Below are 72,089 nucleotides of genomic sequence, written 5' to 3' on the forward strand. Positions count from 1 at the left end.
AAAGAGTTTCACACAGGTTGAGGACTTCCATAATCATCAGCGGTTTCACACAGGAGAGAGACACTATAAAGGTCCCAAATGTGGGAAGAGTTTCACAGATTCAGGGAAGTGTTTCAGTGTCAGAGCAACTCCATAAACACCAGTGGATCCAAACAGGAAAGAAACCTTTTCAATGTGCTGAACGTGGAAAGTGTTTCACGCAGGCTGAGGACCTCCATAAACATCAGCGGATTCACACAGGAGGGGACACCCTAAGAACGTGCTTAGAGATAATTTCAGAATTTGCGCACCTCCACAGATACACACAGAGGAAAGAGGTGCAGAAATGTACAAAATATATAGGGGATGCTTTGTTTATATTTATCAGCTGAAAATTTAAACTTATCATGGTGAGAAAGTCTTTGAAAATTATCATTTTCAATGTTGAACTGAGAAATTGATAATGAAGAAAACAGTACCCAAATCATAATTTTGCTAGATCTGAAAGATCTTGAATTACTACCACTCATCTCAAATATTAGTAATATTGACATTTGTCTTTCAATCTGAATATATGAGCAGACAATACTGGAACACCGAAGTGTAAATTTCATGTTTTTTCAGTGAAGGTGGAGCACCTGGGGTTCTGTTGTTCCAGATGTTCTCTGAAATGATATGATCAGTCTGGGGTTTCAAAAACGTTACCATGTTGTAAACTGTAGCATTTGCAGAATGTGTTTAATTTCCGAGAACCTTTTTCCCACCAACCTGTCACAACTTCTTCATTCTGATGATGAAAGGTCCCCAAGATCAATGCTGGTCTTGATGCAGTCTGGGCTGTGTTGGTAAAGGTGATGATCACCAAAATACAATGGTATGACTGAAAACGTAACTACTTGTATTGTTGCTGCGATTGTTGGAAATTGTTCTGTGCTGTGGCCTCAGTACTCCAGTCACTTTTCTCGAACACTTACTCCCCACATTGAATCATCAACCTTTAATCGATAGAGTGAAATGCTGTTGCAGTTTTCAAAGCTCAGGAACACAACTGCAATCAGAGTATGTAGCTGAAAATTGATTAGTTACGTGGTCATTTCAATCTTTTCAGTCCATTTTACACGTGCAAACCATTTAATCTGTCTCAACACTGCTCAATTATAATCTTTAGTGGTTCAGTGTTATTGAAATGTTAAGAAAGAAGAAAATTGTGATCAGGCTGTCAATAAGTTATTAATTTAACATTCACGTACTTTTGCCTTAAGCAGGTTTCAGATCAGAACTTATCACTTTGATAAGTTTGAGCCTGTGATGAAGAGTCAAGACAGTTGTGTAATTACCCCTTTAAAGGACGACACAGCTGAGTGTCACCTGGCCTGGGTGACCAGTCAGGGCTCAGAGTGGGGAATCCTCCCCCCCCACCCCAGGGAGGAGATCTCATAGGCAGAGGCATTCCAGAATTAGCTGCAGACGTGCGACCTCTCTTGTGGATCCAGGTTAATAAATCCTTTGTTGTTTATGAATTAGGTCTCAAAGTGCATCATTACAGGTTCAGGACAGCAGAAAAGCATTAAAGACTCCAAAAGATCAATGCAACCCAAGGCCTGGGATGTAATTTTGAGACAAAAACGAACAAAATCCAAGTGTTTTCCATCCAGTGTTTGTTTAGCAGAATACAACCAAACAAGGACTTGGTGTCAGTGGTTAATCCTGAGATCCCAGAAGACCCCTCTCCGACAATGCTGAGTAAAATGGATGCTGCAAACATGACAGACCAAACTGTATAACAAGGGAGCACAGTCAACACTCTAATCCACCATGGAAATGTCTGAATATGGATTTTGGCGGAGGGTTTCCCTGGCAAAATCACTCGAAGTTCAAAGAATGCTTGACTTCACCAGTTCCTTTTTGCGCTACCAAAACTACTGTCCATATCTCATGTTTCTTTTATTAGTTTGCTGTAGAAGTTGCGATAAAACAATTAAGTGCTACAATAATTCCCATATCAAAAACTTGCTTGTTCTGTGGAGCAAACCAATCTTGAAGAAAACTTCAGTCAGAAGAGAGTACTACGCAAACAGTTTTGACACCAATGACTTGCCTTTTTGTAGCAGGTTTTAGCCATATAAGAGCATGGATATTAGGACGGAGCTGTATAAAACTCATTGGTCCGCAGCTACAGCATGGTGTATAGTTCCAGGCACCACACGATAGGACGGCAGTGGTTCCACTGGAAAGGGTGTAGAGGAGATTCATCAGGATGCTGCTTAGGCTGGAGCATTTCAACTATGAAGAGAAGTTGGTTAAATTGTGTTTGTTTTCCTCAAGGAAGTGAAGGCTGAGGGTGAACCTCTGCTGTAAAACTTTTTGGGTAGATTCTCTGACCTCCCCACTGCATTTCTTGGCAATGGGAGGTGACCTGCCATTAGCTGGTGGCAGGATCTTCTGGTCCTGCCACTGCCGCTGGGATTTCCCATTGAATCCATCCCACACAGCTGGGAAACCCGCTATGAACGTGCATCAGCATGACAGGAAGATCTTGCAGGTGTGAACAGCTAGAAGATCTCACTTTGACTCAAGTGCCCCCATTGTGGAAAAGACAATAAGAAACTCCTTCGATTCAGCACGATTGTGCTCTATTGGATGGTGAAGTTCAAAATCAAACAAACATTCTCATCATCTAACTAGTTCAAAATAACATTGAAATTCAAGTGGTTGCATGATTGTGCTTTTCCTCATCTACTGCTGTTATATGGAACAAAATAAACTGTTTTGCTTTTTGAAGCAAAGTATTTTTTTGAAAACTCACTATTTTTGAGAAACTGTTTTGTTACAAGTTCCCACAAACTACAACGAATTTCGTTAAGGTGGATTGATTGTTGGAGCTGGGTTGGGGGGGGGGGGGGTGGATGGATGTGGTGGTGGCAATGCAGCTGGAGGGGTTTACAAAGTAGAGGAGGTATGGTAAGATGGTGTGCAGTTGGGGGGGGGGGCATGAGCATATTGTCTAGGTGTTTTGTAGGGGGAAATAGGGTAACAGGAAGGCATGGTAGTATGGTAACAGGGGTATGGTGTTGCCAGTGGGAGGGTGGTGTGTGTGTGTGTGTGTGTGGGGGGGGGGGTGGGGTTGTGGTAACAGGTGAGATAGTGTGGTAATGGTAATATACTGTCACCAGCGAACGGGGGTATAGTGTTGCTGGGGGGAGGTGTGTATGTGTGTGTTGATGGGAGGGAGTATAAATGTAATCTAGGTGGTGTGTCATAGGAAGTGTGGCAATGGGGCAATCAGGGGGTGGTGGTGGTGGGTGTGGGTGGGTGTGTGTGTTTGTGTGTAGTCTATAGGGTATATGGTGAGAGTGTGTCATGATAAAGTGTGACTGTGATAGTGGACTCCTGTATAGATACAACGCACTCCAATTCACAGGATCACTTGACCTAGGGAGGGTTGATGTTCAGTTGGCATACGTAAAAGATTGTAACAAGGCTGCAGGTGCTTCGTGTGTTTAAGTTAGTAATAAAGTTAGTTTACAGCAATGGCGTTGGTCATTCAGCAACATAAAAATAAGACACGATGTCAGGAGTGAACGAATTGCAACAGTGGAGAATCTGAAAGCACTGACAGAGTTTGTCAGTGAGACAGTCTGGAGGACAATCTCGCAGAAAACTGCAGGAGATTCCAGCAGTGCTCTGGCCTGTAGTTCTGTAATGGGCAGTGATCAAAACAACCCACAGGTACAGCCTTCCATCTTTATATAGCAGCTGAAGAAGTCCTAGAATTTATAGCACATTTGAAAGTGATGAGATATTAAGTGACTTGAAATTAATAATGGGAAAACCTGAAGCTCACTGCAGCCTGAAGAAAATCATCACGAATGAGAAATACAACCTTTCTTACGTGCAGGCAAGGGAGTGACATTAGTCAATACGTCACTGAGCTGAAAAAAATGAGCTACTTATGCTAATTTGGAGAGCTCGAAGAATCACCAATCTGAGTTGGGGATAATGTACAGGATCACAAATTATTCTGACAGAACAGCTATTGACAGAAGTGGAACTCATGCTGGAGAAAGCAATAAATATCTGCAGAGGAACAGGATACAACATGCCACATTAAACAGATGTTGGAAGATAGTAAGCCACACATGATCAAGTAATTAGATGCAGTTAAACCAAAAAAAAAATGCACTGAAGAAAAATAAATGGACAGCCTGAAGATAAAACAGAAATCCAAAATTGCGATTAAAATGTTTAAATGCAGTAAGTGCAGAACAGGGCACATACCATTGTTGCCCAGCCTATAGAAAGCAGTGGTAAACTAAACCACTTTGCTAAAATATGTAAATCGAAAAAAAGTGCAAACGATTGCAATGACAGATACTTAACTTTACATTGGCACACGAACAAATTCGAAAGAAGCTGAATGAATGGTTGGTTTAAGAATTGCCAATATGATGGTGAATTCCAAGATGGACACAGGTGCACAAGAAAATGTCACTACTTACCTTACAGTGCAGGGATACAGAAAGGAAAACAGCTAACTAAAAGAAAAAAGTGAAGCTGTCTACTTTATGATATTAGTGTACCTTTAAGAAAGGTTCTTTTTTAAAAAAAACATGATTTCTGCAGCTCACAGCTTCAGTGGTATCATTGTTACTGCCAACTTAACTGGGATTGTCCTTTTATTGCTACTTCAATAGCATAAGTGGGGGTTTTTAAGGTTTACTCGGGGATTAATCTTACGGATCCTGCATTGTTAAGAGAAAAGACCGTATTCGTGGACAGTCTTTTTTCTTTCCAGTGAGTTTAAGGTTTCAGTTTTGAGATTTGAGGCTAAAGCTTAATTTTTAGTTTTAGTCGGGGCATCAAGCAAGAAAGAAGCTGAAGTCTCTCTCTCTGCTTTACTTGGAAATTCTGCTGGTCATCTCAGGGCAATGTTTTTGCCTTCAGAAAGGAAGGTTCAGGTTTGGAAACGACTCAATTCCAGTCAAGTGAGAATTTAATTTATGCTGTGTTAAGCCTGTGAAAAGGGTTTTGTCTATGAAAGGTTTTGGTTTGTTGGAACATGTTCAATTAAGAGTTAATATTGTTGTGAAGTTAGTGTTTGTAAAATTATAAAAAGAAATACAAAAATGTTAAGAGTTGTATAAAATTGCATTCTTTAAAAAAAGATAATTCTCTCAGCATAGCAAAAAAACTAAGAGGGAAGCAGGTGCATCCCGTACACAATGCATCAGAGGCAAAAACAGGATTGCCTGGCAACAAATCTCAGGCATTTGAATCAGAACACATTTTTGAATTTTAACCAATCAATTTGAAATAGACAGTTGAATAGCAGCAGCCTATTAGATTTGAATTTGATGTTTTGATAACCTGTAAACCAATCCTATTGTAGGGGTTTTAGTATGTCATTAAGCATATAAAGGCCACAGCTCCCAGCTACCAGAAGACTGCTTGCCAGCAACTGTCACAACTCTCAGGCAGAGACACACACACAGACAGCAACTGTCTCTAACAGTGTAACAGCTACATTTATGTCTTAAAAGAAAGGCTCATCTCAACTGTAAAGGTACCAACAGAAAACAGAAGAAATCAGCAAAGATAGAAGGTCCCAGAGGATGACAAACCTGATTAAAATTTGAAAGTTACTAAAAATTGTAATTTTTTTTGTTAATAAGTGGGAATTGTATCTATCTTATCAGCATTCCATTAGAGTTTTGTTTAATTCTGTTTGTCAATAGTTTAGTTAACCTATTTACTGTCAGTTAGATAAAGTGCTACTTGTTGCTTTACAGAGGGAGTCTGAGTTATTTTGATTTGACCACTAAAAACTGTTGAAAGTGCAGATAATTCTCCCTTCTCTCACACTTTTAAACAGATTATGAAGGGAGATACTTCTGAGTGGTTGCGTGTTAGTTCTGAGAGAGATCAGCCTCCCCTTTGTAACAATATATTGCTGTGGTTGTTTTCTTTCTATTTGTAATTATAAAAGGTTTTGCTAATTTTCTTTCTATACATGTTAACTATATTCTTAAATAAACTTTGTTTGAAAGAAGCTCCCTAAATGGATTGTTGAATCATACCTGAAGCAAAATATCATGCTCATCCTAGCCAAGTCCAAGATACCAAAACTTACAGTTCAGGTGGGTCTCCACAAAATACTTCGGAGCTTCTGCCCTGACCCATAACAACTTATGGGCAGCTGAAAGAAATAGCTGTAGATGGCCAATGCACACAAAGTGATCCATGAAAAACAGTCTCAAGCACTTCCATTTATCGTAGTGAAATATGATGTAACACCCACCTTCGAATCAAAGTCTGAAAATCTGAAGCTAATAAAGAGAATAATGACCGTCACCTCTGGTGGCACCCTGAGTGAGTTTATGAAGATGAGTTCAAGTACACGTGTTATCCCTTCAGATAACCAAACATTAAGACTGATGAAAAGGCCTGGCACCCAAATCACACCCAGCCAGGAACGTATCAGAAATGCTGAGGTACTGATTGCAGCAGAGTTGAATCAGAATGGAGAAAAATATCAAGATAACTGAAGGACTGACAAAGTGGGTTAATCCAACTGTAAATGCAGAAAAGTCAGATGGGAATCTGAGTGTCTGTCTGGATCCCAGAGACCTAAACCAGACAGCACAGCGAGAGCACTGTCAGTTGTCCACAGTATAAGAGATCACATGTATGCTCGTTGATGTTACGTACCAAACCCAGTCTTGGATGCAGGTTCAGGCTTCTGGCCGGGGTGCTAGGTGGATGCAGCTTCTACCTCGACCTACAATATGTTGTCCATACAGGCATTACAGGTTTTTATATTTATCTTATCTTTCGGTATTAATTCAGTTCCTGAGCTTTTCCACAGAACACAAACAGCTATTTTGAAAGATTCAAGGGTGTGGAAATCTAAACTGATGATGCACTGGTCTGGGCAGCCATTGGCGAAGAACACAACCACAGACTGGGACAGATTCTGGCAAGAGTGAGAGAAAGAAACCTCAAGTTGAAGAAGAGAGCATGCAAAATCGGTCCTCATGAAATCAAGTATTTGAGACATGTACTAAGAAGTAAGGGACTGAAGCTGGAGTAAAATTGAAAGTCATGAACGTGCCACTCCAAGAATATAAAAGACTAGGAAACGTTTCTGGACATAGTGGCCTATCTTGGAAAATTCATTCTGCACGTGTCAGACCCGACAACACCTCTTTGGGAACTTTACAAAATGATGTGGAATGGCACTGGGAACAAGTCACCAAGAAGCTCTGACCATTCTAAAGGGAGCACTGATCCAGACAGTGTTAAAGTATTATGATGTCAGTCAGCCAGTCAAGGTATCTGTGGACATTTCAAAAACTGGCCTGGGAGCTGTCCTCTTGCAAAATAAGGCACCAATGGCACACGCATCAAAGACGATAACTGAAACACTGGAGTGGTAAGGGCAAAAAGGGCCCACAAGACAGCTTTGGCAGATAAGGCAAAGGAGAATCCAAAGAGATACGACAAATATGTTAAGAGCAAAACAGTAATGAGGAAAAGAATACAGTTCAATAAAGATCAACGAGGTAGGCCGTGTGTGGCAGGGTCAAGGGTGTCTCTGATCGACTGCAGGGCATCCTTAAAGGGGGAGGGTGAGCAGCCAGAGGTCGCTGTACATGTTGGCACCAATGACATTGGTAGGAAAAGGGATGAGGTCCTGAAATGTGAATATCAAGAACTAGGCAGAAGGCTAAACGGCAGGACTTCAAAGATAGTAATTCCAGGACTACTACTGCTGCCACATGCTACTGAGAATGGGAGTAGGAGGATTAGGCAGATGAATGCCTGGCTTGAGAACTGGTGCAGAGATTTAGGTTCTTGGATCATTGGGATCTTTTCTGGGGAAGGGTTGACCTGTTCAAGAGGGATGGATTACATCTTAACTGGAGGGGGGGAACTAACATCCTGGCAGGGAGATTTGCTAGAGCCACTTGGGAGGATTTAAACTAGTTTGGCAGGGAGGTGGGGTCCAAAGCAGTAGGAAGACAGAAGAAAAGTTTGGAGGACTGCAGAGAAGTTAAACAGCACATTAAACAGTAAAGGGAGTGTCAGTAATCCTAATACCAGACAGGTCAGGCGAAGGCTAGACCGAGATTGTTTCAAGAGGCGCAGTTGGAGTGGTGATTCAGTAAAGAGAGCTTGTAGAAAGAAACCCTTTTCAGAGTTTCTTTTTCTAAACTGGGTGTGTAAAACTGGAAGTAAGCCCCAGTGAGACCCGGGAAGGTTTTTTACCCCCAATAAATTTGAACGGGGAGGAAACCCGAGATCTACACTTCCAGAGTTTCCCCCCTCCTCTAACCTAAAAAAAAACTTGAACTGAGAGCAGGTAAGCTTACTTCTTTTGTTTTTCTTTTTGCTTATTCCCCAAACCTAAGGGGCATCCGGAGCAAGGCAGAGAGGGAGTGATTCGTGGCAGGAGTGCTGAGGGTAAGAGATTTATTGTAGTTTTTTACCTTTCTTTTTTGTGGAGTTTTTTTTTAAGACTGCGCAGGTGCCTGAAGTCAGCCAGTAGTGCATGTGAGGTTTAAATTGCAGGCCTCACTATCCAACAGGCAGCATCATTAGTGGCCAGCAGAGTGAGAAGGTAGCAGTGTGAAAGCTGAAGGGCTCTGGGTCAACAGGTTTAGACGGAAACGAGTGAGGCAGGGTATGTTTACCTGTTATTTTGTATACTGTATATTTTACCTGTTAAAAACCTGTTTAAAATAAGTTTAAAGCACTTTGTTCTTTGTAGAACTGTTTAAAGCATTTATTTATCGTATTTACTGCTTTAAGAATTCTGAGGGCGTGGTTAGCAGGCAGTTGTGGGCCATCAGCTTTAAATATCAACTGACCACATGGTGAAGCCTTCCATTGTTTGCTGGAGCAGATGAGTGAAGGAGCAGAGAGAGAGAGCTAAGATTTTACCTGTTAAAAACCTGTTTAAAATAAGCTTAAAGCACTTTGTTCTTTGTAGAACTGTTTAAAGCATTTATTTATCGTATTTACTGCTTTAAGAATTCTGAGGGAGTGGTTAGCAGGCAGTTGTGGGCCATCAGCTTTAAATCAGCGCCAGGTTTAAAAGGAGGCCTGGTGTAGACAGCGGGCAGTGGAGTGAGTGGGAAGCAGAGTGAGCTACTAGGGCTTAGTATCAAAAAGGGCTGGAAGGAAAAAAGGCCAGGTGAGTTTGTTTGAAAAACAAAAAAAAAAAAATTTTTTCAAAACTACTACAGTGAATAATGGAGGGGCATGTGATGTGTGGTTTCTGTATGATGTGGGAACTGGTGGACCCCAGGGTCCATCCCAGTGACCATGTCTGCAGTAAGTGCAGGTTGCTGGAGGAGCTCCAGCTCAGGGTAAATGAGCTGGCCTCTGAGCTACAGACACTGAGGCTCATCAGGGGGAGAGAGGGTGCCATTGTCAATGGGGTGCAAGTGACATCCACCCCTCCTAGACTGGCTAACTCTAAGGGTCAGGGACAAGGGGGGGCTGCTGGGAGGAGGAAGAGGGGTGAGGAGCGGAGGCCTCAGCCTCTTAATCTGCATAACAGGTTTGAGGTTCTTGCTTCCAGGCTGGATGAGAACGAGGCAGGTGAGGTTAGTGAGCAAACTGCACACGGTACAGTGCTGCAGCAGGACATAGGCAAAGAGAAGGGGAAAAGGAACGTAGTAGTGATTGGGGATAGTGGGGTGAAGGGTATTGACACTGTCCTTTGTCACAATGACAAAGTGCACAGAAGGGTGTGTTTGCCTGGTGCTCGGGTACGGGATGTCGCAGCTGGGCTGCAGAGGAACCTGGAGTGGGAGGGTGAGAATCCGGTCGTTGTGGTACATGTGGGTGCCAGCGACGTAAGTAAAATGCAGACTGAGGATCTGGGGAGGGAGTATGAAAAGCTGGGAATGGAATTAAAAAGTAGAACCGACAAGGTGGTCATCTCTGGGCTACTGCCTGAACCGTGTGCAGACGGGCGTAGGGTTGACAGGATTAAGGAAGTGAATGGGTGGCTCAGGGATTGGTGTGGAAGGAATGGGTTTGAATTTATGGGGCATTGGCACCAGTATTGGGGTAGGTGGGACCTGTTCGGGCAGGATGGGGTTGGTCTGAACCGTGCTGGGACCAGAGTGCTGGCGAATCGAGTAAAGAGGACTGTAGACAGGGCTTTAAACTAATCAGGGGCGGGGAGGGTGCGAGGGTAGGTGATGTTACGAGGTCTAAAGTTAAGGAGAGGGTACAGGTAAGGGAAGAGGCCGAGGATGTCCCAATAATAGAGGGAGTAGGGGGCATGAGTATAGTTGGTGGCGTTGCGGCAAATAGGGTCCAGGTGAAGGCTGGGATGAAAGCACTTTATCTGAATGCACGAAGCATTCGGAATAAAGTGGATGAGCTGGTGGCGCAGATCGACACAAATGGATATGATCTGGTGGCCATTACAGAGACGTGGCTGCAGGGTGACAGGGACTGGGAGCTGAATGTACAGGGCTATCAAGTGTTTAGGAAGGATAGGCAGGAGGGAAAAGGGGGGGGCGTAGCTCTGCTGATTAAGGATAGCATCACAGTGGTAGCAAGGGATGATATTGGAGCCAAGGAGCAGAGGGTGGAATCGTTGTGGGTGGAGATTAGGAACAGCAAAGGGAGGAAGACGCTGGTGGGTGTCGTCTATAGGCCCCCGAGTAATGATCTGGAGGTGGGGCGGGCTGTTAACGCGCAAATAAGTGCAGCGTGCAGGAATGGGACGGCCGTAGTTATGGGGGATTTCAATCTGCATATTGATTGGTTGACCCATGTTGGACGCGGGGGGCTCGAGGAAGAGTTCTTGGAATGCTGCCGGGATAGTTTCCTCAAACAGTGTGTGTTGGAGCCGACAAGGGAGCGAGCTATCTTGGATCTGGTGCTATATAATGAGGCGGGTAGAATTAGGGACCTTGTGGTGAAGGATCCTCTTGGGGAGAGTGATCATTGTATGGTGGAGTTTCTGGTGCAGATGGAGGAGGAGAAAGTGGGTTCCCGGACACGCGTCCTTTGTTTGAATAGAGGGGAGTACGGTAGGATGAGAGAAGTATTGGCGAATGTGGACTGGGGGAGCGCATTGGAGGGAGGGTCTGTTGAGGAGCAGTGGAGGATCTTTAAGGAGATCTTTCTTGGTGCTCAGCGGAAATTTATTCCGATGGTCAAAAAGGATAGTAGGAGGAGAGGTAATAAGCCGTGGATAACGAAGGAGGTGAAGGAAAGTGTTAAATTAAAGGCGGAGGAATTTAGAGTAGCTAAGAGTAGTGGGCGAGAAGAGGATTGGGAGAGGTTTAAATATCAACAAAGATTGACAAAGAAGTTGATAAAGAAGGGTAGGAGAAACTATGAAGCTGGGCTAGCGCTTAATATAAAAAAGGATAGCAAGAGTTTTTATAAATATATAAAAAGGAAGAGGCTGGCTAGGGTGAATGTTGGTCCTTTAGAGGATGAGAAAGGGGACCTAGTGGTAGGGGATGGAGATATGGCTAAGGTATTGAATAACTTTTTTGTTTCTGTCTTCACGGAGGAGGACGTGAATAATTTGCCGGGTGTTAGCGATGGAAAGGTAGTAGGACTGGAGGGTCTTAATGACATTACTGTTACTAGAGAGGCGGTGCTTGACAGACTGGAGGGGCTGATTGTGGACAAGTCCCCAGGACCGGATGGAATGCATCCGAGGGTTCTGAAAGAAATGGCGGAGGTGATAGTGGATGCCTTGGTGGTTATTTTCCAAACGTCGCTGGATTCCGGGGAAGTGCCGGATGATTGGAAAACAGCTAATGTTACACCGTTGTTTAAGAAGGGTGCCAGGCAAAAGGCGGGGAATTATAGGCCGGTTAGTTTAACGTCTGTGGTAGGTAAAATGTTAGAATCTGTCATTAAGGAGGAAATTGCGAGGCATCTTGAAGGGAATTGCTTGATAGAGCAGACGCAGCACGGTTTCATTAAAGGGAAGTCGTGTCTGACAAATTTACTGGAGTTCTATGAGGATGTGTCTAGGGCGGTGGATAGAGGAGAGCCGGTGGATGTGGTCTTTCTAGATTTTCAGAAGGCGTTTGACAAAGTGCCTCACAAGAGGTTATTGCAGAAGGTCGAGGGACATGGAGTTGGGGGTAGGGTGTTAGCGGGGACAGAGGATTGGTTGTCAAATAGGAAGCAGGTAGTGGGGGTCAACGGGTGCTATTCGGATTGGCGGATGGTGACTAGTGGAGTGCCCCAGGGGTCGGTGCTGGGGCCTCAGCTTTTTACCATTTATATAGATGATCTGGAGGAGGGAACCGAGTGTAGAGTGTCGAAGTTTGCTGATGACACCAAGATTGGGGGAACGGCAAATTGTGCGGAGGGTGTGGAGAGTCTACAGAAGGATCTAGATAGGCTGGGCGAATGGGCCAGGAAATGGCAAATGGAATTTAATGTTGGCAAGTGTGAGGTGGTCCACTTTGGTAGGAAGAATGGTAGGAAGGACTATTACTTACGGGGCGAAAAACTGCAGCAGGCGACGGTGCAGAGGGACCTCGGGGTCCTTGTGCATGAGTCGCAAAAACCCAGCTTGCAGGTGCAGCAGGTGGTCAGGAAGGCGAATGGGATGCTGGCCTTCATAGCGAGGGGGATTGAATATAAAAGTAGGGAGGTCTTGCTGCAGCTGTATAGGGCATTGGTGAGGCCGCAGCTGGAGTACTGTGTGCAGTTTTGGGCGCCGCACCTGCGCAAAGATATTTTGGCCTTGGAGGGAGTGCAGAGGAAGTTTACTAGGCTGATACCGGAGTTGAGGGGGTTGAGCTATGAGGAGAGGCTGAATAAACTGGGCTTGTACTCGTTAGAGTTTAGAAGAATGAGGGGAGATCTCTTTGAGACGTATAAGATGATGAATGGGATGGATAGGATAGAGGTGGAAAGACTCTTCCCGCTCAAAAAAGACAGTAGGACTAGGGGGCACAGCCTCAAGATAAAAGGGGGGCGGTTTAGAACGGAGTTGAGGAGGAACTTCTTCACTCAAAGGGTGGTGAATCTCTGGAATTCTCTACCTGTTGAAGTGGTGGAGGCTGCCTCGCTAAATATTTTTAAGACGCGGGTTGATGGGTTTTTGATAGGAGAGGGGATTAAGGGTTATGGGGAGAGGGCGGGAAAGTGGAACTGAGCAGCGACACATCAGCCATGATCTTATTGAATGGCGGGGCAGGCTCGAAGGGCTGGATGGCCTACTCCTGCTCCTATTTCTTATGTTTAGTTCTTAGTTTTTCCTGTGTTATTTGAAGGGTGAATGTGTGTCAGGCCAGTTTGTTGTTCTCGGTGTCGGATGTGGGAGGTCCTGGAGTCTCCTAGCCTCCCAGACGTCCATATCTGCACTAGGTGCGTCCAGTTGCGGCTCATAAGGGACTGCATTAAGGAAGTGGAGCTGCAGCTTGATGACCTTCGTCCGGTCAGGGAGAGAGTGAGGAGGTGATAGAGAGGAGTTACAGGCAGGTGGTCACACCAGCACCTTGGGAGGCAGACAAGTAGATTACGGTTAGGATAGGAAGGGGAAGGGGAAAGGTCGGGTACTAGAGAGTGCCCCAGTGGCTGTACCCCTTAACAATAAGTACTTCTGTTTGAGTCCTGTTTGGGGTGGGGTGGGGGGGGTGCGCACAAGAGTGGCCATGCCTCTGGCACAGAATCTGGCCCTGTGGCTCAGAAGGGTAGGGAAAGGAGGAGGAAGGTAGTCATGATAGGGGATTCCATAATGAGGGAGTCAGACAGGCGATTCTGCAGACGCAGTCAGGAAACTCGGATGGTAGTTTGCCTCCCTGGTGCCAGGATCCGGGATGTTTCTGATCGCGTCCAAGATATCCTGAAGTGGGAGGGAGAAGAGCCAGAGGTCATGGTACATATTGGTACCAATGACATAGGTGGGAAAAGGGAAGAGGTCCTGAAAGGAGAATATAGGGAGTTAGGAAGGGAGTTGAGAAGAAGGACCGCAAAAAGTAGTGATCTCGGGATTGCTGCCTGTGCCACGAGACAGAGTAGGAATGGAATGAGGTGGAGGATAAATGTGTGGCTGAGGGATTGGAGCAAGGGCAGGGATTCAGGCTTCTCTTTTGGTGCAAGTGTGAGCTGCACAAAAAGGACGTGTTGCACTTGAATCCCAGGGGGAACAAATATCCTGGCAGGGAGGTTTGCTAAGGCTACGGGGGAGAGTTTAAACCAGAAAGCTGTGGGGTCGGGGGGGAGAGGTGTGGTAGGAATCAAATTGAAGTGACTGGGAGAGAGAGATTAGCTCACAAATAGAGAAAGCTTGTCCACAGTGAGAGAGGGAGGACAGGAAGGTGATGGAGAAGGGGGTGCGCTCAGACCAAAGGTTTGAGATGTGTCTATTTTAACACAAGGAGCATTGTGAACGAAGTGGATGAGCTTAGAGCATGGATCACTACTTGGAAATGTGATGTGGTGGCCATTACAAAGATTTGGGTGACCCAGGGACAGGACTTCAAGTTACTTCAAGTGCTGGGTTTTAGATATTTCAGAAGGGACAGGGAGGCAAAAGAGGTGGGGGAGTGGCGCTGTTGATCAGACATAGTGTCAAGGCTGCAGAAAAGATGGACACCATGGAGGAATTGTCTACAGACTCTCTGTGGGTGGAGGTTAGGAACAGGAAGGAGTCAGTAACTTTACTGGGTGTTTTCTATAGGCCGCCCAATAGTAACAGGGATGTTGAGAAGCAGATTGGGAATCAGATCCTGGAAAGGTGTAATAATAAGAGTTGTCATGATGGGAGATTTTAATTTCTCAAATATTGATTGGAATCTCCCATGGGTAAGAGGTTTAGATGGGGAGGAGTTTTAGGTGTGTTCAGGAGGGTTTCTTGACACAGTATGTGGATGTGTTTACAAGAGGAGAGGCTGTACTTGATTTGGTATTGGGAAATGAACTTGGTCAGGTGTCAGATCTCACAGTGGGAGAGCATTTTGGAGATAATGATCACAATTCTACTTTATAATAGCATTGGAGAGAGATAGGATCAGACAAGTTAGAAAAGTGTTTAATTGGAGTAAGGGGAATTATGAGGCTGAGGCAGGAAATTGGAGGCTTAAATTGGGAAAAGGTTCTCTCAGGGAAATGTACATTAGAAATGTGGCAAATTTTCAGGGAATATTTGTCTGGAGTTCTGCATAGCAACATTCAAATGAGATAGGGAAGTTATGGTAGATTATAGGAACTGTGGTGTACAAAGTCTGTAATAAATCTAGTCAAGAAGAAAAGCTTACAAAAGGTTCAGAGAGCTAGGTAATGTTAGAGATCTAGAAGAGTATATGGCTAATAGGAAGGATCTTAAGAAGGAAATTAGGAGAGCCAGAAGAGGTCATGAGAAGGCCTTGGAAGGCAGGATTAAAGGAAAACCCCAAGGCATTCTACAAGTATGTGAAGTGCCAGAGAATAAGACATGAAAGAATAGGACCTATGAAGTGTGACAGTGGGAAAGTTTATATGGAACCGGAAGAAATAGCAGAGTTACTTAATGAATACTTTACTTCAGTATTCACTATGGAAAAGGATCTTGGTGGTTGTAGTGTAGACTTGCAGTGGAGTGAAAAGCTTGAGCATGTAGACATTAAGAAAGAGGATGTGCTGGAGCTTTTGAAAAGCATCAAGTTAGATAAGTCGCTGGGACCGGATGGGATGTACTCCAGGCTACTGTGGGAGGCAAGGGAGGAGATTGCTGAACCTCTGGCGATGATCTTTGCATCATCAATGGAGACGGGAGGGGTTCCGGAGGATTGCAGATGTTGTTCCTTTATTCAAGAAAGGGAGTAGAATCCATCGGTGTCCAATCACAATTGGTCCAATGCTGCTGCGCCTTTTTGCTAAAATCATGGTGAAGAGACTGAATGAGACGGTCCATATAAACCCGCGCCACAAAGGGTTTTTAGCAGCTACTCCCAGATGCAACGAAAACATCACCGTGTTGCAAAATATCATAAAGGGAGCAAAGAAAAATCATAAGGACCTTGCTATTGTCTTTGTTGATTTGGCAAAAGCGTTCAACTCCGTTGGCCACAAATTGTTAATTAAATCACTACAGCGAGTAAAACTCCCAAAAGCCTTTGTAGAGCTTATTCAGGACCTCTACACTGGTAACACCATGGTGATCGAAGGCAATAAGTCTAAGACTGCCCTAATAAGCACTGAGAGGTGTGTCAAACAAGGAGACCCACTCTCACCAATACTATTCATCACAGCTATGGATCTACTGATCTGCAGTCTCGAAGAGGCTAAATCTGGTGTCAGCATGATGCTAGACAGGGCAAGAATAAACCGCTCAGCTCTTGCATTTGCGGATGACATCGCGATCCTTAGTGATTCTTACGTCGGGATGGCCCGAAACCTGAAGATTCTGCAGTCTTTTTGCGATTCGCCAGGCTTGTCTATTAACACCAACAAGACTAAAGGCTTCCACTTTACGTGTAAGAGGAAGACCTTCCTGTTCAATGTAAGAACTGGCAGATTCGGGGGGAGGAGATTGCATACACCCCCCCAGGGGAGACTGAGAAATACCTGGGAGCCCAGATAGATCCTTGGGCAGATGCAGAAGGGGCGTGGGAGAAGAGACTGAAAACCTGGCTTTCCAGCTTACAGGCAGCGGTTCTCCAGCCAAGACAACACGTGGAGATACTGACAGTCTATGTCATCCTGAGACTCTATTTCCACCTGATTCTACCTGAAACGTCTCAGAGTACGGTTGTCAAACGAGACCAGCTCATCCGCAATGCCATTAAACGATTCCTGCATCTTCCACCCCACACAACCAATGGCACCCTCTATTCACGTGTTCATAATGGAGGATTGGGTATTCCCAAGCTCGAAATCCAAATCCCATCTGCTGTAATTCAAAAATGGGCATCATTGTCTGCTTCCAAGGACTGAGTCATTTGTGCTTCCAGTTCTTTGAGCAGAACATTGGCGAAAACATCAAAGAACTGAGATCTCTCAATGCATTGAGGGAAACTGAGGACTTCATGCCAACTCCCGAAGAGAGCAACAATGAGAAGGTGGAGTCAATGAATATGATCAGGGCCGCAATACCATTGCTTGGTGTGGAGGCAGATCCCAAGAAGCCACTAAACAAATATGCGAGGTGGAGTGAATGGGAATTCTGCAAATGGAGGAGGCTAACTTGTCATGGTGTTGGAGTACATTATTACAAAGATGACAAAATATCAAACAGTTGGATGAAGGCTGCATACCAGCTTAAATCTCATCGTTTCATTAGATGCAATCTATATCCCACGAGGGTAACCCTGTCAAGAGGGAAGCCCTTTGCCACAAAAACATGCCAAAGATGCGAAGCAAGTACAGAGACTCTTGGTCATATTTCTGCTTCTGCCCATTTGTCAAGAACTGCAGGATTGAGCGCCACAGTATGATCTTTGAACAGCTGCGCAATTATGTTGGAAAATACGGCTGGACATCTTACCTCGAATTACGACTTATTGCTAACGATGGTACCCACTGGAAGCTAGACATCGTCTTCAAGAGGGAGAAAGATCAACGTGTTGCAGTGGTGGATATGACAATACGTTTTGAAGACAATTGTGGCAGTCTGGAAAAGGCGTGGGAGGAAAAGTGCAAGTAATACCAACATTTCGGACCTGAAATTGACTGGTTGCCTGGAACCCTGTTTCTTTGGATTTGTCATCAGCGCCAGGGGCAAAAGGCTGGAGAAGAACAACAGCCTCATGATGTTCCTGGGAATTAACAGATTCCAATCATTCACCCAACAAATTTCAAGGCTCACCTTGTCACTTATGTTGGAGCTATTGGGGATTGTCAACGACACTTGAGAGACTACTAATACTGCAAGGCAAGCTTGTCACTTGTCAGACCGTAGGGCTCACAGCTTGCCAGGAAGCCATATGAACTTACATGGCGAACTCCATTATGGTCTGTATAGCTTGTTGTATGTTTATTGATGTCACCTATTTCATCCACAGGTGCTTCGGTCTTCCTTGGCCAACAAGGTGCGCGCAGGCGGTGGGTCGTGCTTGGGCCACTCTTGGACGTTGCTTCGAGAGTTGCCCAGTGCTTCACATCCATTAGTGTTCGCTAACTCTGGACCGATTGACGGGCAACACATCAGCTCAGTGACTATCACCGTTTGCTGTATAGTTACGGGGACCCAGGTCAGATCCCCGGCTTGGGTCAATGCCTGTGGGAGTTTGCACATTCTCCCGTTAGTGTGGGTTTTCTCTGGGTACTCTGGTTTCCTCCCATAGCCCAAAAACGTGCTTTTTAGGCTGATTGGCAACAATAAATTGTCCCTTAATTGGATCCCCCTTAATCTGGTGTATATATAATTCCCTAAATTTCCACCCCCTTTATTGTGGAGTGTGTCATGCAATGGGTACCGACAACCTGGCCCATTAAGATCTGGGATGACTTATAGATAACTAGCTTTACCATCTTTAGCTGAGACCTCAACTTATGTTCCTCAAATTTAGATCAGCGGGGCCTTGACTGTGGTTCCACTAGAGGTAGACAAAAACATCAACAAGCGATGTAAAGACTCGAATAAGGCACTCACTGAGTGTGTTAAAATAGACCAGTGAGTCTAACCTCAGTGGTTGGTAAGTTGATGGGGAAGATCCTGAGAGACAGGCTTTATGAACATTTGGAGAGGTATAATATGATTAAGAATAGTCAGCGTGGCTTTGTCAAAGACAGATCATGCCTTACGAGCCTGATTTGAGTTTTTTGAAGATGTGACTTGAAGACATTGATGAAAAAAGAGCAGTAGATGTATATATGGACTTCAGCAAGGCATTCGATAAGGTGCCCCATGCAAGGCTTATTGAGAAAGTGAGGGGGCATGGGATCCAAGTGGACACTGCTTTGTGGATCCAGAACTGGCTTGCCCACAAAAGGCAAAGAGTGGTTATATATGGGTCATACTCTGCATGGAGGTTGGTCACCAGTGAAGTGCCTCAGGGATCTGTTCTGGCATCCTTACTCTGTGAATTTTATAAATGACCTGGATGAGGAAGCGGAGGGATGGGTTGGCAAGTTTGCTGATGACAAAGGTTGGAGATGTTGTGGATAGTGTGGAGGGGTGTTAGAAGTTGCAACAAGACACTGATAGGATGCAAGACTGGGCAGAAGTGGCAGATGGAGTTCAACCCAGATAAATGTGAAGTCAAATAGGATGGCAGAATATAATAATGGTAGGACTCTTGGCAGTTTGGAAGATCAGAAGGGTCTTGGGGTCTGGGTTCATAGGATGCTCAAAGCAGCTGCGCAGGTTGGAAGCTGTGGTTAAGAAGGTGTATGGTGTACTCAATCGAAGAATTGAGTTTAGGAGTCGAGGGATAACGTTCAGCTGTATAGGACCCTGGTCAGACCCCACAAAGTACTGTGCTCAGTTCTGGTCGCCTCATTACAGGAAGGATGTGGAAGCCATAGAAAGAGTGCAGAGAAGATTTACAAGGGTGTTGCCTGGATTGGGGAGCATGCCTTATCAGGATAGGCTGAGGGAGCTCGGCCTTTTCTCCTTGGAGAGACGAAGGATGAGGTGTGACCTGATAGAGGTGTATAAGACATTGGGAGGTACTGATTGAGTGGAGAGTTGGAGGCTTTTTCCCAGGGCTGAAATGGTTGCCACAAGAGGACACAGGTTTAAGGTGCTGGGGAGTAGGTACAGAGGAGATGTCAGGGGTAAGTCTTTTAACTAAGAGCGGTGGGTGCGTGGAGTGGGCTGCTGGCAACGGTGGTGGAGGTGGATTCGATAGGGTCTTTTATCAGACTTTTAGATAAGTACATGGAATTTAGTAAGATAGTCAGCATGACTGTGAGTGGAAATTCATGTCTCACAAATTTGATTGAGTTTTTTTTGAAGGGGTAACCAAGAAGGTAGATGAGGGTAGTGCATTTGATGTTGTGTACATGGACTTCAGCAAGGCCTTTGACAAGGTACCGTATGGTAGGTTGTTGCGCAAGGTTAAATCTCACGGGATTCAGGGTGAGGTATCTAAATGGATACAAAAGTGGCTTCTGGTTGTAGAGAGTTGTTTTTCAAACTGGAGGCCTGTGACCAGCAGTGTGTCTCAGGGATCAGCGCTGGGTCCATTGTTACTGGTCATTTATATTAATGATTTGGATGAGAATATAGGAGGCACGGTTAATAAGTTTGCCGATGACACTAAGATTAGTGGCATAGTGGACAGTGAAAAAAGTTATTTCCAATTGCAATAGGATCTTGATCAACTGGGCCAGTGAGCTGACGAATGACTGATGGAGTTTAAGTTAGACAAATGCAAGGTGATGCATTTTGGTAGATTGAACCAGGGCAGGACTTACTCAGTTAATGGTAAGGCGTTGGAGAGAGTTACAGAACAAAGATCTAGGGATACGTGTTCATAGCTTCTTGAAAGTGGAGTCACAGGTGGATAGAGTGGTGAAAAAGGCATTTGGCACACTTGATTTCATCTGTCAGAACACTGAATACAGGAGTTGGAATGTCTTGTACAACTTCAACAAAGACATTGGTATGGCCACACTTGGAATACTGTGTGCAATTCTGGTCACCCTATTACAGAAAAGGATATTATTAAACTAGAAAGAGTACAGAAAAAATTTACTAGGACACTACTGGGACTTGATGGATTGAGTATAAGGAGAAGCGGGATAGACCGGGACTTTTTCCTCTGGAGCACAGGAGGCTGAGGGGTGATCTTATAGAGATCTATAAAATAACGATGGGCACAGATCAGCTAGATAGTCAGTATCTTTTCCCAAAGGTAGGGGAGTCTAAAACTAGAGGGCATAGATTTAAGGTGAGAGGGAAAAGATACAGAAGTGTCCAGAAGGGCAATTTTTTCACAGAGGACAGTGAGTGTCTGGAACAAGCTGCCAGAAGTAGTAGTAGAGGCGGGTACAATTTTGCTTTTTAAAAAGCATTTAGATAGTTACATGGATACAATGGTATGGGCCAAATGCAGGCAATTGGGTTTTTAAAAATAAAAAGAGCGGAATGGACAAGTTGGGCTGAAGGGCCTGTTTCCATGCTGTAAACCTCTGACTATGGAGCCACAGGAGATGGGTGAGATTGTAAACGAATATTTCTCATTAGTATTTACTACAGAGAAAGGCATGGAAGCTTAGGAAGTAAATAGTGTTGACTTGAAAATTGTCCACATTACAGAACAGGATATGCTGAAGTCGTAAAAGACAAAGATAGATAAATACCCGGGATCAGATCAAGTGTGTTCCAGGACATCTGTGGGAAGCTAGAGTAGAAATTGTGGGGCACAAGTAGAGATACTTGTATCATTGATAGCCACAAGGTGCCAGAAGACTGGAGGGAGGGTTGTGTTAAGAAAGGCAGCAGGGAAAAGCCAGGGAACTAAAGACTAATGAGCCTAACATCATTGGTGGATAAGGTGGTGGAGGGAATTCTGAGAGACAGGATCTACATTCAATTGGAAAGGCCAGGACTGATTAGGATAGTCAGCATGGCTTTGTGCATGGGAAATCATGTCTTTCAAATTTGAAGAAGAGTTTTTTGAAAGGATGACCAAATAAATAGGTGAGGGCAGTGCGGTGGACATGGATACATAGACTTCAGAAAGGCTTTCGACAAGGTAGCCTGATCAGTAAGGTTAGCTCACACAGGATCCAGGAAGAACCAGCCAACTGGATAAAAAATTGGCTTGCCAGTAGGAGATGGAGGGTGGTGGTAGAGGACTGCTTTTTATACTAGAAGCCTGGTGTCCAGTGGTGTGCTGCAGGGATCAGTGCTGAGTCCACTGTTGCTGGTCATTTATATAAACGACTTGGATGAAAACAAAGGAGGCATGGTTAGCAAGTCTGCAGATGACACCAAAAGTGGTGGTGTAGGGTACACAGAAGATCATTTAAACTACAACGGAATCTTGATCAACTGGGATAGTGGTCTGAGGAACAGCAGATGGAGTTTAATTAGGATAAACGCAAAGTGTTGCGTTTTGGTAAGACGATCAACAAAGGGTTCGCACAGTAAATGGTAGGACCCTGGGTAGGTGTTGTAAAACAGAGATCAAGGGTGCAGGTACATAGTTCCTTGAAAGTAGCATCACAGATAGACAGGGTGGTGAACAAGGCGTTTGGCACACTGCCTTCATTGGTCAGAGTACTGAGTACAGGAGTTGGAATGTTATATTACAACTGTACAAGACATTGTTAAGACCACATTTGGAGTACTACATACACTTCTGGTCTGCTAATAGGAAGGATGTTGTTAAATTAGGAAGGGCATAAAAAAGATCTACAAATATGTTTGAGGTTGGAATGTTTGAATTATTAGGAGAGGCTGGATAGACTTTTTCCCTGGAGCATCGGAAGATGAGGGGTGACCTTAGTAGTTCATAAAATCATGAGGGCATAGATAAGATGAATAATCTAAGTCTTTTCCCCAGGGTAAGGGTGTCTAAACACAAAAGGTATACGCTTAAGGCGCGAGGGGAAGATTTAAAAGAGACTTAAGAGGCAACTTTTTCACAGAGGGTGATGTATATATGGAATGAGCTAGCAGAGGAGATGGTAGAAGCAAGTACAACATTTAAAAGACATTGGGTCAGGCACATGGATGGGAAAGGTTTAGAGAGATATGGGTCAAATGGGACTAGTTCAGTTTAGGAAACTTGGTCGGCATGCACCTTTCCTTGCCGCATATCTCAATGACAGTATGGGAAAGGCTGGAGGTACAGTCTGATCAAAAGCCTTTGGGATTCCCCTGAACTGTGCACCAGCAAGAATTCAAAGATTACTACTCTGTCTACAGAAATACTAGGTCAGAGTTAGTGAATACAAGCTGGGCAAAGAAATGTACATCACAGACACTGTCACATGCATCCTTACCCATCACGGAAGAGGAGAAAGAAACAGAAGCGCAGTTTCACACACTGACAAAGAACTTACCCGTGGCTGTAACCAAACTGGGTGAGATCAGGGAGGTAACCAAGAATGATGCCACCCTGAACGAACTGCAGCAAATTGTGAAAAAATGGCTGGCTCACATCAGAGCAGGAACCCTTCTGCTGTACAGGGTACTGGAACTTTTGTGAGGAACTTCACGGAGCAGAGGGACTGCTTTTCAAGAGAGAAAAGATAATAATTCATGCTTGGCTGAGGAAAGAAATTTTGCAACACATTCATGAAAAGTCAGTTCAGCACAGAAACATGCAAGAAAAGCGCTCGAGATGTAATGTACTGGCCTGGAATGGGAGCACAAATTGTGGAAATGGTGAATGTGTGCAGTGTGTTAAAAGTACAGCAAAATTGCAACAAAAATAACTACTTCACTCCACACAGTATTCCAGCTTGGCCCTGGCAGAAAATTGGTGTGGACCTGAACACATTTGATGACTGAACATCTACTAGCAGTAGGTTACATTACTCAAAAGTATTTTTTTTTAGAACGTGCTGCTGAAAAAGGGTAGTAAGAGCATGGCTGTAATGAATCATTTGAAATCAACTTTTTTGCTTGCCCTGGCATACTTGAAGTGCTCATCTCAGACAAATGAGCCCATGAATCTCAGGCAGTGTTTTGCAATTTCAAACAGGACAGAAAGTTTAGCAACACGACAACTAGTGCAAATATCCATAATCCAACAGAATGATGGAATGCACCCAGTGCCAGATTTAAGCATCAACTAAACAAGCTACAGCTTAGGGCCTCACTATCTGCAGGGGCCTCACAAAATTTCAGAATGTTTACAATGAAGAGAACACTTAACAGCGGATACCAGAAAAGAAAAAGCACCAGCTTGAACAGCAACTCAAAAAATTACCAAAAGTTGACAGTTACTTTACTCCAGAAACAGATAAGGATCCACAAGCCCAAGATGATCAGCAAAGTCCAAAACAGCCACAGCTTAGTGCCTCTGCTACTGAGACAACAGAGTCTGGAATCTCAGCTGAGGAAAACATGAAGTGATGCAAATGTGAACGTTGCAGAGCTGACATCCACAGGTGAAACAACAAAATTCACGAAACTCAATGATGTAGGTCAATGGGGTGTCTTAACGGAGGACGAACCTCTCACACTGGATCCTTCAGAGTGTCAAAACTGGAACAGCCCATTTGAAAACTCAAAGCGGTCATTCAAAAATCAAGATAGGTACGTAGTTCTGTTTATAAAACTGTTTATAGTATGTGCATGCCCACCCCAATTGCCCCCTCAGAGCCATCTCTCCCCTACCCATCCTCACATTAGTCCCTCCCATGGTCCTGCCTCACGTCAGCCTTTCCTATTATTTTTAAACAGCATAATTTTCTTACTAAGGATGTTTGTTGCCCTCCACTGTTCTTGCCCCTTTTCCAGCACTGCTCTTCTCCTCTCTCCCACTCATTCCTCCCTCCTGTCATACATGCTGTCTCTCTGCTCATTCAGCCATCTGACCTTTACCTCCCATTTTTGTGCTTGGCACCCAAAAACAGAAGAAAAACCCCAAAAAATAAAAGCAGCCAGAGCCAGGATTCCACATGAGCTGGCTGCTCATAGGTTGACTAGTGACGCCAATGCTCAAAGACCGGCCACCGGTTGGACAATTTGGCTTTCAGTCCCCCCCCCGCCACTCCACCCCCTCCTTTTTGAATCTTTGCTGCAATGTTCTACTTCAACAGACTCTCACATTCTGTCTCCCATTTGTTTTTTCAGCTTTGTCAGTCGCCCGCAGATCCTCTGAAACCTGCGGAATCCAGACTGGGAATCCCTGCTATGTAATCCAAACAAACCACTCAATTAGATTCCAGCTTGTAGCATAGCTGCTTTTCAATATATAAAGATCCCTGAAACACTTGATTGGTGTGGGTCTTATATACAAACAAGTTAGAACACTTAATCACTCCAATTTAATTATGAGAGAATATATAATTTATAGAAGATTATTTTTCTGATTTAGTGATCTTCGGGAGAAGAATGTTTGCACAGAATATGGGACCTTTTCCAATTTAGGCTCAATTTCAGCACCAAACACTCCATGAGTTAGATACAGAGTAAAAGTCCCACTACACTGACCCATCAACACTCCCACAACAGGGACAGCAAGGGGTTAGATACAGATTAAAACTCCCTCTACACTGTTCCCATCAAACACTTCCAGGACTGCTACAGACAGGATTAAATACAGAGTAAAAAGCTCCCTCTACACTGTCCCCATCAAACACTCCCAGAACAGGGACAGCACAGGGTTAGAAAGAGTACAGTGTTAGGAAAGCAAAGGTATTTTCAAGGGTTTTATATTTGTATCAGGAAAAATTAGAAATAAGGCATAGTTTTAATTTAGTGTTTCTGTGCCTGAAAAGGACCTGCAGTTTCAGACTGGACAAAAGGTGTTTGTGTGTTAAGTTCCAACCATGATACGGAAACGTACGGTGTGAAGAATTCAGTTGTTTAGCAACAGGAAGATACCAAGAAGGGAGAGGTTTCCTTTGCTCTTTAGTTTTAACGGAAAAGCTAGGACAGTTGCAGACAGACAGCTGGAGAAGGGATATCGCTCTCAACTTTGCTAGAAGAAAAAAAAAGAGTAATCATTTCGAAAGTCAGTGCCAGAAATCTAAAGAACAGCTACTGAAGGAAACTAGGGGAACGTAGGGGTGTTTCCAGGAAGCCTAAGTAAAAGTGAAAAAGAACTGGGAGCAGAACAGAGTACTGTTCATTTCAAATCACAGAACTAAGAAGGACCTGGCTGACGTGAAGCCAGAAAGATACCTCAAGTGGTTCTATCACAATTATTTGTGATAATTTAGTACAGTTTGAGAGACATTAATTGAAATAATTATGGAGCAATTGGTGGCTGGATATTGGGATGTGTGTGTGTAAAAGCAGTCAAGACAAAGAAATCCTAGCAGAGGTTGGCATAAAATCTGGAGTGGATTCACTAGTAGGGGTGGATCGGAAGGTCTATTCGAAAGAGTCCTTTGGAAAACCTGGACTGGATTTCAGATTGCAAACTACTACTGGGAAGTGAGGGAAGAATTTAAAATGTGTTTTTGGGAGTAGAGATTAAAAAGCCTTATGTCACAATTATCTGGTCAGATTCTGAGGAGAAATCCAAAGATACTAACTTGGGTTCAAGGAATAGTGTTCATACTGTATGCATCAAAGATACCATTCTAACTTCAAATTTACTTTGTCATCCACATTAATCTTAAAACCTTGGGTCTTTGTTAAGCCAAGAGAGTGTAAAGGAGCATTGTGTTATAATCCAATCTTTTCCATTGTTAAAAGTAATTAATCACCCAGCGACTCTGATTTTCCACATTTGATAAAAAAAGTTACGGTCTTTTGAGCCAGTGTTCTATTCTGGGATGTTCCCCTCTGGCTATGTCAACTAGGTGCATAACAAAAGCTCTCTCTACACTGTCTCCTTTGAACACTCCCAGGACAGGGGTTAGATACAGAGTAAAGTTCCCTCTACACTGTCTGAACTCCATCCTTTGTGGAACCTCGATATTCCTTCTAGAATATCTGGTGTCTTAGGGGTGCATCACATTTCATTAAACGATTTGCAATCTGAGCTGTTATGACCATAAGTTAATTGGTCTGGTCATAGATGGAAAATTGACGTTATAAACTAATTGGAACTCACCAGTAAGAAAAGTTTATCAGAATAATACTTTTGTTCTGCCTTGCTGAGCCCTCCCAGCGAACAAAATATGGATTTCTATATACACACACACAAGTCTCTCTCTCTCTATATTTATTCTTAGGACTTGAGCATTTATAGCCCATTCCTAGTTGTTGCTGAGGTGGTGATGAGTGAGCTGCCTTCTTGAACCACTGCAGTCGTTGATGTATAAATCCACAGCGCTGTTAGGGAGGGAGTTCTGTGACTTAGATCCAACAACACTGAAGGAATGGTGATAAATTTCCAAGCCAAGATGGTGAGTGAGGAAAACTTCCAGGTGCTAGTGTTCCCAGGTATCTGCTGCCCTTGTCCTTCTAGGCAGAAGCGGTCATGGGTTTGGAAGGTGCTGCTTAAGGAGCTTTGGTAAATTGCTGCTGTACATTTTGTAGATGCCACACACTTCTGCTGCTGTACATTGGTGATTGAGGGAGAGAATGTTTGTTGTCATTCAAGTGAGGTTTTATGCTGCATAACGTCAAACCTGGATTGTTGTTGGAGCTGCACCCATCCAGGCAAGCGGAGAGTATTCCATCACACTCCTGACTTGTGTCCTTGTAGATGGTGGACAGGCTTTGGGGAGTCAGGAATTGAGTTACTCACCGCAGGATTCCCAGCCTCTTGTAGCCACAATATTGATATGGCTTGTCCATTCAATGATAACTCCTAGATGTTGATAGTGGACAGATTCAGTGATGGTAAAGCTGATGAATATCAGAGAGTTGGTTAGATTCTTTGATGTTGGAGAAGACCAATGCCTGGCACTTGCGTGGCATATATTACTTGCCAGTTATCAACCCAAGCTTGAATGCTGTCCAGGTCTTTCTGCATTTGGACGAACTACTTTTGTCTTTGAGGAGTAACAATGGAGTTTAACATTCATCAGCGAACATCCCCAGTGAGGTCTGGTAGTTTACTGACTGCACAAAATTAAGTAGAATTTAAGTTCAGAAAGTTATTGAGCCAAGGTGGCCTGCATGATATTACGATGATATTTTTACAGTCAATTTTAATGTAAAATGCATTCTGCAGTTAATAGGAATCTTCGTCTTCTTCATCATCAGAGTCTTCCCCTGCTTCTTCATTTTTCCACGTTTCGAGTACTGATGGTAAAGGGATTCCATCAAAGTTCAGAGGGGGGGGAACAATCTCATCATCTGGGGAAATTACTAATGTTTCCATCCTGTTGAATCAAAAGTAAAGAATGGGGTGAGATGGCGGAAATGCCTGTGAATATGAGACAATCACAGAATCCTGACAGTGCAGAAAGAGGCCATTTGGCTCATCAAGCCTGCACTAGACCCCATCCCTATAACCCCATGTATTTACTCTGTTAATCTCCCTGACATTAAAGGGGCATCTGAGCATGGCCAATCAACCCAACTTGCACATCTTTGGATAGTGGGAGGAATCTGGAGCACCCGGAGAAAACCCACACAATGGATGGGATTGTCTGGTTTCCCTGCCACATGTTTCTCGGCAGCATGCTAGTGCACCTTACTAGCTGTGCGATCGTCTGATCTGCCTCCAAGAACGGGATTTCTCAAGGATTCCATCCCACTCCGCCGAGAAAGCTGGTGCAGGGGAAGTGCTTTTGGTGGGACTGGAGGATCCCACTGGCAAAGAAATCCAGCCAATGATGCACAGTAGTGGAATTATCAGTATTACGTTAAATCCTGCGACCCATCCCTTAACCTTTTTTGCACTGAGTGGCTAAAAAATATGGCAAAGTAGGCTGACCTTGTTTCACCCGCTCCCCCAGACATGAGCCATTCAGGCCATCTGCTCTGTGCTAGCACTGACGCTTCCCTGAGCCACGTCCCTCAAAATCTAGGCTCATAACCCTTTTGACATCTAGGCCCATCATTTGGCTGTTCTGAGGCAGTGCAAACCCCAGCCAATAATGTTGACACATCCCTGTGACTCCTTTCTAATGTCTCCCAATCTCTTGGGAGAGTTTTCTGATTTTGTTTGCAGATTGGAACAGTGGACGGGAAAAACAAGGTAGGGGTGGGGTGAGGTGAGGGATGGCAAGAAGCAGCCAGCTCCAAGGGCAGCTTCCTTCCATATTTTTAGCCACACAGTGCAAAAGTTAAAAGGGATGGATCCCTGAATTTAATGTCGCTGACTGAGCCCACTCCACCTACCCGGCTTTTAAAAAGGGGCATTCCGATTTAAAAAGAATAGAATCAACCCACCTCCCACTGAACTCCAGACCTACCCCCTTCTCCCCCACAATGCAACAGAGGACCCAGGGAAGAACCCCCACCAGCCAGGATACTGACTGAATTTGACACTTGCCCCCTTTGGGGGCAGTAGGCTGCACTCAGTTCTGCCCCTCCTGTGCTCACTAGGTGTACAACATGGGGGCCCAGTTGTGATTCACATTGGCGTGAGGGAATGGGGGCTGATGATATTTAAATCCGTATGTATAGGGATCTCAGATTATCATTACATTATTGGCAGGGCCAATTGACCTACGATATCCCACCGCTGTTAGGCAGGTTCTGGACTCCCGTGAGATTTTCCACCCTTGCCACTATTCCCCTTCCTCCAAAAGGAGTGGAAAATTCAACCCCGCCTCCCCCCCCCCCCCCCCCCCCACAACATGCCCTAATTTTACCTCTTTCCTAATTACCGCTTTTCGCTATTAACTCTCCCATTCATGATATTGCCTGCTTCACCCATTCTGCTATTCCCTGTAATCTATCTACCCATCCCTGTTACTCCCTGTCTAACTATGAACATTTATACATGAGAAATCTTACCTCTGCATAAAATCCATCATATCCTGGAATACAAAGAATGATACTTACAATTATTCATATACATTTACACACGCACTTTCTCACTCATCCCCACGTACAAACACATTGTTACAGACACCTAAACGCATGCACACACACAGTGGGGAGAGGGCAGAGTAATGGTCCTGTCACTGGAATACTGACCCAGAGACCTAGGCTAATGCTCTGGGGGAATAGCTACAAATCCCATGGCAGCTGGTAGAATTTAAATTCAACTGTTTACTCTGTAATATACTGCTGCACTAGGCAGTGACACCTACATCCCATTAAAGAATTTTAAAAATGCAGAAACTGACAACATATGCATCAATTGTTAAACTCTGGTTGTATTCGGTGGAAGGAAGAAGTGACAAGGGACCAAGATGGATCCCAAGAACTAGCTGTCATATAGCTACAGACAAGTGGACACTTCAGTGTGTTTCCTCACACTGCCTCTTTCTGAGCTCCGTCAGGTTGTCACTGCTGAGGAGGTGTGGCACTCAACCTCCACTGCTCCTGGAAGGGAGCATTTTCAACACAGTGGGTGTGGAGTTTGCTGACTGTCACCAACCCAGATACAATTGATCTCATTCAGTGTTTTAGGGATTAGATAGAGATATTGGGGCTCTCACTACTTCTTCTATACCCCCTCTGCCTCCTTGAGAGGAAAATTCACATTTGGAAAGGCTCAGGATTGTTCCAAGAGAATACTAATTTACAGCAGCTAAGCTCCCATAGGAAGGGGTAGAGAAAGGAGAATGAAGGGGTGTGGGCAGGGAAAATGACAGAGCTGAGGGGCACAGACACAGGCAGAAACGAAAAGACAGGGCAAGGGACAAGGAGGAGGAAGGCGAAAGATGGGGGGGTGTTGGAGAGAAGAGAGAGGGAGAGGCAAAGTGGGACAGAAGTGGTGACAGGAACAGAGACAGCGAGAACTGAGATAGGGAAAGAGCAAAAGAACAGGGAGGATCAGAGACAATGTTTAATAGGATGCAAAAGTGAGAATGTGTTAAAGTACGAGAGGGTGACTGCATGTGAAAACGAGTGTATATATGTGTGCAGTAGTTTATGAAAGTGAATGTGAATGAGTATGAAAATGAAAACGTGCAAGTCCATCAAAATATGAGTCAGTGTGTGAAGGTGAGTGTGCGAGGTTGTAAGTGTGCATGTGTGTGTGTCAAGGTAGACACACTTGCCTGCATGTGATAGTACGTATGAGTGTAACTGGGAGTGTATGACTGACTGTATGATTATGGGAGTGAGTGCAAGGAGACAGCGACTGAGAATGTGAGTGAGAATAAGACAGTTTGTTTCTAAGGTGATTCCCAGCTACGAGCATCTTTCACGATGTCTGCAAGCAGTTTGCCTGCGTTCCCTCTGCCCCACCACTGGGAATGAGCTGGCAAGGAGAGAAGGGGTGTAATACAGGGAACTGCAGGTAATTGTGGAAATAACTAATGCATGCATGCACACATGCAGAGGATAGGAAACAAAGTCACAGAAAGAGACAGAGACAAAAGGAGATCACTGCACAGTACCCGTGGACCAACCCAAAGTCGTACTTTGACAAAAGTGAACTGATCCTGCACCCCGGACGCCTCCTCAAATAAGGAAATAGTGTTTTCACAGTCCTCCAGCTTGCGAGTGGTCTGTGACTGCAGTCCATGGATGGAGTCCAGGTGGCTATTGCCAACGTGTTGCATGTCAATCATCAGCCGTTCCTTCTCATTCTGAAGGAACTCGATCAGGCGGTCGATCTGCTCCTCTGTCCTTTCCTTAGCGTCCGAGATCTCCCCCTGAGCACATTGAAAGCATCGCAGTCAGTCAAAACCTGAAGAACTAAGCAGACACATACAGCACACATGCCTGGGGATGGCTGAAACTCCACAGGTCAATTAGAATTATAGAATGTAGACAACACAGAGGTGCTCTCTCTCTCTGCAGGAGGAATTTACTAAGTCCCATCCACTGCCTTCCCCCCACCTGGCAATGTTTCTTACTGTTCAGATAATGATCCAGATTACGAGTTCCCTGGGCCCACAAATCCTGTCTTTTGTGATCCATTTATCTTTCCTGTCCATGGCTCTGTATCTATGTGTGTGTCCTGCCTGTGTCTGAGTCTCTCCTGTGTGCCTCCAGTGACTTTGACCTGAATCCTACTACATTTTATGGTTATATTCTAGTCTGCCTCTCCTTTATGTTTTGATCCCAACGCAATTCTCTTTATTTCTTATTCCTACAATTTACTGGTAATTTCCAAATCAGATAATGATCAAACTCCCTTCCGGAAGCCTCAAATCGACCTTCACCTCCACCACATTCCTGATCCTATTTTGCTGTGTAAACAAGTCCTTTTTTTCTTCATTATGCCACTGCCTTACTCCCCACTTGCCTCGATGAATGTTGTTGGAGCCGCATTCAAAAAGCTTGGCACAATCTAGGGCATAGCAGCCCACTTGACTGGCACCCCATCCACAAACATTCACTCCCTTCATCACTGACGCTCAGTAGCTGCAGTGTGTACTATAAGATTCACCAAGGCTCCTTAAGCAGCACCTTCCAAACCCATGGACACTTCCATCTAGAATGACAAGAACAGCTGATACCTGGGAACGCCATCACCTGCAAGTTTCCCTCCAAGCCACTCACCACCCTGACCTGGAAATATATTGGTCATTCCTTCACAGTTGCTGGGTCAGAATCCTGGAATTCCCCCCCCAACGCCATTGTGGGTCAACCCACAGTATACGGACTGCAGCATTTCAAGAAGGCAGCAGTGTCAAGGGGCAACTAGGGGTTGGCAATAAATGCTCGACAGCCAGCGATGCCTATGTCCCACAAATGAGTTAAAAAAGTTACTTTATCTGACAATCTTGAAGTTGGGGAAATCATGAAATCACTTGGCAGTCTGGGGAAACAATGGGATTTTAGAATATAACTGCTGGGGCCAATTAACACTAACTTGCTGATAATTGCAATTTGTGTTTTTTGAGAAATATGGCACATGACTGGGGAAAGGGAGAGAAATATAGCCGGGAACTGAATGGATAGGCTCAGATTGATAGCTTTTGAAATGGATATGGAGAACAGAACAGGCTACATGTTGAAACAGACATGGTTAACTACTGCAGCATGGATGCAAGTTGAGTGCCTTCCCCCACCCTCAACTAAACTAAGGCCATCTGTTACCTCTCTCGGGTCGTCCTTGGGCGTATCTCTGATCTCTGTTTCCTGAGGTGCCGCTATCAGCGTCCTTCTTTGCCACAATCACCAACATTTATGTTCCCTTTGTTTTTCAGTCCATGACATTTTTGTCAATCTCTCCCTCATCTCCACTTATCACTGGCCCTCTATCCACCCCCCACAGCCCCCTGCCACAACACTAAATATCATCCTACTTCCAATTTTCTTCAGGCCCGTCAAAGAGTTACCCAGACTCGAAATGTTGGCTCTGTTCCCTCTCCACAGATGCTGTCAGACCTGCTGAAATTTTCTAGCATTTTCTGTTGTGACAGAGATCAATTCCCCTGCATGTATACTGGTGATAAACTTTGCCTGATTCACTTACAGGTAAGCAGTGAGGGTCTTTATTTTGACACTCAACAACAACTTGAATCTCAGCCCCATTGTTTTTGACCTCTCTACAATGCGAATGGTTCCTCCCTATCTACCCAAACGTTTTGAACACCAGTCAATTCTCCCTCTTGACCTTCTCTTCAAGACAAAGCCCCAGATTCTCCAATCTATTCAAGTCATCGAAGTTCCTCATCCACGGAACCATTCGCATGAATCTTTCCTGCAGCTTTTCTCTCAATGTCTCCATATGTTTCCTAGTGTGGCACTCAACTGGCCACACTACTGCACCTGAGGCCGAACAAATTTATCATCACTTCTTTGGTTTTGTACTGTGTGCTCCAATGTATATAAAGCCTAGAGAGCTCTATTAACCACACTTTCAACCTAGGCCACCACCTCCAGTGATTTAGAACCATAGAAAATTACAGCACAGAAACAGGCCTTTTAGCCCTTCTTGGCTGTGCCAAACCATTTTTCTGCCTAGTCCCACTGACCTGCACCTGGACCATATCCCTCCACAGCCCTCATCCACGTACCTGTCCAAGTTTTTCTTAAATGATAAGTGAGCCCGCATTGACCACTTCATCTGGCAGCTCATTCCACACTCCCACCACTCTCTATGTGAAGAAACCTCCCCCCCCATTATTCCTTTAAACTTTTCCTCCTTCACCCCTAACCCATGTCCTCGAGTTTTTTTTCACTCCTAGCCTCAGTGGAAAAAGCCTGCTTGCACTCACTATGTGTACCTATCATAATTTTATACACCTCTATTAAATCTCCCCTCATTCTTCTACACTCCAGGGAATAAAATCCTAACCTTTTCAGCCTTTCTCTGTAACTTAGTTTCTCAAGTCCTGGCAACGTCCTTGTAAACCTCTGCGCTCTTTCAACCTTATTAATATCCTTCCTGTAATTAGATGACCGAAACTGCACACAATACTCTAAATTCTGCCTCACTAATGTCTTATACAACCTCACCATAACATTCCAACTCTTATACTCAATACTTTGATTTATAAAAGCCAATGTACCAAAAGCACTCTTTATGACTCTATCTGCCTGTGACACCACTTGTAGGGAATTATGTATCTATATTCCCAGATCCCTCTTCTTCTGCACTCTTCAGTATCCTACCATGTACTTTGTATGTTCTCCTTGGCTTGTCCTTCCAAAGTGCAATACCTCACACTTGTCTGCATTAAACGCCATCTGCCATTTTTCAGCCCATTTTTCTAGCTGGTCCAAAACCCTCTGCAAGCTTTGAAAACCTTCCTCACTGCCCACCACATCTCCAGTCATCATCAAATTTGTTGATCCAATTTACCACATTATTATCCAGATCATTGATACAGATGACAAACAACAATGGGCCCAGGACGGATCCCTGTGGCACACCACTAGTCACAGGCCTCCACTCAGAAAAGCAATCCTCCACTACCACTCTCTGGTTTCTTCCATTGAGCCAATGTCTAATCCAATTTTCTACCTCTCCATGTATATCAAGTGAATGAACCTTCCTAACTAACCTCCCATTCGGGACTTTGTCAAAGGCCTTACTGAAGTCCACATAGACAACATCCATTGCCTTCCTTTTATCCACTTTCCTAGTAACCTCTTTGAAAAACTCTAATAGGTTGGTTAAACATGACCTGCCACACTGACGCTCCCTAATAAGTCCCTGTCTGTCCAAGTATTTGTAAATACTATCTCTTAGTACTCCTTCCAATAATTTACCCACTACTGATGTCAAAACTTACCAGCCTATAATTTCCCGGATTACTTTTTGAGCCTTTTTTAAACAACATGAGCTATCCTCCAATCATCCGGCATCTCACCCGTGGATACTGATATTTTAAATATATCTGCCAGGGCCCCTGCAATTTCAGCACTAGTCTCCTTCAAAGTTTGAGGGAATATTCATCTCTCTCATGCACACACTCGTCCAACGTAACGCCCTGTCCAGTCCTGGGGATTTATCTACTCTGATTTGCCTCCTCCCATTTATTCCGTATAGGTTCCATGACTTCCCCACTTGTTTGCCTTATTTCCATAGACTCCCACGTCAGTTCCCTTAGTAAATATGGATGCAAAAAACCCATTTAATATCTCCCCCATTTCTTTTTGTTCCATACATAGTCAACCATTCTGATCTTCAACAGAATCAATTTTATCCTTTACTACCCTTTTGCTCTTAATATACCTGTAGAAGCTCTTGGGATTATCCTTCACCTTGATTGCCAAAGCAACCATATGTCCTCTTTTGGCCCTCCTGATTTCTTTAAGTAGTTTCTTGCACTTTTTATATTCCTCAAGCATTTATACATGTTATACACCTCTCTCTTCTTATCAGAGTTCCAATATCCCTTGAGAACCAAAGTTCCTTATTCTTATTCACTTTGCCTTTAATCGTGACAGGAACATACAAACTCTACACTCCTAAAATTGCTCCTTTGAAGGCCTCCCATTTACCAGTCACATCCTTTCCCGAGAACAGCCTGTCCCAATCCACACTTTTTAGATCCTTTTTCATTTCTTCAAATTTGGCCTTTTTCCAGTTTAGAACCTCAACCCAAGGACCAGATCTATCTTTATCCATGATCAAGCTGAAACTAATGGCGTTATGATCACTGGAACCAAAGTGTTCCCCTACACAAACTTCTGTCTCTTGTCCGAACTCATTTCCTAATAGGAGATCTAATACTGCATCCTCTCTAGTTAGTAACTCTATATATAGATTTAGAAAATTTTCCTGAACACAATTCCAACCTGTCTAGACCTTTAACAGTATGGGAATCCCAATCTATATATGTGGAAAATTAAAATCCCCTACTTTCACAACTTTATGTTTCTTGCAGTTACCTGCTATATCTCTGCAGATTTGCTCCCCCAGTTCTTGTTGACTATTGGGTGGTCTATAATACAACCCCATTAATGTGGTCATACCTTTCCTGTTTCTCATCTCCACCCATATGGCCTTAGTAGACAAGCCCTCTTATCTGTCCTGCCTGAGCACTGCTGCAACATTTTCCCTGACTAGCAATGGCACTTCCCACCCTTCATCCCTCCGCCTCTAACATCTCAAACATTGGAACCCTGGAACATTGAGCTGCCAGTCCTGCCCCTCCTGTCAGTTCTGAGGGAGTGCTGCACTGTCAGAGGGTCAGTACTGAAGGAATGCTATCCAGATTAAGCTGCATCTTTCCAAATGGTCATAAATCCTACCTCTCAGGACCCTTTCCGTTAACTTACTGGCCAAAGTAAAACTAACTGGCCAATAATTACCAGGGTCATTCCTATTTCCTTTCTTGAAGGCAGCAACATTTGCCACTCTCCAGTCCTCTGGCACAATCCCCGTGGATAGTGAGAGCCCAAAGATCAAAGCTAAAGGCTCCGCGATCTCTTCCCTTGCCTCCCAAAATACCCTAGGATCTATCCCATTGGCCCAGGGGACTTATTGACCCTCAGGTTTTTCAAAATTGCTAATACATCTTCCCTCGGGACATCTACCTCCTCCATCCTATCAGCCTGTATCACACACTCATCCTCAAAAGCATGGCCCCTCTCCTTAGTGAGCACTGAAGTATTCATTCAACGCCTCTATCTCTTCTGATTCCACACACTTCACAATTCCCTGTATTGAATTTCATCTGCTAGATACTTGTCCGTTCTACCAACCTGTCTGAAATTCTAAACCATCCTCAAGGTTCACAACATTTGCAAATCCGCAACTTTCAATACTGCAATCTGTAGATCCAGGCTTAAGTCATTATGTAGCAGGACGCCCATGATTGGGGAAGCTTGTCTGTAAACCCTACTGCTGTTTGAAGAACAAGCATTTGCCACCACACTGTTTCCAATCATTCAGCCAATTTCGCATTCCTGCTATCAAACCGAGAACTTTTGAATTCACAACACTTGGAGGCACACGAGTCCTGTGTGCCGAGCTCAATAGAGCTTGAATTATGCTTAAAGTCACAGATGAAACAAGTGAAGGAGACAATCAGGCATATCTCCGTCACACTGAGCTAACTCAACATTAAACCACATATTAAGAATTAATGCACTTCTAAGTGATCTTTTTGCCCTATACAACATGTCAGTAGAATTGAATTTACAACCACATTTTCCTTTATCATTTCAGATATATTACAAACCCTATGTAATGGCAGCAATCCAAATCTCTATGGACTTTGCAGGTCACAACATTCGAAAACAACCAACAGCTTTCAAACCCAAACAAATCACAACATTCCAAAAGGAAAGACAATCAGTACCCCTGTTCCATGTGAATCAATTTATAAAGTCCTAGGATCCACATCTGCATCTTTGCCAACAACTGATCAGTTTTTCTTGAGCCCATATCTTATCAGTGCGAAGTTTCACTGAAATCGGTCCATTAGTTTTTGAAATGTAGTCTTTTCAAAAGACTAACAAACATGGTTTCCACAGCAGAGGCAACAGACGAGGATCATCTCACCTTAGCTTTCTCCTCCAGCTCTGTGTACTGCAGGATCTGTACAGACAACTTGGCGCGGGTTTCCTCCAAGCCTTCGATGATATCTGGCAGCATCTTCTGCTCAGAGAGAAGGGGAAACTTTCAATTTTATAGAACAACAATTTGAATAGGCTTGGTCATCCTGAGGCACTTTGCAGAACTGTTAGTCAAACGAGCACCAGGACACACAAACTGCATGGGTACAGCACACAAATTCAAGTGTAACACCACACTAAAGTCACGAGCAAACCAAACACAAGCACCAACATGATCCCAGCAAAAATGCAACAGAAGCACAGCAACAATGATGCACCAATGCAGCACAGGCACAGCACCAATGCAGGCACATGTAACACTAAAATCCCTCCCAAACATCATCCAGGTGCAACTTGCACAGATAGTTGAGACAAACTAGTGCAGCATCAATACTATTAGAACATTAATGACTCAACAATACATTACCCACAAGGGCTGCCTTTGAGTGGTGTCACCCCCACCAAGCTGATGTCAATATTCATTTTGCTAAATACATTAATTATTTCCAATGCCAAGTATTCCCATCGATGCACTCCCGGAGCCTGTAATGTTCACCTAGCGGGAAGGATACTCCAGTTGCAAGCAATAAAAGAACTTCTCAAAGTAAATCAAAGAAAAGTTTTAATAAGGAAACTTCATTATACCACCACTCAGGCCACAAATACTCCCCACAATCCCCAGCTGCTTTACATTTATATCAAGTCAACGTACCACCATGTCATTTTGGTAATCCCCCAGACACCAAGGAGCAATTTAGCATGGCCAATCAACCTAACCGACACATCTTTAGAGTGTGGGACGAAACTGGCACTCGGGAGGAAACTGATGGGGAGAACGTGCAGACTCTGCACAGTTGCCCAAGGCCGGAATTGAACCCAGGTTCGTGGCACCGTGAGGCAGCAGTGCTAAGTATTGTGCCGCCCAACACTGTCTACCGGGTCAGCTGTCCCTCTCATAATGTAACCAATGGTAAGATGTTAAGATGTAGATTTACCTTCCAATCTTTGGTGACCTCTGCTAGCGGCTTGGTGGTGTGGCCCTCGTGATGATCACTCGATACACACAAGGGGCACATGAGTTCCCACTCCTTGAAGCATAAATGAGTTACTACTTCATCACGGTGAATTTGGCAGCCCCTCTCTCCCAAGCAGTTCTCAACAGCATCATCTAAATCCTCCACCTCCTCTGGAGAGAGAGGGAGACAAGAAAAACACAATTCTTGAACAAAACACAGTGAAGTATCAAATACAGTTAATACTGAACAGAAATGAAGTAACTCACCTTCTGACTCCTCCCAAAGCCTGTCCATCATCTACAAGGACACAAGTCAGGAGTGTGATGGAATATTTTCCACTTGCCTGGAAGGGTGCAACTCCAACACTTAAGTTCAACACCATCCAGGACAAAGCAGCCCTGCTTGATCGACATGCTAACCACAAACATTCACTCCCTCCACCCCCAATGCACAGTGACAGCCGTGTGTATCATCTACATGCACTGCACTGCAGTGACTCACCAAAGCTCCTTAAGCAGCACCAAAGTCAAGACCGTTACCATCTAGAAGGACAAGGACAGGAGATATCTGGGAACACCACTACCTGGAGGTTCCCCTCTGAGTCATTCGCCATCCCGACTTGGAATATAAAATCAGCCGTTCCTTCACTTTCGCTGGATCTAATCTTGAAGCTTCCTCCCTAACAGCATTGTGGGTGTACCTACAACACAAGAACTGCAGCAGGTTCAAGATGGCAGCTCACCCACCACCTTCTCATGGGGCAATTAGAGATGGGCAATAAATGTTGGTCTAGCCAACGACACCCAGATCCCGTACATGAAACGTTTAAAAGTTTGCAGGGAGAAGGTAGCCTTGTGGCTGTTACTGCACGAGTAATCCAGAGGCCTTGACTAAAGCTGCAAAGTTGAGTTTGAATCCCAGAGCCAAATGGGAAATTTCAATTGATTTAACTCAATGGCTGGAAGAAAATACCAAGTCTCATGTTTGCATGGTCATAACATGTCCAGTTCCCTAAAAGTACGCATCTGCTCTCCCTACCCAATCTGCTTTACTTAACTCCCAATCCACAGCATCATGGTTGATTCTCAACAGCTCATCAAGAAACACAATTTCAAGGGCAATTAGGGACATGCAATAAAATTCCAGTCATACCAATGGCACCAACATCCCAAGAACGTGCAACACTGCAGCATTCCCTCATTACTGACCCTGATAGAGTGAACCTAGGTGATGATGTGCCCCAATCAGCGAAGAGGGACTCGAATAAACAACCTGCTGACTCCAAGGTGCCGGGAAATGTGATCAACTGAACCTCAACTGTAGGAGGAGTCCCTCTGGGTGAAGGGCAAGGGAAAAGAAGGAGATTTGTGACTTACCCAGATGTGTGTGACGCTTTTTATCTTTCATCTTGCTGTAGGCTTCCACCAGCCTAACAAGCACCAGGTGCTTTGACATGGCTGGCTCGTCCTGGTAGGACTCTCTGCATATGGGACACCGGTAATCCTCTCCCTCCTCCACTGTGGCAAAGACCTGCCGGATGCAGGGGCTGCAGAAGCTGTGCTCACAGGGCAGGCGCACAGGCTCTCGATAAAGTCCCATACAGACGCTGCATGTCAGCTCCACCCCAAAAGCACTCCCCTCTGCTGCTCCCTCCTCATCACCCAAGAACCGGGCCATCGCTCCCGCCAGTGCAAAGGCCTCCCCTGCTGGGTGGAAAGGAAGCTGGGCACCAGATCTGGGAGAAACAAGAAATGCACCTTTAATTATCACTGGACTTCACCTCCTCAGGAGGAACCAAATCTGTCACTATTTGAGACTGTTCAGATCCTGAACCTGAACAAAAATCTCGGCAATTGATAACATTCGCACCACCCAAGTACCAATCAACGAGGGAGAGAGAGAGGGAGAGAAAATCAAACGACCTCTTCATGATCTTCAATAGGGAAACCATCTTAACTGGTGAAATTCTGAGCAGTGGAACTCCAAAGAGACTTCACAGATTCATATAATCTACAGTGCAGAAGGAGGCCACTCGGCCCATCGAGTCTGCACCGACTACAATCCCATCTAGGCCCTATCCCCATAACTCCACATATTTACCCTCCTAACCCCCGACACTAAAGGTGCAATTTAGCATGTCCAATCCACCTAATCCGCACATTTTTACACAGTGGGAAGAAATTGGAGCACCCAGAGGAAACCCACACTGACATGGAGGGAGTGTGCAAACTCCACACAGACAGTGGATGCAAGCCAGGAATTGGACTCAGGATCTCTACCACTGCAAACCACTGTGCCACTCAGACTTGGGCCAGGCTGGCTGCAGGGGTCTGGGTACACAGATCATTAAACTCTCATGGAGAATTCATAGAAACCTCGCAGTACAGAAAGCAATCATTCGGCCCATCGAGTCTGCACCGACCACAATCCCACCCAGGCCCTACCCCCCCAACCCCCACATATTTACCCACTAATCCCTCTAACCTAGGCATCTCAGGATACTAAGGGCAATTTTTAGCATGGCCAATCAATCTACCCTGCACATTTCTGGACTGTGGGAGGATACCGGAGCACCTGGAGGAAACCCACGCAGACATGGGGAGAATGTGCAAACTCCAGACAGACAGGCAGTGACCCAAGCCAGGAATCAAACCCAGGTCCTTGGAGTGTGAAGCAGCAGCGCTAACCACTGCACTACCATGCCACCCCAGTGCAAGTGTACAGAATTCATACAGGGTTTGAGAAAATAGATGCAGGAAGGAGGCTTCTCCTGGCTCCTGGAGTTCAGAACCATGAAGGTAAGAGGGCAGCCATTTTAAACTAAGAGGATAAATTTCTTCACTCAGAGGGCTTAGTGCCTTTGGAATTCACTCCACCGAGAGAGTTGTGGATTTCTAGACATTAAAGCTATCAAAGGATACAAGTATTTTTATTTGTTCATGGGATGTGGGCATCATTGGTTAAGTCAGCATTTATTGTTTATCCCTAGTTTCCCTTAGGTCAGTTGAGAATCAACCGCATTGCTGTGACTCTGAAGTCACATGCAGGCCAGACTGGATAAGGAAGACAGATTTCCTTCCCTAAAGGACATTAGAGAACCAGATGGTGCAGGAAAATAGCACTGAGATAGATGATCAGCTGTGATCCGGTTGAATGGTGTAGCAGGTAGTAAGAGGCTGAATGGTCTGACCTGGTTTCCATTCCCAAGTACAGCAAATAATTTCAAAGATTAATGTAAAGCTAACCTTTCCATCTTGAGGACTAGAAAAACAGGAGTTAAAAGGTCAAGTCTCAGCTACACAAAGCACAGGGCAGATCACACCCAGAGTCAATGTGAACAGTTCTAGACCCCCACATTTTTGGAAGGACATACTGAGCACAGAGGGACCACAGTGTAGATTTACCATAATGATACCAGCACTCTGAGGGTTAAACTACAAGGAGAGATTAAACAAAATTCCAGGGAACACAAGCTGAATTTTCAATACTTGAAGGGGGATTTGCTCAATGTTTTCAAGATATTAAGGGGAATAGTCAGGGATACAGAGAAATTATGTACACTTGTTTGGGCGGGGAGGAACCAGGGTGCAGAGTCTAATAAATGAGAGGCTGATCATTCAAGAGTGATTATTAGGAAACACTCCCACACAGAAAGAGTGAATGAGGTTTAGAGCTTTCCTCGGAAATAGCACCGATCAATTGTTCATCAGTAACAGGAGCAGGATTAGCCAACTCAGCTCATCAATGTTCTCAGCCATTCAACATTATTAGCTGATCCTGATATGCCCTTAATGCCACAGCAGCACCAACAGGAGAAAGCAAGAGAAGGACACCGCAACACTGGGACAGACAGTCAGCAGCACTTAGACCTGGAATAGTGGTACACAAGATGGCACGGTGGTTAGCGCTGCTGCCTCACACTGCCAGGACCCAGGTTCAATTCCTGGCTTGGATCATGGTCTGTGTGGAGTCTGCACGTTCTCTCCATCTCTGTGGGTTTCCTTTGGGTGCTCTGGTTTCCTCCCACAGTCCGAAAGACGTGCTGGTTCAGTGCACTGGCCGTGCTAAATTCTCCCTCAGTGTACCCGAACAGGAGATTTTCACAGTAACTTCATTACAGTTAGTGTAAGCCTACTTGTAACAACGAGTAAACAAACAAGGCAGAGCTGATGGCCGAGAGTTAAAAATAGCATTAGAGTGCAATGGGAAATCAGAGTGCTAGCTTGGAGCTTCTGAGTGATGTCAGGATTCAAATGTAATGTGGGGCAAGTAGAAGCATTTGATTGGGTGAGTACCGTTCAGGTAAGTATTTACTACTTGTATCGCTTATAATTTGTTATTTTATGTATTATAGTTTAAAAGGGCTATATTCTATAGTAACTAGGATGTGAGAAGAAGGGCTCTAAGTAACTGCTATTATTTGATTTTATGTATCTTCCAAAAGGTTTAATTAAAAGGGATAAGTCATGCAGGAGAGCTGCACAGGAGAAGAATAAAATGTGAGAGAATGCAATAATTATAGAGGATTCAATTGTAAGGGGAATAGGTAAGACATTTCTGCGGCCTCAAACAGGATGGTATGTTGCCTACCTGGTGCTAGGGTCAAGGGTGTCTCAGAGCAGCTACTGCAGTTGTGGTGCACATTGGTACAAACGATATAGGTTAAAAAAAAGGATGCAGTCCTTCGAAGTTAAAAAGTAGGTCCTCAAGCGAAGTGATCTCAGGATTATGACCAGTCAGTGCCACATCCTAGTCAGAAGAGCAGTAACAGGATACATCATGAATAATTGGCTGAAGGGACCCATGTGAAGGGAAAGTCTTCAGATTCCTGGGATATTGGGACCGGTTCTAGGGGAGGTGGGACCTGTACAAATTGAATGGATCACACCTGTGCAGGACTGGGATCGATATCCAAGAGGGAGTATTTGCTCGCGTGATTAGAAGGGAAGGGTTTAAACTAAAATGGTTTAACATTTTAAAGGAGTCAGAGGACGGGTAAACACAGACAAGAATAAAAAAGGCAGGAAGGGAAATAAGAAAAGTGATAGGCAGAAAAATCAAATAGGGAAAAATAATGGGAACGGGTCAAGGAATATTAAAAGACAAGACTTAATGCTTTGTGCTTTAATGCATGTGGAGCATTCACAATGAAGTGGGTGAATTAATCACACAAACAGATATAATTAATGGATATGATCTTATTTGGAATGTGGAGACATGGCTGCAGGGTGACCAGGGAGGATTGACAAAAAGGAAAAAGGTGGTGGAGTTCCATAACTGGTTAAAGAGGAAATTAACATAATAATGACGCAGGATATTAGTTCCAACAATGTGGAGTCTGTATGGGTAGAACTAAGAAACACTAAGGGCATTAAACAGAAAATTAGACATGCGAATAAGCAACATGTGAGATTATGAATGGCTTTATATTACATGTAGATTGGGCAAATCAAATTAGTCACAACACTGTAGAGCAGCAATCTTTGGGAGTGTATGGGATGGTTTTCAAGAACAATACATTGAGGAACCCACTGGAGAACAGGCCACCCGAGACTGGATATTGTGTATTGAGAAAGGAATAACTGGCAATCTAGTTGCGCAACACCCCTTGGGAGTGAGCAGCCATAATGTAAGTGTGACATAGTTGATAGGGATCAGGATCTTGAACCCAAATGAAGGAAACTCTGATGGTAAGGTACGAGTTGGCTGTAAATGTATTGGGAAATGTTGTTTAAAGGGATGACCATGAAAGGCAATGGCAAACATTCAAGGAACGCAGAGGTGAACTGCAACAATTGTTCATTCCTGTCTGGTGCAATAATATGATGTGGAGGTGCCGGTATTGGGCTGGGGCAAATACTAAGAAGTCTCACCTGATGAAGGGGCAAACTCCAAAAGCTAGTGGGGGTTTGCTATCAAATAAACTTGTTGGACTTTAATCTGGTGTCGTGATACTTCTTATGGCGCAAAAATATACAGAAAGGTGGTCAAACCATGGCTTACAAGGGAATTTAGGGATAGCATTAGATCCAAGGACGAGGCATACAAATTGGTCAGAATAATTGGCGGTCCTGAGGTTTGGGAGCAGTTCAGAATTCAGAGGAGGTCAAAGGGATTGATTAAGGAGGGGAAAATAGAGTATGAGAGAAGGTTGGGGGGAGGCATCCTCCCAGCACCCATCTTGACAAATACTCCTCAAAATCTTGAAACTTTTGTTACTTTTAAACCTGTGAGATCAAAAGATTTTTTTTGTTATGTAAAGGTATTGAGGGACTCGGGGACACAGACTCAAACCCAGAGCTTCTGACTCAGGGGTACAGATGCTAAACACTGTGCCACACAATGGATCCAAAAGTATACTTAATGCTAAAAATGCCTTCAGTTTATGTTATTATAAAATACTTGCAGGTCTTGTTTGCAGGGCTTTGGGATGGAGGCGGGGTAAGAGAAGAACACAGCAGTGGAGCTAATTAGATAGTTCTTGCACAGGTACGATGGGCTAACTCGCCTCCTTCAGGAATTCTATGCTGGTTTGACACTGTGGAGAGATCAGCTTCCTTGTGGAGTCAGATCCCCAGCCCTGTCAGGAAACAGCAGTCCCCTTATCCTCCAATGTCCACAAACACTAGCGTATTTGGTAAAAAGATTAACAAATCTTTGAACAGCACCACAGGGGCACAACCTATCAGCAAGTAGGAGCCTCTCAGTGATAAAAGACACAGTTTAAAATTCACAACAAAGTGACAGACTTTACCTGGTGCCAAGAAAACGGCCTTCCTGTTCTGCTCTCTCTCTCTCTCTCCCCCCCCCCCCCCCCCTCGCACCGACTTTCACTTTCAGTTTCTTGCTGCAGTTCCTGAAATGGATGAGACTGTTTTTAAAATTTAACAGTACCGTCGACCAACACTGCATCACAGAGGAAGTGAAACAATTGCTCTGATTCGAAGCCAGCCCAAACTGAGTGCCAGCCCAACTCCAACAAGAGAGGGTCTACCACTTCCCCCAATCCCCTTTTGATATTCAATGGCATTCTTATTTCCAACTCCCACGCTGTCGCTCATCTCCTGACAGCCCTACCCAATCAACATTATAGTTTAAAGTTAGTGCACATTTGAGCAATGAAATTATTAAACAGCCTCTCACCACACTGTAGCCTTTCACCCGACTTGAGTTCCCTGCTGATTCTGGACTTCTCGTCATTTCATCCTCGGATTTCCGTCGACGAGCCCACACCAGATGGTGGCTTCAGCTGATAGCTCCTCATCCTCCGAACAGTTCCAGGCAGGTAGCCTCTGCGAGTGAATCCATCTCTCACATCTGCAGTGACACGATAAGACACCTGTCCCCATCTCCCCACCATTAAAATGGAGGGCATTCCCAGAGGCAAAGGGAGATTGAAAATCTATCCACCCTGTGGCTGATGAGGCAAAACAGAGGGATTTTTTCTCTGCCTCTGTTCTGTACCTATCCTGGAGTGTTTAATGGGAGACAGTGTAGAGGAAGCTTTACTCAATGTCTAAACTCGTGTTGCACCTATCTTGGGAGAGTTTGTTGGGGAGAGTGCTGTTACAATTGCTCCATTGCTTAGAACCCTAAAGAAGAACTGGGTCCGTCACTAAAATGTCTGAACTCTGTTGATTTATTTGGCATCATCAGACATGAAGGAAGAATTACACGTTCAAAAACTTGTTTTTGGTATCACAGAAGGTGAACAAACACATTTTCCTGAAAATCCCATAGTAACAACTGTTCAAATACATAAAAAGCTTAATCGCACCTTGCAACAAACATCAGAAAGAAGCTTAACACTTTTACAGTTAAATATTAAAACTGGTATAATTTAATAATTTAGCTTTAAATTAAGCACGACTGATATAAGTCAGTGTAAGGTTGGGCAGGAACTTGTCCAGTAAACAGAGCTCCAACATGCCTAGGCTCAAAGTTCTCCAATTCCCTGCCTAAATTCTCCACACCTCGCTCCCTCCCTCCTTTTAAAATCACTTCAAGATTTTCAATTGCTTGTCTTAATGCCTCTCCAACTTTGGCTGGGTCTGACAAATCACTTCTGCAAAACACTTGGGACATCTAACTGTATCAAGGGCACTACATAAATGCAGGGGAGGGGCAAGGAAGCATAAAGATGCTGCAAGAGAGATAATGACACTAAAAAGGGAGAGGGGCTCAGAAAAAAGGGGCAGTCACTGTGATGGTTTGATCCTCACTCACCCAATTTTGACTCTGAGGAGCTGAACTAAGAGCTGTGTGCACTTATTTGCACCCAGACAGCAGAAGGGCACTCTCAGACACAGACACTTGCATTCACAAATGCAACAGAGGCATAGGTGCATACACATGCGCAGACAGACATGCACATTTTTAAGTGTATTCATTAGTGTCACAAATAGGCTTACATTAATATTGCAATGAAGTTACTGTGAAAATTCCCTAGTCGCCACACTCCGGCACATGTTCTGGTCAATGCACCTAACTAGCACATCTTTCGGACTGTGGGAAGAAATTGGAGCACCCGGAGGAAACCGACACAGACACAGGGAGAACATGCAGCCTCTGCACAGGCAGTGACCTACGCCAGGAATTGAACTCAGGTCCCTGGCACTGTGAGGCAGTAGTGCTAACCACTGTGCCGCTCACGTAGGCATACACATATATACATATGCAGGTGTGCGCATGTATGCAAACATGCATCAAGGTACTTTCCTAAAGAGGAATAAACATTAGTGAGTGGGTCTGAAGGTCACGTTAAGTAGTGTTTTTTTGCACAGTGAACAAGGAATATGAAAAACAACCTCATTTGTATAGCCAGTAAGCAGCTGAAGATCATCAGACCAGGTGAGGTGCCAGGTTCAATTCTTAGGCAAGCTACAGTACGGACTGGTGTCAACACATGTTAACAACAGAAATAAAAGACTTGCACTTCCATAGCGCCTTCCACAATGTCAGGAAGTCTAAAAGCATTTTATAGCCAAAGAAGTACATTTTACATTCAATAACTGGGATCACTCTGGTTATGTAAGAAACTCAAGGTGGCAATTTCTGCACAGTAGGATTCCACAACAGCAAGTATTAATGACTGGATAAACTGTATTTCAGTAATGTTGATTGAGGAAAAAGATTGGCACCAGGACACCAAGGAGAACTCTGCCCCTTGATCCTCCAACAAAATATGGCTATGGGATCTTTTATGTCCATTCAAGGGTGCAGATGGGATACTCGGTTTAATATCCAATTCAAAAGACAGCACCTCTGGCAGTGCAGCAGTCCCTTGGTGCTGGCAATGCGCCTATCAACCCGGATTATGGGCCCAAGTTTTTACAGTGGGCCTTCAGCTCATGATCTTTCAGATCAAAGGCGAGAGAAAGCAACCCGTTGAGCCCTCAGCTCAGCAGTAACTTGGTGGTACTGCAAATTTGTTGCCCCATCAAATGTAAACAGGATAGTATTGAGGATAAGACAATTTAGGCCAATATCTGAGCTAACCAGCGCTGGTTGCTGCTTTCAGTTAAGAGTTAATGAGTAGAAAATGTGGCTGTTTTATCTTAAGAGTGCAATGAGAATCAAGCTCCTCAATTTACCTTTCTGACAAGCGTGCGTCAAGTGGAAAAAAAAGCGTGTGAATTTCTCTACTTGATCTACGACTGGCAAGACTGAAGCTATAACTAAGCCAGCAGAGTTGTGAAAAGGTTGAGGCAAGTACAAAAAAAGATTTATAGAGACACAAGAATGGATACATACAGAGAGAGAAAGAGAGACACAGGAGCAGGCAGGTATGGTGGCACCAGAGACCTGGGTTCGATTCTGGCCTTGGGTCAGAATTGAGTTTGCACCTTCTCCCCAAGTCTGCGTGGGTTTCGTCCAAGTGCTCCGGTTTCTTCCCATAGTCTAAAGGTGTGTCGGTTAGGTGGATTGGACATGATAAATTGCCCCTTACTATCAGGGGGATTAACAGGATAAACGTGTGGTGTTATGGTGATAGGACCTGGATAGGATTGTGATCTGTGCAGACTCAATTGGCCGAATGGCCTCCTTCTGCACTGTAGAGATTCTATGATTCTAAACACAGGAACAGACATATACACAGAGACAGTAATACACACAGAGGCATGATGACGCAATGGTTGGCATTGCTGTCTCACAGCACCCTGGACCCAGGTTCAATTCCAGCCTCAGATCATTCTGTATGGAGTTTGCACATTCGCCCCATGTCTGTGTGGGTTTCCTCCAGGTGCTGCAGTTTCCTCCCACAGTCTGACAGCTGTGCAGATTAGGTGGATTGGCCATGCTAAATTGCTTCTTCGTGTCAGGGGAATTAGGAGGGCAAATATGCGCAGTTACAGCGATAGGGCCTGGGTGCGATTGTGGTTGGTGCAGACTCGAGCCGAATGGCTTCCTTCAGAAAGAAAGACGAACAGGTGCCGACACCCAGACAGACATGCATCACCTCCCCCCTGCCCACCCCAGGACACACACACACAGACCCCCCCCACCCAAACAGACACGCACATCCCCCAGACACATACATACACTGCCCCTGCCCCCACCTGCATCCCTTCCCCCAACACACACACCCCCTCCCCCCCACCCCCTCCACCCAGACAGACATGTTTACCAGATTGGATTACTCACTTTATAACCAACATGCTCGATTAAAAGGTTGAAGAAACTGTGACACGGAGGTGAAAGAACCTCAAGAGAGAGAGAGAGAGAGAGAGGGGGGGACAGGCAGGTACAAACAAATCCTACTCCATGAGGCAGTCACGATTTACTGACATTCTTTACAGATATCAACAATTCAGGTAGGATTAATATTTTAAAAAAGGTCTTTGATGTGGCCCAAACCCACCAGAAATCACGATTTTAATGATCTTAGGCCTCATTCAGCTACGTATATTTATAAAACAACCTCCTGGATTGTGCAGAAGACAGTCCTCACTAACCATTATCCTGTATACAATATATCTTCACTAACAATTGCTTTCCTCTGAAGTATGTCATCCACCTGCTCAAACCCACTGCTGCTGGAGAAATAAATCAGACAACTCACTCCGCTCCCTCGGAAAGAGTCACTCGATTACAGGAGATTTCTAACTAAATAGGTAAACTGGAAAACAGAGTTTGAGAACGGCAGGAGAGAGGGAGAAAAAAAGATAGAAGAAGTGTGAAGGGGTTGTGGATCGGGGGGGGGGGGGGGGCGGCAGAGAGGGAGTGGGGGGGAGGGGAAGGGGAGACAGAGAGAAAAAAAACGGGGAGAGGAGGGGTGGTGGTAGTGGGCAGAGGGGGAGTGAGAACCTTGCCTGTCTGGGAAGTGCTTCAGTGCCGCGGACCGGGGGGTAAGGACATTGAGCCCAGCTGACCAATGTTGAGGGAGACAGATGAGGTGAAGTTGGGCAAGCAGTGACGAGGGGGCATCGGGCTCAGCACAGTGCCACGCAACGTGAAGGAGCAGACGTCTTTCAGCACGTGGAATTTCTTCTCAGATTCTAGATGGTCAAATGTCTCTGGAAGAGCAGCCAGGAGAAAGACAAATCAGCAACTCAAACATCTGGAGAGGAGAAAGCTGATGAGGTTCAGAATGAGGACAGGATATTGAGATCCACAGACAATGGGTGAGGTCTTTGGGCTCTTCATGCTACTTGGCTCTTCTGGTATCGTTGACAGTGCAATCGCACTGCCACACCCGCCCCGTCCCTGCCCAATTCCCGGCATCAAGGGACAGAGTCAATGTGAAATTCCATTAATAGCAGCAGGATTAGAAAATCAAACTGGTGAAACATGTAAGAACATAAGTAGGGGTAAGAGTAGGCCATCATGCCCCTCGAGCCTGCTCCGCCATTCAATAAGATCATGGCTGATATTTTCGTGGACTCAGTTCCACTTACCCACCCGCTCACCATAACCCTTAATTCCTTTACTGTTCGAAAATTTATCTATCCTTGCCTTAAAAATATTCGATGAGGTAGCCTCAACTGCTTCACTAGGCAGGGAATTCCAGATTCACAATCCTTTGTGAAGAAGTTCCTCCTCAACTCAGTCCTAAATCTGCTCCCCCTTATTTTGAGGATATGCCCTCTAGTTCCAGTTTCACCCGTCAGTGGAAACAACTTGCCTGCTTTTATCTTATCTATTCTCTTCATAATCTTATATGTTTCAATAAGATCTTCCCTCATTCTTCTGAATTCCAACGCGTATAGCCCAGTCTACTCAGTCTCTCCTCATAAGCCAACCTCAACTCTGGAATCAACTTAGCGAATCTCCTCTGCAGCCCCTCCAGTGCCAGTATATCCTTTCCCAAGTAAGGAGACCAAAACTGTACACAGTACTTCAGGTGTGGTGTCACCAGCACCTTATACAGCTGAAACATAACCTCACTGTTTTTAAACTCCATCCCTTTAGCAATAAAGGACAAAATTCCATTTGCTTTCTTAATTACCCGCTGCACCTGCAAACTAACTCAGATTCATTCACAAGGACACCCAGGTCCCTTTGTACAGCAGCATGCTGCAATTATAGTCCATTTTGCTGTAATTCCTACCAAAATAGATGACCCATATTTACTAACATTGTACTCCATTTGCCAGACCCTCGCCCACTCACTTAGACTATCTATACTCCTTTGCAGACTTTCAGCATCCTCTGCACACTTTGCTCTTCCAGCCATCCTAGTGTCATCTGTGACTTTTGACACGGATGAGCTCCAGCTCAAGGTGGATGAGCTGGCCTCTGAGCTACAGACACTGAGGCTCATCAGGGGGAGAGAGGGTGCCCCTAGACTGGCTAAATCTAAGGGTCAGGGACAAAAGGGGGCTGCTGGGAGGAGGAGGAAGGGGGGTGAGGAGCGGAGGCCTCAGCCTCTTAATCTGCATAACAGGTTTGAGGTTCTTGCTTCCAGTCTGGAAGAGGACGAGGCAGGTGAGGTTGGTGAGCAAACTGCACACGGTACAGTGATGCAGCAGGACATAGGCAAAGAGAAGGGGAAAAGGAACGTAGTAGTGATTGGAGATAGTGGGGTGAAGAGTATTGACACTGTCCTTTGTCACAATGACAAAGTGCACAGAAGGAAGGGTGTGTTGTCTGCCTGGTGCTCGGGTACAGGATGTCGCAGCTGGGCTGCAGAGGAACCTGGAGTGGGAGGGTGAGAACCCGGTCGTTGTAGTACATGTGGGTGCCGGCGACGTAGGCAAAGTGCGGACTGAGGATCTGGGGAGGGAGTATGAGAAGCTGGGAATGGAATTAAAAAGTAGAACCGACAAGGTGGTCGTCTCTGGGCTACTGCCTGAACTGAGTGCAGACGGGCGTAGGGTTGACAGGATAAAGGAAGTGAATGGGTGGCTCAGGGATTGGTGTGGGAGGAATGGGTTTGAATTTATGGGGCATTGGCACCAGTATTGGGGTAGGTGGGACTTGTTCGGGCGGGATGGGGTTGGTCTGAATCGTGCTGGGACCAGAGTGTTGGTGAATCAAGTAAAGAGGACTGTAGACAGGGCTTTAAACTAATTAGGGGGGGGGAGGGTGCGAGGGTAGGTGACGCTACGAGGTCTAAAGTTAAGGATAGGGTACAGGTAAGGGAAGAGGCCAAGGATGTCCCAATTGGTGGCGTTACGGCAAATAGGGTCCAGGTGAAGGCTGGGATGAAAGCGCTTTATCTGAATGCACGAAGCATTCGGAATAAAGTGGATGAGCTGGTGGCGCAGATCGACACAAATGGATACGATCTGGTGGCCATTACAGAGACGTGGCTGCAAGGTGACACAGACTGGGAGATGAATGTACAGGGCTATCAAGTGTTTAGGAAGGATAGGCAGGAGGAAAGAGGGGGTGGCGTAGCTCTGCTGATTAAGGATAGTATCAAGGTGGTAGCAAGGGATGACATCGGAGCCAAAGAGCAGAACGTGGAATCGTTGTGGGTGGAGATTAGGAACAGCAAAGGGAGGAAGACGCTGGTGGGTGTCGTCTATAGGCCCCCGAATAATGATCTGGAGGTGGGGCGGGCTGTTAACACGCAAATAAGTGCGGCGTGCAGGAATGGGACGGCAGTAGTTATGGGAGATTTCAATCTGCATATTGATTGGTCGACCCATGTTGGACGAGGTGGGCTCGAGGAGGAGTTCTTGGAATGCTGCCGGGATAATTTCCTTGAACAGTGTGTGTTGGAGCCGACGAGGGAGCGAGCTATCTTGGATCTGGTGCTATGTAATGAGGCGGGTAGAATTAGGGACCTTGCGGTGAAGGATCCTCTTGGAGAGAGTGATCATTGTATGGTGGAGTTTCTGGTGCAGATGGAGGAGGAGAAAGTGGGTTCCCGGACACGCGTCCTTTGTTTGAATAGAGGGGAGTATGGTAGGATGAGAGAAGAATTGGCGAATGTGGACTGGGGGAGTGCGTTGGAAGGTAGGTCTGCTGAGGAGCAGTGGAGGATCTTTAAGGAGATCTTTCTTGGTGCTCAGCAGAAATTTATTCCGATGGTTAAAAAGGACAGTAGGAAGAGAGGTAATAAGCCGTGGATAACGAAGGAGGTGAAGGAAAGTGTTAAATTAAAAGCGGAGGAATTTAGAGTAGCTAAGAGTAGTGGGCGAGAAGAGGATTGGGAAAGGTTTAAATGTCAACAAAGATTGACAAAGAAGTTGATAAAGGAGGGTAGGAGAAGCTATGAGGCTGGGCTAGCACTTAATATAAAAAAGGATAGCAAGAGTTTTTATAAATATATAAAAAGGAAGAGGCTGGCTAGGGTGAACGTTGGTCCTTTAGAGGATGAGAAAGGGGAGCTAGTGGTAGGGGATGGGGATATGGCTAAGGTCTTGAATAACTTTTTTGTTTCTGTCTTCACGGAGGAGGACGTGAATAATTTGCCAGGTGTTAGCGATGGAAAGGTGGTAGGAATGGAGGGTCTTAATGACATTACTGTTACTAGAGAGGTGGTGCTCGACAGACTGGAGGGGCTGATTGTGGACAAGTCCCCAGGACCGGATGGAATGCATCCGAGGGTTCTGAAAGAAATGGCGGAGGTGATAGTGGATGCCTTGGTGGTTATTTTCCAGACGTCGCTGGATTCCGGGGAAGTGCCGGAAGATTGGAAAACGGCTAATGTTACGCCGTTGTTTAAGAAGGGTGTCAGGCAAAAGGCGGGGAATTATAGGCCGGTTAGTTTAACGTCTGTGGTAGGTAAAATGTTAGAATCCGTCATTAAGGAGGAAATTGCGAGGCATCTTGAAGGGAATTGCTTGATAGGGCGGACGCAACACGGTTTCATTAAAGGGAAGTCGTGTCTGACAAATTTACTGGAGTTCTATGAGGATGTGTCTAGGGCAGTGGATAGAGGAGAGCCGGTGGATGTGGTCTTTCTGGATTTTCAGAAGGCGTTTGACAAGGTACCTCACAAGAGGTTATTGCAGAAGGTCGGGGACATGGAGTTGGGGGTAGGGTGTTAGCGTGGATAGAGGATTGGTTGTCAAATAGGAGGCAGAGAGTGGGGGTGAATGGGTGCTATTCGGATTGGCGGTTGGTGACTAGTGGGGTGCCCCAGGGGTCGGTGCTGGGGCCTCAGCTATTTACCATTTATATAGATGATCTGGAGGAGGGAACCGAGTGCAGGGTGTCGAAATTTGCTGATGACACCAAGATTGGGGGAAAGGCAAATTGTGCGGAGGGTGTGGAGAGTCTGCAGAAGGATCTAGATAGGCTGGGCGAATGGGCCAGGAAATGGCAAATGGAATTTAATGTTGGCAAGTGTGAGGTGGTCCACTTTGGTAGGAAGAATGGTAGGAAGGACTATTACTTACGGGGCGAAAAACTGCAGCAGGCGACGGTGCAGAGGGACCTCGGGGTCCTTGTGCATGAGTCGCAAAAACCCAGCTTGCAGGTGCAGCAGGTGGTCAGGAAGGCGAATGGGATGCTGGCCTTCATAGCGAGGGGGATTGAATATAAAAGTAGGGAGGTCTTGCTGCAGCTGTATAGGGCATTGGTGAGGCCGCAGCTGGAGTACTGTGTGCAGTTTTGGGCGCCGCACCTGCGCAAGGATATTTTGGCCCTGGAGGGAGTGCAGAGGAGGTTTACTAGGCTGATACCGGAGTTGAGGGGATTGAGCTATGAGGAGAGGCTGAATAAACTAGGCTTGTACTCGTTAGAGTTTAGAAGAATGAGGGGAGATCTCATTGAGACGTATAAGATGATGAATGGGATGGATAGGATAGAGGTGGAGAGACTCTTCCCGCTCAAAAAAGACAGTAGGACTAGGGGGCACAGCCTCAAGATAAAGGGGAGGCGGTTTAGAACGGAGTTGAGGAGGAACTTCTTCACTCAAAGGGTGGTGAATCTCTGGAATTCTCTGCCCGTTGAAGTGGTGGAGGCTGCCTCGCTAAATATTTTTAAGAAGCGGGTTGATGGGTTCTTGATAAGAGAGGGGATTAAGGGTTATGGGGAGAGGGCGGGAAAGTGGAACTGAGCCACAACAGATCAGCCATGATCTTATTGAATGGCGGGGCAGGCTCGAAGGGCTAGATGGCCTACTCCTGCTCCTATTTCTTATGTTCTTATGTCCCCAACTCTAAATCATCTATGTAAATTGTATCAATTGCGGTCCCAACGCTGATCCCTGGGGCACACCACTATCACTGATTGCCAAACAGAGAAACACCCATTTACCCCGACTCTTTGCATTCTGTTAGTTAACCAATCTTCTATCCATGCTAATACATTACCCGTAACACCGTGAACCTTTATCTCATGTATCAATCTTTGGTGCAGCATGCACCAAAAAGGCAACATCCTCAGGTTCCCCATTGTCCAATGCACACGGAATGTTTTCAAAGAATTCCTCCAAATTAGTCAAACATGACCTTCCCTTCATGAACCAATGCTGCATCTTACCAATGGGACAATTTATATCCAGTTATATTAACACACCATGGGGACGCTTCAGAATCCCGCCCTGAACAAGTCCAACTATTTATCTTGTCAATATCTAGGACGAGGTGAGTTTATGACTCTCTATGGATGTGTGGCTGGATTATACATCCTAATTCTCTCTGGGACCTGACTTCCAGCATTTTGTCCTGTTGATCTACCTTTGCAAATGTTACCAATCCTGCAATTTCCTCTTACTCATGTTGTTTGATGCTTAGGGCCATGTGGGCAGCACACTCACACACAGATGGTTGCATTCAGACAGACTGATAGTCTGGATTAAAGTTACCCCTCCCAGGAACCGGGCATGTTCTTCAGGTTATTCCCAGGACTCTCCAACACCGGCCTGTAGGAAGCCTGCAGGCAACACGTGCTCCTATTTAAGGTCCTCCCTGTAAAGACTTAACACAGATGTGTCCTCGTGCCTCGTCTATGTCATCAGGGGGGCCGAGCTGTGGGTCAAGACCATAGGTGCAACAGAACCGAGACCCCCCATCGTTCAGCAGTACATTCCACATCCGCCACCTCAAAGGACCTGGGAACACCTGGAGGTCCTCCTCAACTCACTCACCATCCTGACTTGGAAATACATCGGCTGTTCCTTCATTGACGCTGGGTCAAAATCCCTCTCTAATAGCACTGTGGGTGAATCTACACTTCAGGGACTGCAACGGGCTCAAGATGGCAGCTCACCCACCACCTTCTCAAGGGGCAATTAGGGATGCGCAATAAACACCAATCTAAGCCAGCCACATCCTGTGGAAGAATTTTCTTGAAGGATGTTGCCCCCCCCTCCCCCCCACCACCACCCAATGAAACCTCCTCAACCCAACAGAATGCCCAAAAATGATCATAGGGAGCTCATGGCCTCGTGGTATTATGACTAGACTATTAATCCAGAGTCTCCAAATTTTACGATGCATGCTTCAACACACACAGACACACACGCGATTTGCACCTACCGGTTTGTTCCCTGGAGCCATTTCTGTTGCCACTTTGCCTCAGGCCTGCCTGCAGTCCATTCTCCATCCCCTCCGCATGGAGCACCACAAGCTGCTTGGCACAGTCCAGGGAAGGAGTGGAGGCAGTAGACCTCTGCGAGCTCCCGTCAGCAGGCCCACCGGGGGCATCGGCCGAGGACAACAGGCCGGTAAAGGTCAGCGGTGCACCAGGCAGTTGGGCACGGCCGCAGGGGGCACCAGGGCGGCAGTCTTGCTGGAGGGGACCAGAGGGCGGTACAGCGATGGCAGCAGTGGAGGTGCAGCAGGGGGTAGACGACTGGGGTAAGAAGCCAGCAGCGTGGTGAGAGCTGACTGTCATGGTGCTGGTGAGCGGGGCTGGGCTGGACGATGGCGTCGGGGAGTAACTAAGCACCATCAGCGCCTCGGCAGCCTCCTTATGCAGCTGCTCCTCGGAGAGAAGGGAAGCGAAGGAGAGTCTCCTGGGAGCACAGGGAGCCTTCCCTCTTCTTGCCAGAGTCTGAAAAGTGAGAAGTATCATATTCAGAGAGTATCCAGCACCACAACAGGCCATTCGGCCAATCTGGACCATGTCAGCTCCAAGGACCCACTTCCTCCTAGCATCTCTCTACCTCACCCTGTAAACACATCCTTCTATTTGTCGCTCTCTCTCACAAGTTTATCCAGTTTCTATGTCAGACCCACAACATCCTGCATGCACACGGTAATTCCTGATAAGGCACAGATAACCCCCCCCCTCCCCCACCCTGCACCCCTACCCAACCCACCCACAATAGCAACATGAGCCACCCAACTCTGTGGAGGATCAATGGAAATCCCATATGGGACTCCTGCATCATCACGGATGATAGAAATCACTCACAGCTCAGATGCGCTCAAACGACAGAGTCCAGCTCCAACTTCAAGCCCAGAGAAATCCCAATACTAACCACTGGTATGAGAGCAATAAAGGCAAATGGCAATCGTAGAAAGATAGAAGATACAAGCAGCAGGCTGTTCAGCCCCTCAATATGATATGGCAGATCCTCTATTTCAATACCATACTCCTACATTTCCCTCATATTCCTCAACATTTTACTGCCTTGAAATTTATGCCTCGTTAAATATATTCAGTGAGTTGTCTTCCAAGCCTTCTGTGGGAGAGAATTCCACATCTTAAGTGAAGTTCTTATTTCAATGCTAAACGACCTCCCCATATCCTAAAATTGTGGCTCCCTTGTTCTAATTTCCCCAGCATCCACCAGAGGAAACAACATCCCTGCATCTAAACTGCCCAGCCCGATCAGAATTTTATATCCCTCTCATTCTTCTAAATTCCAGTGAATACAGGCTCAGTTGACCCAATCTCTCCTCATACAACAATCCTGCCAACCAACAATCAGTGCAGAGAATCTTCTCTTCACTCCTTCTGTGGCAAACACAAAAGCATAACAAGAGAGGGGAAAAGGAAACCAGGGAGATTCCAGACACAAACCTGGTATGCTGTTCCAGTTCTGATAGGTGTGCACTCGGTCTGGCCAGAGCTGCTGGTCTGGGATGCTGCAGGTGTTGTCACAGATGAGGATTCGTTGGCAGAGACACTGGGCCTCATCGCCCCACAGCTGAAGGGAACGGGTAACCTGGGGTCAACATGAGCAGGTGGAGGGGTTAAACTAGGCATAGCGGCCGGCAGCGGCAATCTGTAACAGTGATAAAGAAAGATGTGATGGGTCAATTCACTGCAGGGGCAGCTGATCTGCCTGCCTTTGACTGTTGAAGTGTAACAAATTAAAAAGGTAACCCTCTTGACTGCCACAGTTTATAGGGAAAGGCAGCACTTACTGAGAGTTTTTTGTTTTATTCATTCTTAGAATATGAGCACTGACAGGAAACAAGACTTACATTTCAATCACTCCTTTTATAAGCTCAGGATATCCCAAAGACCTCAACAATCAATGAGGTACTTCAAAACAGACACTTGCTTGGATGGGTGTAGCTCCAATAACACTTAAGAAGCTCAACAGCATCCAGGACAAAGCAGCCCCTGCTTGATCAACACGCTAACCACTAACATTCACTCCCTCCACCACCGACTCAGAGACAGTCATGTGTACCAGCTACAAAATGCACTGCAGCAAGTCACCAAGGTTCCTCAGGCAGCACCTTCCAAAATTATGACTGCTACCAACTAGAAGGACAAAAGCAGCAGAAAGCTGGGAACACCATCACATGGATGTTGCACTCAGTCACGCATCATCCTGACTTAGAAATACACTGACCATTCCTTCACGGTCACTGGGTCAAAATCCTAGAACTCCCTAACAGCACTGTAGGTGTACCTACACCTCAGGGACTGCAGCGGGTTCAAAGCAGCTAAGCACCATATCTTTTCAAGGGGCAATTAGAGATGGGCAATAACTGTTGGACCAAGCCAGTGACACCCTCATCCCATAAAATAATTTTTTAAAAAATCTATAATTTCTAGTTGCTGATTTGGTGTAAATATTGTCCCCAAGATAATTCAAAATGCAGACATGATCTTTCACATCCATCCACAAGACAAAGGGGACTTGGTTTGACATCTTATCTGAAATACTACACATTTGACAGTGCAGCTGTGACCTCGCTGGCAGGTCCGGCATTTATTGCCAATACCCAATTGTCCTGACATATTTCTTGGGGACCCCCCTGTAAATACTGACGCACTCCCCGGGGACCACCCCCCTGCCGCAAATACTGACACACTCCCTGGGACCACCTCCCGCCAAAAATACTGACCATTCCCCGGGGACCTCACCGTAAATACTGGCACACTCCCCGGGGACCCCCTGCAAATACTGACAAATGGGGAGACCCCATCAAATACAAACATACCTACAATGATTCACTTCTGGTCCTAATTGACCCAAGTTGGTAGAATTGCCACAGAGACTCACCTGACCTGATTGGTGAAGTGTAGCGATGTGATGCGGGGGCTCTGATACCAGGAGGGAGTGCTGTGCTGTTGCTGCAATGCCTGACCAAAATTGGGCTGCTGCGAAGTGACATCACGCTGGTCGTGCCGTGGCGACACAACAGTCTCGATGGCCAGGACCACATCTCCATGGCAATGTTCTAGAGGGAGGGAAACACAGTGAGCAGCATGTAATTGCTGTGCACGTTGAATAAAGAGAAGCTTGCCTTTACAGTTAGTAGATATCAGTTGGACATTTTCTAGACATAATGCAACTCTGGTGGATACACAGTCTGCAGCATCTTTTATTTAGGATCTTTTCGCTCATGAGCATAGGCAGCAAATGTTCACGAGGAGGGGGTAGAGGGTCGATCCTGATCTCCATCACCCACTGAGCGCATAGACCTTCATGGCTCAGGGATAGGGGAGGTGGTCAGCAGGAAGGAGAGGTAGGGTATAGTCGACAGCAGCAACCCTTCAAGGCCAACATGGGTGGAAGTGCTCAGGCTAACTCTAATGCAGTAAGAGGTCCCGCAACACCAGGTTAAAGTCCAACAGGTTTATTTGGTAGCACAAGCCACTAGCTTTCAGAACGCTGCCCCTTCATCAGGTGAATGGGAGTTCTGTTCGCTAACAGGGCATATAAAGACAAACTCAATTTGCAAATTAATCGTTGGAATGCAAGTCTTAACAGGTAATCAAGTCTTAAAAAGTACAGATGTGAGTGGAGAGAGAGTTAAGCACAGGTTAAAGAGATGTGTATTGTCTTCAGCCAAGACAGTTAGTGAGATTTTGCAAGCCCATGCATGTTGTGGGGGTTACAGATAGTGTGATATGAACCCAAGATCCTGGTTGAGACCATCCTCATGCACGGAACTTGGCTATCAGTCTCCGCTCAGTGACTCTGCGCTGTCATGTGTCACGGAGGCTGCCTTGGAGAATGCTTACCTAAGGTCAGCACACGAGGACGGCCTCAAGCAGGATTTTGGGTTCATATCTAATTTGCCTGGGTTTGCAAAATCTCACTAACATGCTTGGCTGGAGACAATACATATCTTTTTTAACCTGTGCTTAACCCTCTCCACTCAAGTTGTGTGTACCTTTAAGACTTGATTACCTGTAAAGACTCACATTCCAACCATTATTTTGCAAATTGAGTTTGTGTCTTCATATGCACTGTTTGTGAACAGAACTCCCACTCATCTGATGAAGCTCCGAAAGCTTGTGGCTTGTGCTACCAAATAAACCTGCTGGACAGGATCCCCAGATCCTCAGCACATCAGCAAACTGCGATGGGATACTAAGTTCTCCCCTCTCCACAGTGCAAGGCCAGAACTCTCCAGTTACACCTGGTGTTGACAAGATTCCTTATTGTGATTACCCCAGTCCAACGCCTGCATCTCCACATCATAACTATAATGCTGCAGTTAGAATGAGCGCTTGGGAGGATTGTGAACCTTTGCAACATACCACGGGAGGCCAAGAAATCAGCAACAAGATGCTGGAAATACTCAGCATGTCAGCAGAATGTCGATAGGAGTCAATGAAGTTTCACCAGAATGGAAGAGAGATGGAAATGAATGAGCTTTAAGCATGTGAGCGTGCGTGTTTTTTTTGGGTGGAGTAGAAGAGCAGGATAAATGAGAGTGAACAGGTGCCATTGACGCAGATGGTGTCCTTACGAGAAGCAGGAGGCGAACAAGAGTGGTCAAGGGGACTGTTTGGGTCTGTGGGCTTGCAGTGCAAATTAGTAGAGAGCCAATCAACAGAAACGGAGACAGAGAAATCAAAGAATTGAAGGAAGAGTCAGAGACGGACCTGATGGGGGGTGAGAGAAGGGAACAAAGTCAATGAAATTTTATAATGGTTAATATGAGAGCAGGGAGCAGCACAGTCATCAAAATCACTGAAAATTTTCTAAATTGGGCGTAGTCAGATACATTTAAAACTCAGACTGACAGATTTATGGACACACATTTATGCTTCTGGGGACACAACAAGAAGGTGGATTTGAGAATAAAGATTGTACTCGATCTTAGTGAAAAGTGGAGCAGGCTCAAGAGACAAAATACAGTACTCCTGCTGCTACTTCTTATATTCTGATGTACTTACCTCCCTCAGATACAATCAGTAGAGTCAACACAAAGAAAGGATCAAGAGCTTTGGAGGCTCTCAGCCCATGTGGGCTCAATATAATAATATTAAATAAACTCAATGGATGCACAGAGGGATGAAAACACAGCATGTGGTCTCATATTCGATGCTTTGGCAATAATCTGGAGGAGCTTTTTTACAAGATTCTACAAACTTTCATACCAATAATTCCAACAGAGCAGAGATCAGGTGGATCCTACAAAGGGAGGGGGATTCTCTGCAGCAGATTACCACCCAAGAATCCTGCTCCACCAGGCACCCCTCCTCCCCTCCTTTGTTAGCGAGAATGGAGAATTTGGCACTCTGACAAATCTCTGGTCACTGCAGCAGGACAGGAGAATCCCACGCTCAGGTGAGGTCGGAGTATCCGACCCGTAGTTTATTATTGGCATCTGAGGTATTCCTAAACCACCTGCCCTTCACGAGGGGACAATGTCATCACGGTAACGTCACTGGACTAATAATCCCGAGAGTGAGGTGAATACCCAGGGAACATGGGTCCCTATCCCACCCTCGCAGATTCCGTTACGGAATCTGGAATTGAAACCATCATCACTAAAAAACCCATTGGATGTTGAGGGAAGAAAATCCGACATATTTACCCGGTCTGACCTACATGTGACTCCAGACCTACAGCAATGTGGTTTGACTTTAAGATGGCAGACAAGCTACTCAGAATGATTAGGGATAGGCAACAAAAGCTGCAGTGACCACATTCCATGAATGAATAAAAACTCACCCAGGACCGTCTCCAGGTGATGTGGGCTGTGCTGAGGGAACACCTGGCAGAGTAGTGCATGGTGACTGGGGTAACCATGGATGACAGTTGGCGGAGACACACTGTGCAAGGTCTGGGCACTCATGTCTGGACAAGATGTGCAGGTAACTAGCGCCGGAGGGAAGGAAGCATGCTGTTGCTGTTGTATCCTGCACTGGGAATGCGTCTCTCTCTGTGGTTAAAGCAACATCAACTGGTTAGTGTCACAATCACACAAGTGACTCCTCCACACAAGCCTGGGAGATCCCAGCACATCAACACAGGGATAAAAACTGCGATGGGATACTGAGCTCTCCCCTCTCTACAGTGCAAGGCCAGAACTTGCCATTACTCTCCAGTTACAATACCCAGTGTATGCCAGAGCGTCATCACGGCAACTCAAAGATACACAATCCACACCGAGTTTTTACTAGGATCATTTGCTCCTGGGTGGGGTATAGAGAAACCCAGACAAAAACCCCTACATAATTAGAGGAAAACACTTCTGGATAATTTCTTATGTTCTTAATTTAGTGGGTACTCGTTAACTGGTCAGCAATCTGAATCTTTGCCATTTTGAAACCATTCATTAGGATGTGAGCATTTTTGGTAAGATCAATGATTATTGCCCACCCTTGATTGCCCTTTGTAAGGTAGTGGTTAGTTGTCATCTTGAACCCTCTGCAGTCCATGTGACGGAGGTACACCCACAGCGCTGTTAGTGAGGGGAGTTCTAGGATTTTGCCTCAATAATCATGAAGGAACAGCTAATATATCTCCAAGTTAAGATAGTGAGTGACTCGGGGGAACCTCCAGGTGGTGTTGTTCTCAGGCATCTGCTGCCCTTATCCGTCCAGATGGTAGCAGTCACGAGTTTGGAAGATGCTGTCAGAACAGACTTGCCGAATTCCTGCGGTGCATCTTGTGGACGGTACGTACAACTGTCACTGTGCGCTGATGGTGGAAGAAGTGAATGTTTGTGGATGGTGTGCCAATCAAGCAGTACTGTTGTGTCCTGGATGATGTCGAGCTTCTTGAGTGTTGCTGGAGCTGCGCTCATCCAGGTGAAAAGTATTCCAACACACTCCTGACTTGTGCCTTGTAGATGGTGGACAGGCTTTGGGGAAGTCATCCAGCTTCTTACCAGCATTTTGTAGTGGGCTAAATCAGACACATTCTGTTCCATGGGGGCATGTTTAGGTAACTGAGCCCTATACAAGATTTCTCAAAGCCAATTCCACTCCACCCCCAAATTATATGCAAACATTTTTGTGCTTCTTCAAAATGGACAATGGCTGAGAGGACAAAATGTCACCTGATGTCTTGCAGCAGATGAGCGTCTGGTCAGAACACAAGAACTAGAGTAGGCCACCTGGCCCCTTGAGCCTGCTCCACCATTCAATGAAATTGTGGCTGATCAATTTTGTGGATTCAGCTCTGCTTACCTGCCCGGTCACTATAACCCTTAATTCCTTTAGTGTTCGAAAATTTATCTATCCTTACCTTAAAAAACAATGAAGTAGCCTCAACTGCTTCACTGGGCAGGGAATTCCACGGATTCACAACCCTTTGTGTGAAGAAGTTCCTCCTCAACTCAGTCCTAAATCTGCTTCCCCTTATTATGAGACTATCCCCCTAGTTATAGTTTCACTCGCCAGTAGAAACAACTTCCCTGCTTCTATCTTATCTATCCCTTCATATTCTTGTATGTTTCTACAAGATTCCCCCCCTCATTCTTCTGTATTCCAATGAGTATAGCCCCAGTTTACTCAGTCTCTCCTCATAAGCCACGTCTCTCAACTCCAGAATCGATCAAGTAGATCTCCTCTGCACCCCCTCCAGTGCCAGTATATCCGTTCTCAAGTAAGGAAGCTAAATTTGTATAGTACTCCAGGTGTGGCCTCACCAGCACCTTATACAGCTGCAACATAACCTCACTGTCTTTAAATTCCATCCCTCTAGCAATAAAGGACAAAATTCCATTTGCCTTCTCAATTACTTCTGCACCTGCAAACCAACTCCTTGAGATTCCTGCACCAGGACACTTAGGTCCCTTCGCTCAGCAGCATGCTGCAATCTTTACCATTTAAATAATAGTCCATTTTGCTGTTATTCCTGTCAAAATGGATGACCTCACATTTACCAACGCTGTACTCCAAATGCCAGACCCTCGCCCACTCACTTAAGACTATCAATATCCCTTTGTGGACTTTCAGCACACTTTGCTCTTCCACCCATCTTAGTGTCATCTGCGAATTTTGACATACACTTGGTCCCCCCAACTCCAAAAAAAGGTAAACCTCGGCAGGTCTTAATCTCCCACATAGCAGTTTCAACGAAGATAGCATAAGCTGGTTAACCCGACATCAGTGTCTCCAAAACCAAACCTCAAGATTCCAGTCACCAAGCTGCACTGTGATATCGTCTGGTGAAACGAATTATGGCAGTTACCATTTTGATTTCCAATGTGAACAGAACTCCAGGCAACAGCCTGTGCAATCAACCATCAAGCCGGTGGCAGCAGAAAGAGCTCGGACCCTCAAACCTGCCAACTGCTGGAACTATGAAACTCATGCCTTCAAACTAACCCATTCTATATATCTTCTCCCGTTGTGGAAATCTCACAGAGCAGAGCATTCTACAATCAAATTCAGCTTGGAAGGAACATTGCAGTTGACCTCTGACACTTGTCACACGTAAAATCCATATCTGCATTTTGTTGTGGTTGTGTTCTTTTCCCCAGGGAAGGGAGTAGAATTGTCACTGGACTAATAATCCACAGACAGAGTAATAATCTAGGGACCCAGGTTCGAATCCTACAATAGGTGACGACGACATTTGAAATCAGTAAATAAAGTATCTGGAATTAAAAGTCTAGTGATGATCTGAAACCGTTGTCAATTATTGTAAAAATCCATCTGGTTCACTAATGTTCTTTAGGGGAGGAAATCAGTTGTTGTTACCTAGTCTGGCCTAAATGTGACTCCAGAGCCATAGCAACGTGTTGATTCTCAAATGGAGGGCAGTTAGGATGGCAATAAATGCTGGCCCAGCGAGCGACGCCACATCCCAAAAATAATTTTTCTTTAAAGTGTAAGAAGTGGTGGATGTTGCAAAACCCCTCTTTTGTACAAAAATAAATTAAACACTTTTATTCCCATGATACTCTGGATCTGCTGTGCAAGTGATTAATAGAAAATGGGAACTCTGTTACATTGAAGTAACAATGGCCACAGTGGGGGGAAGCTGGTCTGGCTAACCACAAACTCAGGAACTAACAAGAACTTTTGCTGGTCTTAGCCTCCCAAAGTGGTCCTAATGGCCGAGGCATTAGCCTAACACAACAGCTTCAACAATGAGTGTGCATCTAATGGACGTGAACATCCCTGAACATTTACCACATGAAGATAAGGAAACAAGAGGGTGAAGCACAGAGTGAAATATGACGTTCCGGCTATTACCTTAACAACCATCCCTGGACTCTGCTGGATGGCAATGCACTTCATCACATCTGTTGATCTGGAATCTGAGAGCTGAACTTCACTCTTCACCCTTGCTTTATTGACTGAAATTGTAAAGAAACTGCATTGATATTAAGTTTGAATAAATCCTGAGCTCTGGTCTCTACTGGTGTCAGTCAGGGTGAGAGACCAAGGAAAGCACCTCTTCAATTCTGCAGAGAAATCTCTTCAAGGGTAATGCTTGTAAGCGTATTGGGAGGAAGAGGGTTTTCCTACAACTTAATCTCTAGCCTTGACGGAATTTCAGATACAGGAGAGAAACTGGCCATCTGTTCCCTGCTGGTGTTTCTACTCCACAAGGGCCTGCTCCCACCCCCTCATTTTATCCTCCAATCCGCTTGAATACATCCACAGTATTCACCTCAACTACCCCCTGCAGGACTGAGCTCCACATTATCACCACTGTCTTCGTAAAGAGGTTTCCCCTCAAATTCCCCCATTGAATTTATTAGTGACTATCTGATATTGATATTCCCCAAGTTCCTGTCTCTACATCTACCCCATCATTCAATTCACAACATTAATGACCTTTATAAGGTCAAACACTTGTGCTGATGTTCTTTCCCTCATCATCTCAGTGAGATGTGGTACACAGCTTCCCACTGGTTCTGAAGTGAACATCACTCATGCCCAGACAGTGAATGTCAGCAGGCTATTCAGGTATGTGGACCAAACTTAATCCTGTGCTCATTCATCCTCTGCCTCCCCCCACATATACAAACATCTTAAAAAGCTCACACAGTCAGAACCTGAAGGTCCGCATCGTTAACAGGATCCAAACTGAGTGGTGAAGCCAAAACAAAACAGAGCTTTTGCTTTCTTTTTTGAAAAGAAAACTGAGCGACTTTATTAGCTTGTGCCATCTCACAGCTCTCCTCCAACCCAACATAGGTGTCACCTATTGATGTGTGCTTAAAGGCAATTAATACCCATCACCTGTTTCTCTTTAACATTAACAACCTAATTTACAATAACAAACATTTACAAGATAAAACATTAACAACCGTGTCCGTCCGAGATATCTAAACCAATAAAAGGTACAACAGAATAAAGATCCTCAAAGACTTTAGTGTGGTCTCACCAAGGGCAACGTAAACAACCAAAATGAGTTGTCCTTGGTACGTGCAGCGTACGTAAGCAAACTCCTTCCTATTCACTCACGGATGTGAGCAACTCCAAAGATGTGAGGGTTAGGTTGATTGGCCACGTTACATTGCCCCTTAGTATCAGGGGAGCAGGATAAATACGTGAGGTTACGGGAATAAGGCCTGGGTGGGACTGTTTGTAGGTGCAGGCTTGATGGGCCAAATGGTCTCCTTCTGCATTGTTGGGATTCTATAAAGGCTGTCGCTGGTTGGGTCAGCATTTATTCCTCATCCCTAATTGCCCTTGAACCTTCATAGCTCACACATTATAGCCCAGTCTATCACGCAAACCAGTCTCTCGTCCATTGACTCTGTTTACACTTCCTGCTGCCTTGGAAAAGCAGCCAGTATAATTAAGGACCCCACATATTCTGGACATACTCTCTTCCACCAGGAAAAACATACAAACCTTGAGATCTTGCACCAACCGATTCAAGAGTAGCTTATTCCCTGCTGCCATCAGACTTTTGAATGGCTTTAAAATTATATTAAGTTGATCTTTCTCTACACCCTAGCTATAACAGTAACACAAGATTCTACATGTCTCATAGAACCCTACAGTGCACAAGGAAGCCATTCAGCCCAGAGTCTGCACTGACAACAATCCCACCCAGGCCTAATCACCACAACCCCATGCATTACCCTAGCTAGTCCCCTAACGCTAAGGGGCAATTTAGCATGGCCAATCCACCTAACTTGCATATCTTTGGACTGTGGGAGGAAACTGGATCACCTGGAGGAAATGCATGCAGACACAGAGAGAATATGCAAACTCCACGCAGACAGTGGCCCGAGCTGGGAATGAAACCCAGGTCACTGATGCTGAGAGGCAGCAGTGCTAACCATTGTTGCACACCATTTCCTTCCTTCCTGTGCACTCTATGAACGGTATGCTTTGTCTGTACAAGCACACAAGAAACAATACTTTGTGTATCCCAATACATGTGACAATAAATCAGATCAAACTGTTACCCCAGTGGACAAGTGTGCACGGTACTCCTTTCTTCATTCATGAGACATGGGCATCACTGATTGGCCAGCATTTATTGCCCATCCCTAGTTGCTCTAAGGCAGTTGAGTCGTCCACACTGCTATTGATCTGGAATCACATGTAGGCCAGAACGGGCAAAGACAGCAGATTTCCTTCCCTAAAGGATATTAGTGAACCAGATAGGTTTCATGGTTATCAGTAGATTTTTCATTCCAGATTTCTACTTGATTCAAACTGTACCATTTGCCATGGTGGGATGCAAACCCAGCTCCAGGCACTGCACTATTTTTGAATTAAACAAAAACATAGAAGACCAATAGTTCCCTAATACATTCTCCTTAGCAACACTTAACCAGAGTCAACTTGCGAAACAATCAACACCAATTAGAAATTTGCCATTCTTGCACCTGTCTATATGAAAACAAGATGGAAAGCTTCAGCAATGAGTCTCTTCAGCAATACTCTACGACCAGAGACTATATGACACAACCCTATAATGTTCACATAAAAGGGAAATGGAATACAAGGCTTATGCATAACTTACCGAGTGGTTGCTGTTCAGCCCCTCCCAGTTTCCTCCCTGCCTCGCCAAATTTCAGGAGACCCTTTGCCAGTCTCTTCTTCAGTTCAGCCTCTTGTTGCCGCCGAAGAGCTACCTGAGCGGCCATGACACGACGACGTTCCCTAGGGTAGAGTCAGAGCAACGTGGGTCAATGCAACCCATCCAAATAGAGTCAGAACATGGTGTGCCAGAATCCATATGGAATCCATGGGATCCCTGCAGTGCAGAAGGAAGCCATTTAACCCACTGAATCTGCACCGATCCTCCGAAAGAGTATTCCGCCCAGATACAATAACCCTGTGCATTTACCATGCTTATCTTTGGACTGTGGGAGGAAATTCACGCAGACGTGGGGAGAAATGGCAGACTCCGTGCAGACAGTGACCCAAGGCTGGAATTGAGCCCGGTCCCTGGTGTTAATCACTGCCACCACGCTGCCAACCAATTGTTTGCTGGAGCACACGAGTGAAGGAGCAGAGAGACAGATAAGAAATTACCTGTTAAAAACCTGTTTAAATAAGTTTAAAGCACTTTCGTAGTAAGAACTTACCTTGTAGAGCTGTTTAAATCATTTAAAAGCATTTTTGCGGACTTTCTGTATTTACCGCTTTAAGAATTCTAAGGGAGTGGATTGCAGGGAGTGGTGGGGGTGCAGGCTTTAAAACAGCGCCAGGTTTAAAAGGAGGCCTGGTGTAGACAGCGGGCAGCGTTGGAGCGGGCAGCGGAGTGAGCTATTAGGGCTTAGGATCAAAAGGGCTGGGGAGAAAAAGGGCCAGGTAAGTTCGTGTGGAAATTTTCGATACTACTACAGTGAATAATGGAGGAGCACGTGATGTGTTGTTTCTGTATGATGTGGGAGCTGGTGGACCCCAGGGTCCTTCCCAGTGACCATGCCTGCAGTAAGTGCAGGTTGCTGGAGGAGCTCCAGCTCAAGGTAGATGAGCTGGCCTCTGAGCTACAGACACTGAGGCTCATCAGGGGGAGAGAGGGTGCCATTGTCAATGGGGTGCAAGTGACATCCACCCCCCCTAGACTGGCTAACTCTTAAGGGTCAGGAACAAGAGGGGGCTGCTGAGCGGAGGAAGGGGGGTGGGGAGCGGATGCCTCAGCCTCTCAATCTGCATAACAGGTTTGAGGTTCTTGCTTCCACTCTGGACGAGAACGAAGGAGGTGAGGCTGGTGAGCAAACTGCACACAGTACAGTGATGCAGCAGGACATAGGCAAAGAGAAGGTGAAAAGGAACGTAGTAGTAATTGGGGATAGTGGGGTTAAGGGTATTGACACTGTCCTTTGTCACAATGACAAAGTGCACAGAAGGGTGTGTTGTCTGCCTGGTGCTCGGGTCCGGGATGTTGCATCTGGGCTGCAGAGGAACCTGGAGTGGGAGGGTGAGAATCCGGTCGTTGTGGTACATGTGGGTGCCAATGACATAGGCAAAATGCGAACTGAGGATCTGGGGAGAGAGTATGAAAAGCTGGGAATGGAATTAAAAAGTAGAACCGACAAGGTGGTTATCTCTGGGCTACTGCCTGAACCGAGTGCAGACGGGCGTAAGGCTGATAAGATTAAGGAAGTGAATGGGTGGCTCAGGGATTGGTGTGGGAGGAATGGGTTTGAATTTATGGGGCATTGGCATCAGTATTGGGGTAGGTGGGACCTGTTCGGGCGGAATGGGGTTGGTCTGAACCGTGCTGGGACCAGAGTTCTGGCGAATTGTGTAAATAGGGCTGTAGACAGGGCTTTAAACTAATTAGGGTGGTGGGGGGGAGGAGGAGGAGGAGGAGGAGGAGGAGGGTGCGAGGTTAGGTGTCATTACGGGGTCTAAAGTTAAGGAGAGGGTACAGGTAAGGGAAGAGGCCGAGGATGTCCCAATAATAAAGGGAGTGGGGGCATGAGTATGGTTGGTGGCGTTCTGGCAAATAGGGTCGAGGTGAAGGCTGGGGTGAAGACACTTTATCTGAATGCACGAAGCATTCAGAATGAAGTGGAAGAGCTGGTGGCGCAGATCAGCACAAATGGATATGATCTGGTGGCCATTACAGAGACGTGGCTGCAAGGTGACAGGGACTGGGAGCTGAATGTCCAGGGGTATCAAGTGTTTAGGAAGGATAGGCGAGAGGAAAACGGGGGTGGGGGGGGCTCTGCTGATTAAAGATAGCATCAGGGTGGTAGCAAGGGATGATATAGGAACCAAAGAGCAGAAAGTGGAATCGTTGTGGGTGGAGATTAGGAACAGCAAAGGGAGGAAGACGCTGGTGGGTGTCGTCTATAGGCCCCCAAATAATGATCTGGAGGTGGGGCGGGCTGTTAACACGCAAATAAATGCGGTGTGCAGGAATGGAACGGCCATAATTATGGGAGATTTCAATCTACATATTGATTGGTCGACCCATGTTGGACGCGGTGGGCTCGAGGAGGAGTTCCTGGAATGCTGCTGGGATAGTTTCCTTAAACAGTGTGTGTTGGAGCCGACGAGGGAGCAAACTGTCTTGGATCTGGCGTTATGTAATGAAGCGGGTAGAATTAGGGACCTTGCGGTGAAGGATCCTCTTGGGGAGAGTGATCATTGTATGGTGGAGTTTCTGGTGCAGATGGAGGAGGAGAAAGTGGGCTCCCAGACACGCGTCCTTTGTTTGAACAGAGGGGAGTACGGTAGGATGAGAGAAGAATTGGCGAATGTTGACTGGGGGAGCGCGTTGGAAGGTAGGTCTGCTGAGGAGCAGTGGAGGATCTTTAAGGAGATCTTTCTTGGTGCTCAGCAGAAATTTATCCCGATGGTTAAAAAGGACCATAGGAGGAGACGTAATAAGCTGTGGATAACGAAGGAGGTGAAGGAAAGTGTTAAATTAAAAGCGGAGGCGTTTAGAGTAGCTAAGAGTAGTGGGCGAGAAGAGGATTGGGAGAGGTTTAAAAGTCAACAAAGATTGACAAAGAAGTTGATGAAGAAGGATAGGAGAAACTATGAAGCTGGGCGAGCGCTTAATATAAAAAAGGATAGCAAGAGTTTTTATAAATATATAAAAAGACTGGCTAGGGTGAACGTTGGACCCTTAGAGGATGAGAGGGGGGACTTAGTGGTAGGGGATGGGGAAATGGCTGAGGTCTTGAATAATTTTTTTGTTGGTCTTCACGGAGGAAGACGTGGATAATTTGCCAGGTGTTAGCGATGGAAAGGTGGTAGGACTGGAGGGTCCCAATGACATTATTGTTACTAGAGAGGCGGTGCTCGACAGACTGGAGGGACTGATTGTGGACAAGTCCCCAGGACCGGATGGAATGCATCCAAGGGTTCTGAAAGAAATGGCGGAGGTGATAGTGGATGCCTTGGTGGTTATTTTCCAAACGTCGCTGGATTCCGGGGGAGTGCCGGAAGATTGGAAAGCGGCTAATGTTACGCCGTTGTTTAAGAAGGGTGGCAGGCAAAAGGCAGGGAATTATAGGCCGGTTAGTTTAACGTCTGTTGTAGGTAAAATGTTAGAATCCGTCATCAAGGAGGAAATAGCGAGGCATCTTGAGGGGACTTACGTGGCGAAAAACTGCAGCAGGTGAAGGTGCAGAGGGACCTCGGGGTCCTTGTGCATGAGTCGC

The 72,089-nt window shown here is 45.5% G+C and overlaps 1 protein-coding gene across 1 annotated transcript; it reads right to left on the reverse strand.

The window, feature by feature from the left end:
• Nucleotides 1-24,600: 24,600 nt before the first annotated feature.
• On the reverse strand, nucleotides 24,601-45,337 carry LOC145337581 (tripartite motif-containing 13-like). The gene is made up of 7 exons (XM_080182373.1): nucleotides 45,296-45,337; nucleotides 39,918-40,276; nucleotides 38,521-38,711; nucleotides 37,473-37,568; nucleotides 30,982-31,215; nucleotides 29,402-29,424; nucleotides 24,601-27,816 (listed from the first exon to the last, which is right to left on the reverse strand). Exons 2-7 carry the CDS (start codon nucleotides 40,216-40,218, stop codon nucleotides 27,666-27,668), a joined length of 996 nt encoding a protein of 331 aa, XP_080038499.1. The 5' UTR covers nucleotides 40,219-40,276; nucleotides 45,296-45,337; the 3' UTR covers nucleotides 24,601-27,665.
• Between the last annotated feature and the right edge of the window lie 26,752 nt (nucleotides 45,338-72,089).

This window comes from Carcharhinus amblyrhynchos, unplaced genomic scaffold (assembly GCF_965287045.1).
Source record: "Carcharhinus amblyrhynchos unplaced genomic scaffold, sCarAmb.v2.hapA scaffold_53, whole genome shotgun sequence".
Taxonomy (NCBI): Eukaryota; Metazoa; Chordata; class Chondrichthyes; order Carcharhiniformes; family Carcharhinidae; genus Carcharhinus; species Carcharhinus amblyrhynchos.

Coding starts and splice junctions, on each gene's coding strand:
- LOC145337581 (XM_080182373.1), bottom strand. CDS start 40,218: ATGGCCCGGTTCTTGGGTGATGAGGAGGGAGCAGCAGAGGGGAGTGCT. Junction 29,425..30,981: donor ATCAGTTCACTTTTGTCAAA/GTACGACTTTGG, acceptor TTTGTATTCCAG/GATATGATGGATTTTATGCA. Junction 27,817..29,401: donor ATGATGGATTTTATGCAGAG/GTAAGATTTCTC, acceptor TTGATTCAACAG/GATGGAAACATTAGTAATTT.